Below are 72,089 nucleotides of genomic sequence, written 5' to 3'. Positions count from 1 at the left end.
CAATCACTATGCCGTCGCAGCACAACATAAGGACTTCCACTTTACTTTACACACATCCATAATCCTTAGCAAGACTATGAAACCATCTGTAACATGGAGAACCATCGCAGCCTCATACACACTTGCACAAACTCTGACCTTACTCAGGAATTGCTAATCTCATCAAATGCTATGAGTACTCAGGCTGCGTAAGGCATTGCAGTGGATAATTTATGCACGCCCCTGCAATGGCATTCAAATGCACTGGCACACCTGTGTTTCTCTGACCAGCCCCTCATCACCACCCACAAATGACACTTCATGTCAATCACTCTGCAATGGGTCTGCGTAGTCACTGTGATCACAGTCCCAAGTGCAGTGACCAGTTTGTGCTCATGCACCAAGATGCATATGCATGTGCAGTATGCAACAGTTGGGCAACTGTGTGTGTATTAGCAGTTGTGATCCTTGCTGAATCAGGCCCTGTGTCCGTTGGAATACGTACATATGACATTCCTTGAATCAAGCACGGCTGCCAAAATGTAGTGATCCATATTTAAGGTGCTGCCAACCCTTGGATCCTGGCAATGTGAATAAAGGACTTGATCTACAACTCCAATATACTTAGCAGAATCGCTTCATTTCATCTACTCCTTCAGTTTCTCGAGCTGCTTTTCCAAAGTATAATTAGAGGAATCACCTGACTCAAGCTGGTAGTGTCTGAACCCACTTCACAGGTGGCTACTTCAAAGGGTTTCAGCACCTTGCAAAACACAGACAGTATTCTCCACTGCGATGGAGTAAGGTATATTCTCCATAGATCATGGCAGGATGGCTATGGGATGCCGGAGCTTGGAATCTCGGTGGCCAAAATCCTGATGCTGGCATCCCAACAGGGTTATAATACTGACACCTGTTGGTAGTTATCCTAACCCTCCCCCTCTCCCTAGCCTAACCCTCCCTCCCCGATGCTTGAACCTAACTTCTCCCCAGTGCCTAACCCTAACCCTCCCCCCTTAGTGCCTAACCCTAACCCCGCTACTTATCTTTGGGATGCCGGCGGTCAGGATGTCAGCATGGGGATTAGGGTTAGGATGCAGGAATGGAGGGTTAGTGTTATGGGGTGAAGGGGAGAGGGTTAGTTACTTACTGAGCCCCTGTTGAGATTCTGAGAATTGGGATGCCACTGTCTGTCTCCTGACCATCAGCATCCTGACTGGCGGTCTCCTGTATGTATTACGTCCAGAGTTTATTCAGGGACTGTATGACAGTTGTGCAGGCTAAACTATCCAATCCCCACTACCTGGGATTGAGGTTGATTCTTGTGAATCTTTCAATTCATCTGATAGACCAGGCAAGATTATTAGACAATTGGTGCAGAAGTTTAAAGGGAAGTGTAGGAGCCCAAAGAGATAGAGTATAGTCTTGGCAACTACAGTGCCAGACACAGCAGGGGTTATGGTTCACTGTGCAAATATGGCTATTTAAAGGAAGTTGAGATCGAAGGTTAGGGAGCTTATCAGGAAGGGGTAGTTCATTGACATGTTTGCCATTAAGGCTGATGCTAAAAGCCAGAGTTGCTGCAGAGGAAGCTCGCCGTTCATACCAGAATTGATTAGCGGGAATGTACGTCTTTGCATCGTGTAACTTAGATACACAGCCAGGGGAGTATATGAATGTGCTGAAGTCAGTACGGACTGGGGCTGCTGAGCAAAAGGGGCATGGCCTCGGCACAAAACAGCATGGCCTCAGCTCACGGAGGCGTGCCGCATATCACGGGTACCTGGCCTCACGGCCCGCCCCCATCTTTCAGTATCCCCAGCTGAGCAGAGCACCAGGAGGCAGAGGTGCTCAGCTGGGGTTTGATGCCAAACCAGCCCATGTAGCCATCACCCCTTCTGGCATGTGGCAGAAGTGCCAGATGGACAGTCTGGTCCTGGTAGAAGTGCATGCACATGGTGCATTGCATGTACTCATCAGCAAAGTTAGTGTCAAAGGAGGAACTGGGTAAGTTCAGGCTTATCCAGCATCCTTGACCCATTAGAGCAGGGATGGACAATAAGTGGCTCTCTAGCTGCTGTTGAACTACAAATCCCAACATGCCTTTCAACAGTTTTAGCATGGCCAAATAGCAAAACTGTGGCAGGGCGTGCTGGGATATTCTACAACAGCTAGTCTAGGGGCCGCTTATTGCCCACCCCTACATTAGAGCCTGCAGATTTCCGCTATCTTTCAAGCAGGCCCTCGGTATAGTGCAGAGGTTCAGAAAGAGGGCACTATTTGCCAAGGTGGATATTGAATCTGCCTTTTGGCTGCTGCCTCTTCATCCTGACTCCTTTAATTATATGGGTTTTAAAGTATACAATTGCAATGGTATGTTAAGGCAGGTATGGGGCAGGCAGGGATTGCCCTTTACGTAAATCTTTTGTTAGTAGGGCCGGCGGATAGTCAAGTTTGTGAAGTATTACTTTTTCTATGCAGGCCCTTTTTTGTGTCATGGGAGTCCCAGTTTCTCATGAGAAAACGGAGTAGCTCACAATGCAGTTGTCCTATTTGTGTATCAAGATTGATACCTTGCTGGGGCTTTGCCACTTACCTTTAGAGAAAGTGCAAAAGTTGGGGGAGTTGTTTAGTTTTGGCAAAAAAGGTTTTGCTAAAGCAGTTGCATTTGCTGCTGGGCCTCCTGAATTTTGCTGGTCGTGTTATCCTTATGGGTTAGGTTTTCTGTCATCGGTTGGAGCAAGGTACAGTGGGGGTTAGGACGTTTCACCATCTTATTTGCATATCGCAGGATCTAAGGGAGGACTTGCATGTCTGATTCTTGTTCCTTCGTAAATTTAACAAGGTTTGAATATGGCTTCTAGTGCCGTTGGCCTATTCCGAGCTTCAGTTATTTACAGATGCATCCATTCACTGGGTTTTGGAGCATTTTTCAAGAGAGAGTAGTGCGTGGAATCTTGGAAGGATTCTTGGAGGGTCCAGAAATTAACCACGAACATGCTACTTTTCAAACTCTTACGAATTGTGGTGGTGGTGGCTGAGTTTTGGACTAGTCAACCCTGCAATCAGCTAATTGTTTTCTGGTGCGATAACCTGGGAGTCATGCATGATATCAATAATCAAAGGGAAGAATCAACTCCAGCTTTGTGATTGTTGAGGCATTTATCCTTTGTGTGAGAATAGAGAGTCTTGGGTGAGACATGTTCCGGGGGTGGAGAACTAGATAACTGACACTTTAATTTTCAGTGGGATAGATTTAGGTCACTGGCACCTTTTGCTAGTTTGTCTGGTTTATCTTGTCCTGCCCATGGGGTAAATTTACTAAGGTCGTTTTGGCACTTTGAGTGATTTGAGGTGCGATTTTCATTCGATTTGGCTTCGATTTTGCTTTTGGGTATTTACTAAAGGCCAAATCGAATGTAATATCGGACTTCAAATCGAATTTTGAGTCAAATCGGCCTCAAATCGACCATCGGAAAAACATTGGTACTAGTAACCCAGCGGCTCCCACCATTAAGTACAATGGAGGAGCCGTTCATTGGCTGAGAGGCTGGGCCTGACCGCTCTCAGCCAATGAACGCACAGACACAGAGTTTCAAAGGATGAAGCCGCATCTGTGCGCTTCATTCGGGAAGGAGTAATCACTCTGGTTAGAATGATTACTCCGAGTCCTTAATGCGATGGTCGGGTTTTCGTTTTCTTATTTTAACCCATGGATGCCTGCTGGAGAAGGGGACCACTGGAGGTAATATAGGTGAGTATGTGTGAGTATGTATGTATGTATTAAACTTGTACTTTGTAAGGTGTGTGTGTGTTTCTTGCAACATTTCTTTACAGGTGAACTACAAGTCCCAGTGGGCCCTTAATGCCCTGCATGCTGGTTCTTGTGGTTCTCCAAGTACCAGCAGGCTTGCTGGGACCTGCAGTTCTACTGGAAAGACAATGTTTTTATACTTCTATTTTTACATAACACCTACACAATCAACCCGCCACCCACCGCCCAGGGGTGGCGGGGATAGCCCTGGTCTATCAGCCCAGGCTAGGGGTGCCCTGGAGAGGGAGACTCCTTTTTTGAAGGGGTCTCCAGCTCCCCAGGGATCCCTGTACTGGGCTGACTAATGGTCAGGGCTGATGCTGCGGCTGGGGGGCCCGGCGATAGGGCTCCCCCCTGGCTGTGGCATCAGTTCCCCATTAGAAAGGATCCAGGGCTGGTTCTGTGATTTACGGGGGAACCCTACACAAATGTTTCCCTGTAAATTTCAGAACCAGCCCTGCTTCCCATAGCCCAGTGCTGGTTGTACTGAGTACAGGGAGACCCTACATTGTTTTTTCCCTGTACTTAGTCAACCAGAACTGGATTTCATCAGTCCGGGGCTGGTTCTGATTTAGGGGGAGATGTCACGTTTTGTTTTGTTTTTAGTTTTAACTCTTTAAAACACTTTTTTTAATGCAGATACATGCAGGCATCTCACTGATGTGTGACAACGAACTGCTCATGCTGAAAGTGAAAGCATGAAGCAGTTCATGTGTCAGGGATTTGCAGTTCGTTTTGAAGGGTGATTTGCCGTTCAATTTGGACATACACATGTTAAATCGAACTGCAAATCACTCTTCAAAACCGACTCAAATCGAATTTGTTTTGCAAATCGCAAAACAAATCGAATCATAGTAAATGCAGTGAAAGAACAGTTTTCACTGCATTCAATTTGAGAAGTGCTAAATCACTCCTCAAATCGAGCTGCAAATCGACCTTTAGTAAATTTACCCCCATGTCTGGCAGACCATCACACCAGCAGAGGGATTAGCATTTGTCTTTGGCCCCAAGTACACTTATTTTGGCTGGCTTGGAGTGATTGGCAAGGTTTTCTAGCATCCAGGAAAGAGGGAGGTAAATTAGTTTATGATTGTAAGTTTGAGTTCATTTGGAACTGGCATGAGCTGGGTTGTTCAAAGGCGGCGATGTTGGCAGCCTTGTTCAGTATTTTTTATTTCTCTCATTTGCATGGTTTGGTTGATCCTACCAAATCATTCATACTATATAGAAGGCACTGAGGGGTTGGGCAAAGGAATGCCCCAATTCAGTCGATTCCCGCAGGCCTATCCATTCGACCCTCTTAAAGTATCTGATTATCGCGGTATCAGGGGTTGCTTTGGGAGAGTATGAAGCAACACTTTTTAGTTAGTCTTTTTCATTAGCTTATTTCGGGGCATTTAGGATTGGGGAATTGGTGGCCATTAATAAGAGTTCTTAGTCATCTGGCTTGCTGTTCGTTAATGAAGTTGTTAAATCAGAGTTGAGTTGAGTTTATACAAAATACATAGATCTAAATCAAACCAACTAGTTAAGGGCATGTGGATTTATGTTCCAGCACAGGCAGCTCCTGTGATTAATCCAGTGCTTTTTAACAAATTTGTCCGTTAGGTGGCACACAGTGGCTTATCCATGTTGTTCAAGTTTCAATTTAAGAGTGTGTTTAATAAATATTTGACTGCTTTAGGTTTGCCAGTGGACCAGTATGGCACTCACTCATTCAGGATAGGAGCAGCAACATGTGCAGCTGCTTTCGTTGACACTTTAAAGCAGTCAGGTCGGTGGAAGTCATCATCCTATAGGACAGTGTTGGCTAACCTTGACACTCCAGCTGTTATGGAACTACATAACCCAGCATGCACTGCTACAGTTTTGCTATTAGGGCATGCTAAAACTGTGGCAGGGCATGCTGGGATATATAGTTCCACAACAGCTGGAGTGTCAAGGTTAGCCAACACTGCTATAGGACTTATTTAAGGTGGGATAAGTTGCATAGTTAACCATGCTCTTTGAGAGTTTTATGGGAAACCCAGGGGCCTTAAGCCTCCCGCTGCTTTGTAGGTGTGAAGTTCTTACCAATTTTTGCCCTCAATTAAGTTTATGGAGTTTTCACCTTCATCTGAGTCACCCAACTCCTGTTTCCCCTCCCTTGACAAGGATGTGTGGTGTGTTTTACCAGTTCTGACTTGTTTCAACTTTCTTTGCAGGAATGTCCAGGAAAGATAACCAGCAGGTGTGGATCATGAGACATTTCTACATTTATTGGGTTAGCAAACACCATTTAACTTTACAGACCTTCCATTTATTGGGTACTAATAATGTACGTGAGTTGGGGTTTCTGGGAATACACTAGAAAAACCTTTGATGCTTTGTTGGCGGCAGAGGTGACTGGGTGAATTCGGCACTTGCAAGGGCATTTAACCAATACGTTATTAGGTATGACTAGCAAGTGCTCGTCGAGTGCTGGCTGGCGGTGGGAGTGGTTTGTTCAGAAATCGTACCACGGTGCTTTTGGAGGAGCTCAAAAGGGAGTGCAGCACTAGATCAGATGCTCGGAAAGTTAATGCAGCAGTTTCCCAGCTGGTCAGTAGCCTCAAAGGGCGCATCATCCTGCACTTCCAATTGTAGCTCAAGGAAGAAAGCTTTTATAGGCCGGATGGGTTACACCTTAGGGCAGGGGTTCCCAACCACGGTCCTCAAGGCACACTAACGGTCCACGTTTTAAGGATTGCTACACTTGAGTACAGGTGACTCAATTAGTACCTCAGTTATTTTGATTTAACCACCTGTGCTGAAACATGGATATCACTAAAACCAGGACTGTTATACCCCTTTTACACCAGAGCAAAAATCAGGGTTTTTGCTGGGTCTATCCGGGTCGCAGCTCAGTGTAAAAGGGTCCCTGAAAAATAACCCAGGTCAAGTGACCCAGCTATCCAACCCAGGTTTCTACCCGGGTTGAACCCAGGATGGACCCAGGTATTGGTGCAGTGTAAACGGTGCAACCCGGGTTATCTGACCTGGGTCATGGCTAAAATGAGCTGATTGGTGGTTGTGTAGCAGTCACCTCCCACTTTTTATGACCTCACAGGTTTAGCAGGGCAGACCTGAGTTCAGTGTGAACAGGGCTGACCTGGGAGTAACCCAGATCGAAGGTGCAGTGTAAATGGGTCTGACCAGGGTTGGAACTATGTCCAAAAACCCAGTTCTGACCTGGGTTTTTGGTGGAAAAGAGGTATTAGGGTGCCTTGAGGACAGAGGTTGGGAATCACTGCCTTAGGGGCATGGTCCTGGAATGATTCATTAAGGACCTTTGCACTTTTTTCTTGAGGTTAGGCAGGTACAATTTGGTGGCAGCAGTGCTCCTAGGAAGACCATTATGACACAAGAGTGCTTGAAAAGCATTTCCCTTTAGATAGCTGTGAGTGGTCACTACCTTGGGGGAAGGGTCTGATCTCTTGTGCAATGGTGCTGCCTCAGGTCAGTTTGCATCAGGGCAGGGATCCGTCCCTATTATTCAGGCAAATAGTATTTATTGGGCAGAAGCCTGGGTGCACCTCTTTTGCCTGCCACCAGTACATGGTTTTCAATTTGATCAATTCATTTTAACGGAGACCTTTTCATTCTAGTTGTGTCCAGATATTTCTATAGTTAAGGTAACAAAATGGAGCAATAAAAGAAATGGGTGGCTCAATTTTTAAGGCCCAACCAAATGTTTAAATTATAAATAATCAGACTAATGTCAATAATACTTTAGAATGCTACCACTCAACTCCAATTGCTAGGTTAGAGAAGAGACAAAGCAGAGTTTTATGCAATAGTGGAGGTGTGGGCCTTTGTTATGTCTATTTCACAATTAAAAGCATTAAACTTTATTATACATCATTCAGAATATTTTTAATAGGATCGGGTCACGTCAAAAAGTATTATATTATACAAATTTTTTGTAAATGTTTGGTTTTTTTTCAACAAAATCACAGAACAAACAAAAAATACTTGACTAAATGAAAAACAATTTTTAAAGAGTTCTGAAAGTAGTATGATTAAAATCAGCAGGCTTGGTGAATTTGCTCTTTAATCAACCCCATACCTCTGCCAGGACACACTGACTGGAAGTTGGCAATGTAAAATTAATCACTGCACAGCCTACCTTACCGCTGTGACATGGCGTTGGATATCTGCCTGAAATTGAAAGCCTGAAAGCCTGAGGCCAGATCCACTGGAATCACCAACAGTCTGCTTTTTCTCAGCACTCCAAGGCTGTAAAGGAGTGCTGAGAAGGACTGTGGTCCTTTTAAACAAGGGTGAAGGTATCTGGGCTTGGCAAGGACTAAAACCACTAGAAGCTGAGGAACATTATACTAAAGACCAGTTTTGCTTTGCTGTACAATAATGCCAAACGCTAATCAGATGTTAGCTCTCTCTATTTCTCTCTGTGGCATGGGATGTCACGCAACTGTTTAAAGCGCTCTTCAGAATCCTAGGTGACTGAATGCTGTGATTATAGTTATCCCAAGCCTATGAGGGAAAACCCCACTGTTTAACCATCAAGACTGCATCGCCAATCTGATTTGTATGCACATGTATAGAATATAGCCCAGTCCTAATTCCACCTGTACTGTAATATGCTGGACATCAGAAGCATTCATAATATTGTACAGTATGACACTTTACAGATGAGCCATATATATTTCTGCATATACTTGACTGTTATACAAATTTCATTGCAGAGTGATTGGCTTTTACACGATTCAATAGACCACTGAAACTTCTGCAATGTGTGAGTTGTATAAATGCAAGTGCATCAATTTAGCAGCAATAACACTTAACAGGTATATTACTGTTAAAAATGCCAGCCATAATAACAGAGGAGGAATAAAATCTGCGAAAATTTACTTTGGCAAGATTAAAATGTGCCATAAAAATAAAATCTGCTTCTGGCTTGGATAGTACAAGTTGTTTCCTAAGGGCTATTCATAATCGATAAGTGGCCCTGTAACCATGCGGAAACACTAGTTTCCGCATATTTTAGTTAACGGGCCATTCATCAGAGGGTATGATATGAGCCCATGATATTCAGAGAACTCTGAGAACAGGTTTGCTCAGACAGGGCTTACTCTCGTAGCCCCACTCCTTCCTATGAGGAGTCCCGGGGATGAGAGAGGGATCCGAGCAGATCCCTCCAGTCTACTCACGAACTCCCCAGCAGCTGTGCACATGCGTGTCCTCAGGTCACGCACGCCTAGCTGGGCCGATGGGGAGGTGGTAAGTAACGCAGCTACTTCTGTAGCTGCAATACTAACAGAGGGGACAGATGCTTTTCAGAGCTGCTGTCCCCATACCGGAGTAAAGATAAATTGTAAACTGTCCCCAACTGCGAGTTGGATACTTTAAGTAACCCTCGCAGCAAGAACAATACTTAATAGGCCCCTGAGGCTGTCTGCTAAAGAAGTGCAGCTTCAAGTTCTTCATATAATCAGAGAACATAACACAAAGTCTACCTGGGGTGGATTCATTGATGGTGCTGCATCTATTGGGACATCATCAGCCTGACACACATATCCCACAAAACTACCAATATGTCTTTTTTGGCAGCTCTCACATGTAATTGAATTCTCCTTTGTGTCCTGTCCTGGAATAAGTGTTGGAGTCTTACATCATATTGCTGTTCTGAACTGTACTGTTTTTCACAGATCACTGATGCTCACCGTGCACCTTTATCCTCCAAGGTTTCCCTAATCAGGTTTTTTGTTCTTTTCCATTTGGAGCATATAAAATACCATATGTAGGCTTTTGGTTTTTGATTGAGGCTTTAAGACTTTAGACCAGTTGGTCATCTCTTAGAAGACCATGTGGGTTTCCAAAATACTATATGATCCCTGGGTAATAGTAGCTCTTTTGACATAAAGCAAGTTAAATCATTCCTCATCATCTCATATTGTGACAAGGAATTTTTTTGTAGCCATTCATCAACAGCTTGAGCTATCACGTCACTGTTTTCTCACACTGCACATGTGCAATAATTAGCCATCCACTGCACCTTTATCCTGCAAAAAGGCCTACATAGGGACAAAGCAGTTAACAGAATCTGCAGACAGGGTTAGCCAATGGGGCCAATCTCCGAAAAGTATAGATCAAACCAAACTGCAGTCTCCATTAAAAATATTGGCGACTGGAATCTGCTTTGTTAGCCCAATGCATAGGGTTGCCATATCATCCCTTGAATTTGGGACAAATTAATTACAGATTGTGGCTGGCTGAGTCTCCATTTCAGCTGGTATTAATCAGCCACAGAACTTGTATAATTCACGTCCCGAATTAAAAAGGGATGATCAGGCAAGCCTACTAATGCAGGAAACAGGTTGTGTGTTAGCCGCTTGTTGAATATCCCCAATACCTAAATCACGGGGTAGTTTTACTTGTATTATATTTCAATTCACAAAACCTAAAAAAAAAAAAAAAACGATCCTATAAGCATAGTGCCCCACCTAAGTCTTTATGGCAAAGTCCTTAGGCATAAATATTTATTTTTGCCAAAAATCCTGGTCTGATTAGTTTGTGTCTGAGGGAAAAATCCTTGCATCTCTGCTGTGGTTAGAAAAGGGAAAGTAATGAGTGCAGCTGAAGAAAACAGCTGGGATAATAGTCATGTGCTTCTGACGCTCCATGGGACATTATCATGTCCTGTGAAGAGAGGCAGACAGAAGAGTGCCTTTATAGTGCATATTGGAAGACGACAAAAATAAGAGTTAAGGTATAACATACCTTTGTTAACTTTCTTTGAGGTCCATGGGGTCCACAGCCATTATGTTGGGGTATGAATCCCGGTCACTAATTAACACAAACGAGCTCTCTGCTCCCAGGATGCACCGGGCTTCCTCCTCATATACCCCACCCCCTGCCTCAGGTAGCCAGTTTGTTACCAAGCTCAAGCAGGCAGAGGCAAACAAAGGGTAAGAAGGAATACTTATGAGACCAGACTCAAGAGAAGAAACTATGGAAAAAATCTCCCCCAGAACTACAGGTGCGTCTGGGTGGGTGTCCTGTGGACCACATGGACCTCGAAGAAAAAGTTAACAAAGGTATGTTATACCATAACTCTTATTTTCTTCTTCGGGGTCCATGGGGTCCACAGCCATTACATTGGGGATATCCCAAAGCACTAACCCTATGGGCGGGGACGCTCCTGACTCTCGGAAGAGAGGAGAATCTTATGCCCGGAGGAGGCATCCTGAGAGGCAAAAGTGTCAAAGGCATAAAATTTGACAAAGGTATGGATGGAAGACCATGTGGCTGCTTTACATAATTGCTCAGCAGAAGCACCCCGGCAGGCCGCCCATGATGGACCTACCGCCCTAGTAGAATGTGCAGTCACTGAATCCGGCACACGCATACCAGCCTGTGTATAAGCCAATTAAATTGCCATGCGAATCCACCTGGCCAGTGTCTGTTTATTGGCTGGCCAGCCACGCTTATGACAACCATAAAGCACAAAAAAATCAATCGGACTTCCTCCATTTGTTCGTGCGTTTAACATAAATTTTCAACGCCCAGACCACATCCAGGGAAGCCTCACCTTGAGAGACTTGTGCCCTGAAATGCTGGAATTACCATTTCTTCATTAATATGAAATTTAGACACCACTTTCAGAAGGTAACCCTCCCTAGTACGTAGTACTGCTCTATCTTGATGAAATATCAAGAGCGGCTCCCGGAAGGAAAGCGCAGCTAAATCCGACACTCTACGTGCAGATGCCATAGCAAGGAGGAATACAGTCTTTGCTGTTCGCAACCTGATGTCTATTGAATTTAAAGTCTCGAACGGAGGAGCCTGTAAAACCTTCAGAACTAGAGTCAGGTCCCACGGAACAACCGGGGAAACAAAGGGAGGTTGAATCCTCAACACTCCCTGAAAAAAAGGTCTTTATATCTGGTCTCAGAGCAATTTTATGTTGGAACCAGACTGGAAAAGCTGACACCTGTACCCTGAAGGAGGCCAGGCGGAGCCCTTTTGCCAGACCGCTTTGAAGAAAATCAAGCACTCTGGAAATCAGGAATTTATGTGGATCATACCCTTTCAGTTCACACCACAAAGAAAGTATGCCAAACCCTATAATATATACGGGCTGAGCATCGTCTGTATAACAAACTCGGAAAATCCCTTTTTCCTCAAGACGGAGGCCTCAAGAGCCATGCCGTCAAAGATAGCCGATGAAGATCCAGGTACCAGCAGGGACCCTGTAGCAACAGATCCGGTCTCAATGGGAGAGGCCACGGAGTGTCTATGGAGAGAGACCTTAGATCTGTGAACCAGTGCCATCTCGACCATGCCGGAGCTATTAACATAACGGTGCTGCCCTCTCGTTTGATCTTTGACAACTCTGGGCAGAAGAGCAAACGTGGGAAACAGATATACCAGCTTGTAACGCCACTTTACTGTCAGTGCGTCTACAAACTCGGCTCTCGGATCTCTTGTCCAGGATCCATACCTGGGAACCTTGTTGTTCCCTTTTGATGCCATCAGATCCATTTCTGGTAGACCCCACCTGTCCACAAGGTTCCGAAAAACCTGTGGATGTAGGGCCCATTCCCCTGCATTTATCTCTTGCCGACTGAGAAAATCGGCTTCCCAATTCAGGATTCCTGGAATGAACACGGCAGATATCGTGGGCAGATGAGTCTCTGCCCATACCAGGATTCTTGATACCTCTGCCAAGGCAGCCCAACTCCTCGTGCCCCCTTGATGATTTAAGTAGGCGACTGCGGTGCGATTGTATCTGCACCGACCTGCCCTTTAAGATTTCCTGAGCCTGCACTAAAGCTTTGAATATAGCTCTTAATTCCTGGAAGTTTAATCGGTAGCCGGCTTTCAGTCACTGACCACTTTCCTTGGAAAATGTGTGACCCCGTCATCGCCTCCCAACTCTGAAGACTGGCGTCGGTTTTGACCAATGTCCAATCCGACACCCAAAAGGGGCGACCCTGCTTGAGATGCTTTGTCTACAACCACCAGGTCAGGGTCAACCGTACCTCAGGAGAGAGATGCAGCAGCTGAGACCTGATCGTGCGATGATCCTTGTTCCAGTGAGACAGAACGAATTGCTGCAGTGGCCTGGAATGGAATTGAGCGTATTCCACCATTCTGAAGGTGGCCACCATCGACCCTAGGACCTGCATGGCTACTAGAACGGATATCTGCCTGTTGTGAAGTAACCTCCGTATTCGCGATTGTAAGGCAAGGATCTTCTCCTCCGGCAGATATATTTTCTGCACCACGGAGTCCAATCTCGCTCCCAAATGGCACATCTGTTGTACCGGACAGGGTGATGACTTTTGCCAGTTTATGATCCAGCCGTGACTGTACAGACATGATACTGTCAGCCCCAAATGATCTTGTAACTGCTGCGGGGACTGCCCCAGCAACAGGAGGTCGACCAAGTAAGGCAAAATCCTGACGCCTTGGCGTCTGAGGCATGCCATCATCACTGCCATCACCTTGGTGAATACCCGAGGGGCTGTGGACAGGCCAAATGGCAGGGCCTGGAACTGAAAATGTTCCTCCCCTACCACAAAACGAAGACATTTTTGATGAGCCTGTGTGATTGGGATGTGAAGGTAGGGATCCTGTATATCTAAGGACACCATATAGTCCCCCTGCTCCATTGCCAACACAAATCAATCACAATGTTTCCATCCTGAACCCGAGCGCTCAAACGAATTTGTTGAGCTCTCTCAGATTCAGAATAGGCCGGTATGACCCATTCGGTTTCTGAACCAAGAACAGATCGGAGTAAAACCCCTCTCGGAGCTGGTTCTCTGGTACCGGAATCACTACTTCTGATGCTAGTAAGGCAAGAATAGCTTCCTGAAGGGCCAAAGCTCTTTCTGAACCCACCCGCAGGTTTACACAAAAGAACTTTTGAGGAGGAGTCCTCCAAAGCGTCAGGGCGTACCCTCAGGAAACAACTCCCCGAACCCAGGCATCCTCCGTCGTGAGGTGCCAGGGCTCTGAGAACTGAAGCAGTCGGCCCCCCCCCCCCCCTGGGATCCCCCAGGGGGAGGCCGGTCCCATCAGGCTACTGGTTTATCCTGGACGTTTGTTCTGCCAGGGCTTCCTGGGTCCTGCCTTTCTTGGTGGAAATCTAGCTGAGGGCTGACCTTTGGCCTTGCCCTGCGGCCGAAACCCCCGAAAGGACGTCCTCCTCAATTTAGATGAGGTTGCTGATGGCAAACCTGCCGTCTTTGAGGCTGCCATGGAGGATACAATTTTGTCCAGTTCTGAACCAAAGAGAACACCAGAGGATCCTACATGCCACCACCGACTCAGCTGAAACTTTAGAGGAAAGGATCCCTGCATCCAAGGCGGCATCACCCAAATAAGAGGCCCCTTCTCTAATAAAGGAGATCATATCCAGTTGCTCCTTAGAGGCATCTGGTAAAGACTCCATTAGAGTTTTGGCCCACTCCACAATAGCTCTTGCTACCCAGGCAGTGGCCATAGCTGGGCGGGTGGCCGTTCCTGCCAGCGAAAAAATAGATTTGAGACAAGTCTCCAGTCTCCTATCTGTGGTTTCCTTCAGCGAAACTGCTGGGATTAGCAAAGTGGTACGTTTAATCAGCTGTGCTACATGTGCATCAACTGATGGTGGATTCTCCCACTTGGCACAGTCCTCTGCTTGAAAAGGATATAGAAGCGCCATTCTTTTAGACAAATGGCTTATCTTATCTGGACGGACCCAGGCTTCCTCCATAAGTTCTGATAAATGTTCAGACTTTGGGAATTCTGCCTTAACCACTTTCTGGCGCTTGAACAGGGGGGCTTTCCTAAACGGAAGATCCCCTTCCTCGATATTTAACCCAGATTTTACAGCCCTTATTAGAAAAGGGACATCGGCTACTGGGAAATGATCATCACCCCCCTCTGAGCTAGACTCCTGCAAAGATTCCTGTGCTTGTTCCTCCTCGGAGGAGGCACTAGAGTACTCACCCATGTAAAGCGGTATATGGCGCCTAGATTTAGGCTGCTTTGGCTTGACAGCCTGAGGCTGAAAAACCCCAGAGGATGATGCCATAACCTTACCAGCACCAGGGTCCATCCAAGGTGGCCACATCATGTGCATAGGATGCATCTGCTGAGGCAAACCCCAAACCGGTGGAACCGGGGCAGCCAGCCGTTCCGCCACCTGAGCCATAACCTGAGAAAATTATGCCCAAGGAGGCTCGGGGCCTGAAACAGGCACACTTAATTGGTGTGGTGGCTGTCTGAAACAGTTCCCACAAAGCCCATTTTGTAGAAAGTCCTGTGGAGACAAACCTGCCTTGCAGGCTACACAGGATATCAGCAACGGGGCTCCCGCCACCTGACCCTCAGACTCCTTAGACATATACACTCAGAACCAGTGGCATAGTTGATATGTGCTGCTTTCTACTCTCAACCCACACACCTGTAGCAAGGGAAGGGGAGAGACAGTGACAGTATACAGGAATTACAGTTCTTGTACAGAAGAAACAGTATCCATAATAAACAATCACATGTCATGCATAAATACTCTGCAAGCCATATGCATATAAGCTCTCACTACCACAATCAGCCCAAGCTTAAGTAGGATAGAGCCCTGTAAAAACCTAGACCAGCAGTAGGCAAGGTATACAGGGAGACTACCCAGAGTCCTCTCTTGTAGGAGCAGCATTCAGAGAGCAACTGACATACACTCTGGCTGCCCTATAGAGAGGCTGGAAGGAGCAATCCACAATCAACTGTGCCAGAGGACTGAACTAGCGTGTGGATTGGGGGAGGGGCTGCTGGGGAAGCTTACCTCCCCTATGCTGCTTGGACCTGCCCGGTAAACTGACCTGGCCGCCGCCACAAGCCCCGGCTGGTCAGGAACATCAAATCCCAGCGGTCTAGGCTAGGAGAACAAGCCGTATGCCGCCCGACTGCAGCGCGCCTCCGGCCAGTGGCCACCGCAACCACCTGCTTACCTGCCATCCCCTTGATCTGGTTGCGGTCCAGGGCATGAGAGCCCCTACCGAATCCACAGCCATGGACCTGCCAAGGCTAGCGGTGCGGCGCCGGAGGAGATAGTTGCAGCGCGTGGCCGGTGCGAGGCTGCTTCCAGGAGAGCTCAGACCACCCGCTGAGATAGAGAGTAAAACGCTTTTTTTTTTCTTTTTTTTTTTTAGTTACTCGTCAGCAGGACTGCTCCCGCAGTCCCACTGTATGTGGTGAACACACCAAACAGGAAGAATTGGCTACCTGAGGCAGGGGGTGGGGTATATGAGGAGGAATCCCGGTGCATCCTGGGAGCAGAGAGCTCGTTTGTGTTAACTGTTTGGTGACCGGTATTCATACCAACGTAATGGCTGTGGACCCCATGTACCCCGAAGAAGAAATTGTGTGTAAGGATAGCTGTTTGACAAGTTCACTGTAGCTGGACACCAGTGCCACAGATTTGGTCTTCGGGGAAGAGGAGTGGTGGATTCCGTGGACGGCAGTTCAGACGTCTGGCAAGTAACATGGGTAATAATGCTTCACTCTTACAATGGGATTCATATAGTTAAATTTTATAAACTATAAAAATTTTAAAATTCTTCTTACCTAGATATCCAATTTATACCCACCACCCCATAGCCCGCTTCACAGCCATGTACATATTCATTACACACAACCAGATTCAAACCATATTACTAAACAGATTTGTGAAAATTCAACCTCTCCAGCACCAGATGGAAGAATGTAAGGCGTATGTAGGCTAATAATTTAATTTGGGAGTGTGTCAGTCAATGGTGGGTGGCAGGTTTATATATCCAATATTATAATTATTGGAGTCGTTCAGTGGCTATTAATTTAATTATGATGCTTATTTAGTTTAGGCAGGTTGGTTTGGGTGCTATTAGTTTATCACAAAGCTGAGTTTTATGAGGACTAATTTGTACATTTGAATACCAATACTGAAGCTGTTTGAGGGATGAAAGATTTATTAAATGAGAATACTATTCATTTTACAATGGTGCTAGTTACAGGGGGTGGGGGGATGCTTAATTATAAAATGTGTACACTCATTTGCTATATCATGTCACCATCCCTTTTTACTTAACTAAACCCCAACATCCCAAGATCCAGACCTGCTGCAACAAAGCTTAATACACTAGGAACAGTAACACGTTATGAAAGGTACAGTAGGAAAGATCATTGAAGTCTACATATGAACTTTATTCTGGTAAGGAGGACCCAATTGTTGACTGACCTCAAGCACTCAAGATTTTATTAATACCTCACAACATGACCCCATTCAAGGAGGGACAAAATGCTCTTAATTTAGGATTGCATCACCAGTATTGAACTAGCTAATTGATAAAGGTGTTTCAACACAGATAGCAATCCTAACTTAAGAGGAAGTCCAGGAACAGAGCATGTTGTCCCTCCTGGAATGGGTCATGTTGTAAAGTATGCTTTAGGCCCTTGGCATAAGCCACTTTCCATAATATTTTGGTTGTTCCAAAGTTAGTGCTGCAATGAACCAATAGATTTTGCTCTGGCTTTACAAAAAAAAAAAAAAAAAAAAACTGTATAGAATAATCAAGGTTTAAAAAAAAAAAATTAAGACCAAGGTGTCAAACTTTCGCATTCATTTTTTTAATCCTTTTATAGCAATTTAGTGTAACAAAATATTTTTAAATACAAATTCAACTGTTAAGGTAATTTATGAAAATATATCCTGCTGTAAGCACAAGAGAGGCTTTGAAAGTGCAAAAATGGCATTCCATCACATTTGGATTGTGTTAAAGAGAAGGTTGAAAACCGGTAGACATCTTCACTTTCTCTTTGCTTTTTACTTTTCTGTACTATGGCAGGAATGCTTTCATATTAGCCATGAAGACTGCCATCATAATAATAGTAAACAGGATGGTAATCACAGTGGCAGCAATGTTTAGAGAACGGGCTGTGGCTCCAAAGGCGAGTGCTCCATTTTTATCTCCCAATATGTTCCTATCTCTGGACTGTGGGATGACAAAAAATAATAAATAAAAATAATGACAATACTGAAATAAAATAATTTTTCAAACCATAAAAAGCAGGTAGGTCAACTTTGTTCACCTTGAGTGAGTTTATAGTCAAACTTCGGCAAAGCAGGACACAACAAAGCAACTACTCATGTCCATCATACTGCCTCATTCAATACACATCTATTGCCACTAAGAGCTTTGTCATGCCCAAGTACCAGGGGACCTTAACACTAAAGGTGCGTACACACACAACGATGTAAGTAATGAACGATTTTCGTTCAGTTTTTCCCTTGAAAAAGTAGTTTTACAAAGTAGTTGGTTTTACTTTACATAAAAATGATTTTCTGTGTGTTGAAGGAAAAATGTCGCACCTTCTACTGAAAATCGTTCAGTTGGCCAGTCTGACAACTACAAATCGACAAACGTGAACGCGCATGAATGGAATGATAATCGTTAATAGTTTATCGAACGCACCTTAAAGGTTTTCCCAATTGGTCATGTTTTGAGGATTTTTGTCTGTCTATGGATGCAGAGGAGATAATTACTGACCCAGCAAAATAGATGAAACCACCTATGCATAACCAGTTTGTGATACTTGAGTACTGGAGTTGAGAACCCCCGATTTAAAGGCATACTCAGCATGTTTGACTTGTAAAGGCCAAGGAAAAAGAAACAAACGTTGACTTATCCACACCTACCTCTCAGATGTTTGAAAGGGGTGCACTCCTGTACTGTCCTCATTGTGTATAAAGGCTGGGCACTAGGACCCAGAGTCTACAGGGAGGTTTGACCACCAACTATGCAACTTGACATGTAGTTCCAGTCATCTTGTTTGTGCTGAGAAGAGTGACATGGCGGGAGATAAACAGGTCTCTGATTGGAGCCAAGTAGGAGACTTCTAATACCTGCATTTAAAGCTGTTCCAGCATCAATACTTGTTTGTGGGATACACTCACTAGCTGTATGGAACCCTGCTCAGCTCAAGCTCTGCTCCATCACCAGTGTACATGTAACGGATACAGCTGATTCAGGAACTGGGTTGTTCATAGTTGAGTCATACACCGGTGTGTGACTATACAAGTCTGCAATACACATTCCAACACCAGAGGTGTGGGAATAGCCTTAGTACTGTCAGCTCAGTGCATGTTTGCCCTGTGAAAGGGGACTGCATTTTTTCATCAGGCCCAATTTCATTAGATTAGTATTTCCCATTACTTGCTTACATAAAAAAAAACCCACGAGAGGTGCTGGGGGGCATGGAGCATTTCCAGGGCATCAAGGAGAGTAGGTAAGTACCTGAGAAGTGAGTGCATTTAACTGCAATTTAATGGTGTGTTATACGTATGTTAGTGTAGGAAATTGCAGAAATTTGGGGTCCCTTGACAGGCTACCAGCTTAAATGTTTTCATAAAAATCTGAACAAAATCCCAGTGCTTCAATTTGCTAGATACACAGATTTGTAGTGTATTAAAGTCTTTGTTTTGTATACTTATATGGCATTAATATGGGTAAAAAGTGTGGGCCTTTTTCTTTTATTTTGTTTAGAAGTAGTATGCATGCCGAGGACCAAGTTTAAGAAATACAGCCCTATGAAGTGGACCAGCTGTGGCTGGCCTAGTCTAGTGCTTACAGCAGCTTTTCAGAGATACAACATGCATTTCTCCCGTTTTGGGAATGCTAAACTAGCACCTCAAGTACTGGGAGGGGGAATAAATAGTATCTGCTGTAACACTTACCACCCCCAGTCAATATGTTGGAAGGAGTGTGTTCCTTTCCTCCAGAATTTGATAGGTAGGACTGAGCTGGCAGTCACTAGGACCTACCAGAGCTAGCCAGACCAGCCCAACCTCTAACATGCACTACTGCTCATCTTTACTAATTGGAATTCCATGAGGACTGAAGAATCCAGGAGACTCCCAGAGCCACATAGCTGGACTGCAAGTATACTATACCACTGCCGTTATAGTACAGGGTATCACAGCTACTATCCACCGGTGTATTAGTCTCGACCATTGCTGGTGTGCTACAAGTCCCAGCAACACCCTGAGCTCCAGGCTGCCTATATATGAACTGCATACTGCTGTTACACTGGTGGTATCCCTGTGTCATGTGTCAGTTATTGTTCTAACTGATCCAACAAAGCTAAGAAACTGGTTAAGCTGTTCCACATGTGGACTAACCACCACCAGCTCCAAACAACTGCATTACATACTTTCCACAGGCATTTTGGCTAAAGACATTATACCTGGTTTAGTCTGGAGGACTACTGTTCCCAGCAAAATACTTTTGCACATTATAGCGACAGTCTACTCCACTATCAGGTCATACCCAGCCTGCTGTCACTCTGATACTCTGACAGTGTAATAAATTATTTCTTAGCAAACTAGCAGTGATTCTTTGTATGCTCACAAGCCACCATTAGTGAATGCTTGTGCACTACACACATGGAAAGTCATGGGATGCATGACTCATCGCATTCAGGATGTGATGCACCCCGCTGCTCTTTGTTTGTAATGCCTTTGGTATGCATGTTAGAATGCACAATGGACCACTCTTGGTAAGAGCAGACCTTGCGAGTGAGGAACTTCCAAGTCTATGACCCAGAAGCCCATCTGGCATCCTTTCGATGATGCACAAATTTTGATTGGATCACTCTCCTGATAGAAGCCTATAGGCTTCTATAGGGTAATGCCATCAGGAAGATGGAGTTACCCACCAATTCCAAGCCCCAGAGTGCATCGCATTCCGGGGCTTTGTGCATATGAGAAATGCGGTCAAACTCACATTTTCGGGGTTTGACCGCATTTCTACCTTTGCTGTATCCCGCTCAAGACCTTACAGTATTTTATGCATACTACAGAATAGTGGATAGACAGTATTAAGCAGTGGAGAAGTTGCCTATAGCAACTAATCAACTTTGAGGGAGCCTTTATCATTGCATTCTATAAAATGCTAGGTAAAACCTAATTGGTTGCGATGTACAACTTCTCCACTGGTCTTCACTGCTTGAAACATCAACCCCATAACAATGGCATTGCAGTTTGTTTTTGTTTTTTACAGTGACCAGATTGCCTATGCATTAGTTAAGCTCTACAGAAGTAATCAAGGAGGTGCCCTAAACTAAGTAAAGGTAATGAAAAATGTACTTTGTCAGCCTGACCAAAGTGGGTAACAAATGAATGGTATGGTCCATAGGTGTGTGCAGAAGCAGCCACTGGGGTTTCTACAATGGGACCTCCATCTGGTCATGGAGCACACTATCCCCCACTCCCTCCAGGAATAGGCTACTCACTTAGCCATCCAGGTGAGTAGTCTGTCCTGGAGGGAGGAGGGGAATTGGGTAGACCATGACCAGGCAGAGGGAGATCCTGTTGCGACAACCCCTGTGCAGACTTCTGTGCATGCTTATGGTAGGGGCCTTTATTTAGATAGGACACAACACGTCTCATTCTTCAGCATTAGTAGGAATCAAGTGGAATTTCACTCTATAGAAGATTTTTCATTAGGTCATGAGAGATCACTCTTACCTTTATTGAGAATACAAGGGCAAGAAATCCTAGACAGCAGAAATTCATGTATATCGTGTTGAAGAATGACCATATTGCATAATCTCGTACAGGAGGATCTTCTGGCATGATCAATTTTGTTGACTGTACTTGCTGGCCTGCAAGATTCCCAATCTCCATCTCTTCCTTTGGTGGTTCATAGACCCGAGCTTTGTACAGAGGCGAAGAGATCAGCTCCCGTGAATAATCAGTTTTCTCCATAACTCCCATAAAGAAGAGGAACAATTAGAAGCTTCTCTGGTTTGCCAAGATGTTTGTAAAGCTTAGATTAGGGGAGAGGAGAGGTTGGTTATTTGGAGGGAAGAAAAGTTGAGTGTAAGGCATTCAAAACAAGAGGTTTAATTTCTTCCTTAGAATTAAAACACTTAGCAAATTCAAAATGTATTAATACATTGATAAGACGCAGATCAGATAAAGAAGAGATTAAGGTTAATTGACAATAATGCCTTGAAACCTCTATTCCCCCCCCCCCCCCCAAAAAAAAAAAATTAAGGTCAGTAAATACATTATGGCGCAATTTAATTTATAAAATGCTGTCTAAAGCACAGGTATAATAGATTCATCACCTATTATATCAAATACCAAGTAACCAATTTAAACTACCAGATACAGTAAATATCATGGGAGAACAGTGTTCTTATCAAGAATAATTTGCACAGTATTTTAACAAAATATTGTCCCAAATGTACCCAAATATATGCCAACATTGGGCACATTTGGGGCAATATTCTCTCCAATGATATTAGTTGCTGTACCTAGTTTAAATTGGCCACTTGGCTTACCTATTTGATATACTACTGTAGGTTAGGCATCTATTTAACTGGGAGGCATAGCTATCAGGAATAAAGCCATCGGAACACCAAATGACTTCCATTTGATGATGGCAAATATCGTACCACCATCATCAAATGGTAAAAACCACCACCATTGGAACAAAAACACTCCGGACACCACCACTCCACCATGAAGTGCCCCCTCTCCAGTGTGATGTTCCTTCTCAGCCACACACCCTCGGTGAACAGGAGGCACCTCCCATGGAAGTCAGCACTGTTCTGACAGAGGCATTATGGCAAAAAAGCTCAACGGGAAGCTCTGGAAATATAGGGTACATTGCTCATTGCCATGCTCGGCAGCTGGGAAGGGTGCACATGGAGGCTCTGGAAATATGCACAGGTGCCCCAGCGCCGAGGAAATGCTGCTAACACTTACAGTAGTTGCAATACAAATCTCTCATCCTTGTTCCTCCTGTTTTTTCAGTACATCCCAGTGGCTGGGCAGCAGCAATGGGAGTTGTGGTGACACTGGTGAGATGCAGGGGGCCGAAGTGTGAAGCATGGGGTTGTGGCGTAGGTTAAGTGATGCAGGAGCCTTTGAGAGATGAAATGGATCCTGTGTGAAGCCAAGACAGGGGCGCTAGTATTCTATAAATCGTATTTGGTAACATAGTAGGAACACATTCCTTCCTTTGTCCTTGAAAAACTCAGATTCCAGAATCCAAGTTTGTTGCTAGCAAGAATTGACTACAGTAAGACTACAGGAAGAAAACTAGAGACTGGTCCCATTCTCTTCCCACAAATTAGTTGTGTTAGCAGATGCTGAGACAAGTTAGTGAAGAAAGTAAAAACAGTAGCGCATGCAGGGTAATAGGTACAGTTTTACCACCTAGAGCCGTATTCAATTAGCGGTGAAAAGCAATTATCGGCGATAATTTATCGCTGATTACGTCATTTTCGCTGTTTTGCCTTATCCACATATTCGATTTCAAAGACTTTTCGCAGGTGCGGAAAGACTTTGGCAAAAACTAAGGATAACTTTTCACCTATGATTAGGCGGCGATAAAAAGTGCAGAATTGGTGTTTTGGGGTACAAAGTAAAAAAGTATACCCTGCACTCCTTGCAATGTCCCCTAAAAAGGTATTCTGTGTCAAAATAAATTTAAAAAGTTCAATTGGACACCCTAAAAAATTTACTTTCGTTTTGGGGGACAAACTTATAAACTAGCTAAATAGACTTAGGGGTAGTCCCCAAGTATGGGGTAGGTGTTTTTTAGAATGTAGTTGGTTGCGGCAGGTGGATTTTTAAAAGTTCACTTCAGTGCAATGTTTCCCAACCTCGGTCCTCAAGGCACACTAACAGTCCAGGTTTTGTGATATCCATATAGATTTTTAGAATAGGATCAAAGAGCGCTCCCGATAACTAGAAACAGGCAAATAATATTCCAATTATTCTGTTTCTAGTTATCGGGAGCGCTCTTTGATCCTATTCTAAAAATCTATTTGTATATACTATTGTTTTCTTGTATTTTGGGCAAGAGTACGATAGGATTGGAGCTACAGCATACAGTTTTAGTTGCGCCCAGACATCTCCCTTCTATAAATTTTGTGATATCCATGCCTGAGCACAGATTGTTAAATCAAAATAACGAAGGTACTAATTAAGACACCTGTGCTTAACTGTGGCTATCCTTAAAACCTGGACTGTGCCTTGAGGACCGTGGTTGGGAACCCCTGCTTTAGGGACTTAAATATGCTTGCACCCATTTTCATGTACCCCAAATTTAATAGGACTAGTTATTTAAAAAAAAAAAAAAAGTGTTGCTAAATGCTATTCTTCACCACTTTTTTTTTTAAGTCTCATTAAAAGCACCTGCCAACAGTTTAAAAACCCTAAATACCTTTAGCAGAGCTTTTCGGGGTTACCCATAGTGATCCCCATGTACATCTTTTGGGGGGGGGGGGGGGGTGACAGGCCGATTTCTCCAGAAAGTGACAGTTCTTTGCTACTTACCTTTCCGCCTGGTCCAGTTTTCGCCGATTCCTAATCGAATACGGGATACACGCCCGATATTTTTTAACCCCAGGAAGACCTGCAATGACGGCGAAAAGTCCTGCCTCTGACTTTTCGCCTCTAATTTAATCTGGCCCATAGAGGAAATAGTACTTTCAACACAACACTCGTCTGCCGGTCTATATGGATTTTTTATTTTTTTTTAACCCAACCGGCGCTGTTTTCAAATTGCTTTCTTACACACAATACTAATGAACAGGACTGAATGAAGGACCCCTCATCCAACTTTCAACAAATAGTGCAACTGGCCATTCCAAAATTGCAGTTTTTCAGTGAACACTTTGCAGGTGATTAGGTTTAATCCCCAACACTTTACATACCAATCCCACAACCTTACTTTCAAACTGTAGCCCTAGCTGGTGATCTAGTGATTGGTAAGATGGTAACCCAAATAAACAAGCAGACAGGCTCAACGTTCTTATAATCTTAGTATAGATGACATTGACATTTCTAGCATAGCAATATGTAAACACTAACTTATCTGTCTTCATTCTTGCTTTTGTACTTTTCAGATATACCAGCATTATGCAGTTGACAAACAGCATTCCTTACTACAATCTGCCACTAAAGAATACAGCAAACATTTCTATATCACGGCCATCATACCCTCATTTGTGCACATGAAACAAGTCATGGGTCATGTAAAGATAGATATATCTGTATGAAGCTCAAGTGGGACAAAATCTGCCCTGGAGGTATCTCCATGATACATCCCCAGCAGGTGCAGTCTGCAAGGAAACCATTGATACTATGGGTCATATTCAATTAGAGTCAAAAAGACGTAATCTGCTAAAAAGTTTTTCCCATTGCCGCTTTTCGCCTGTCCGCAACTTATCTCCACATTCAATTTCATGGAGTTTTCACCTAAGCGGAAACAATGCAATCTCATAAGCGAAAAAGTATCTCCACAGAATAACCGGTGAAAAGTGCAAAATCTTTATTTTGGGGTGAAAACGTTGGCAAACAACCTAAAACCCTTGGGACAGCCCCCCAAAGGACAAAAAAAAAAATATAACACCCAAAAAAGTACTTTCATTTTGGGGGCAAAAAAGCAAAAAAAAAAGTGTGGGGAGGGGGACAAGCATAAAAAAATAACGAAATTGACTTCTTGGAGTCTGCAAGGATGGGTCAGGTGTTTTTGGGATTGTAGGTGCAGGCAGCAGGTGGGTTTTTCACTTTAAAAAAAGTTCACATTATGGACAGGTTAGTATCAGAAGATGCAGTTTCACTGGCACCAATGACAAAACAGTGAGCATGTGGTCTGATGAGTTTTATGTTTGAAATAATTTGAAAAAAATTATTGCAAATAAAGTTAAATAGGCCTACTGTTTACATCTAGTCAGTTACATGGACTGATAGACAAGAAAAATAACTGTACAATTCAGGATGCTGCAGTTGCGTAGTTCTTGCTAGCGTTCATTTTTAAACATAAGATTCCCTAGGTTGAATCCACATTCTACAATCCATCCATACCAAAAAATCATTCCCCTGCACCATACCACTCTACTTAGCCTATGCAGTTACGTTTCCTCCTCCAATTCAGCATTATTCCATTAGATATGTACAGTAAGGCACCATAGTGCTCTGCAGCTCCAGTAGGGAAAGCAGTACAGTACATACATAAAATATAGGAGAATACAAGGTAGACTACATAAATGCAGAAGGCACATCTTAAACAACTGATTAGGACAAGTTTGAGGGTGCATTAAAATGGGTAGTGTAAGGAGAAGGATTTTCAGAGGTAATTTAAGATTTGAAGCTTGTGGGAGTGATCAGGGATGGTAGGAATTCCATACATTGGTAGTGGCACAAGGAAACAATCTTGCAAACGGAAGTGAGAGAAGGTTAACAGATACAAGGTGCAGGTCAGAGAAACATCTAAGAGGGTGAGAGGGAGAGTAGTTTAAAATATTTTAAGCTTTCAGGTAAGGGCGAGTGGTCTGAAATGCATTATGGAGAAAAAGGGAGTCTATAGAAATTTACAATGTTGTGCAGGAGATCTGGAACAGAGAAAGATCAATCTTGCTGCAATATATAAGATGGATTCAGATGGGCAATGCTCTGTCCAGGTTGAGGTGCAGATAACTCTATCCTGAGATGGTGAATTTGTTCCGCAGGAGGGGAACGGAAAGCTGTTCTTTCCATTCCTTCATGAATCACACTCACCATACAATAGTACGGTGGTGCAATGCAGGCATGGAGCGGATACACTGCTGGAAAAGTAATACACTTCTCCACAGTAAACCAGCTCCATGAATAGCATGAAGCGGGGGAAGAGCCCTGATTTCAGCTAAACAGGGCTCTTCCCTGCTTCATGAATAGACCCCTATGCCCAGTATCCAATTAGCTAAAAAATTTCCTGACGCAAAAAAAAAAAAAAAAACTGGGTTCTCGATTTTCAGGTCGTTTTCGCCAACATTTTTTTCGTGGTATCCAATTAAACCCCTTGTTTCATCCAAAAAAATTTTTCCTCACGGAAACAGAATCCTTGAAGTCGCGGACCTATGTATTTTCACTGCCGCGATCGGGAGAAAAATGGCTTATAATGGATTTGGTTTCACCTGCCTGAGGCAGGCGAAACAAAATCCCCAATAAGTGCCAACATCGGGGCTAGTCGGATGGCCTTGGGTGAGGTAATTAGCCACGGAAATCTACTGCGGCTAATAGGATATCGGCCTAAAGGACTGACAATAACAATATAGTTGATTATACTGTGCAGTGTCCACACTGAACGATATGTCATTCAGTGCAGGCACCGTCCATCACCGAACATGCTCAACCTGTCGATATGGTCAGGTTGACTCATGTTCGGGCAATGAGCGATGCCGACAATGACCAGTGGGAACGCACATCGCTGCTGACATTTTTCTGCATGATTAATGAGCGATTGAACAATAATGTAATTGATACATTTTCTCGGCAAGTGTATATGTGTCTTAAAGGAGACAGATTGTTAGGAAATTAGCCATAATGTTATTGTGCAAGAGAATAGGGTGTTTCATTGTATAAAGATATCCAAGAAAAGGACTATGGAGAAGTGACCTTCAGTCTCCATGGAATGTGAGGCAAAGCTTGATTACCAAGGGTCAAGTAGATAGTGGAGAGAGTTAAGGTGCCTACGCACATGGCGATATTTTACCTGATCTGGCCGATTCTGACGCATCGGATCCTTGATAATGGCCTCTGAGTAGGCAGAAATGCATTGGACATTTCCAGACCATAGTATCCACACATCCACACCACTTTCTCACAAATCCATTTCTCCAGTAGTCTCCTCGGGTTCAACAGAGTGTAGCCGCTGCCTAGGAAACTGAACCATAAGAGACCGCAAAATCTCATGAGATCGCAGGACCCGGAAGTCTCGTGGCCCGGCAGCATGGAAGAATTCGCCTAGCAGCACACGGATGGTGCTGTGCATCAGTGGAGAACACAGGACATCGGCATCCAAGGACAGTTCCAGGCATCCGGAGTCCACCAGGAGGTGGACGCAAAGGACATTGAGGGTGAGTTCAGTGCACCTGGGGGTCATGGGACGCCGCCCCACCAGACACTACCCACATAGCTCACGTATACTAGACTGAATAAACTGTGTTGCAGCCATTTCACCACTTCATTTTTATTCCCCAACAAGTGACTTCACATTTTTACAGAAGTTCATTGACTAACATAGGTTTATTACTAGCTCATTTACATCGTCCTTAGTGCTCAGATGCACAAGAAGTTCGGAGCATTGTGCCTCTATTTCTAAAGGTACATAATAAAAGATTGACAATATTCCATTGACATCAGTCCAATTTTGCTTTTCACAATTTATTTGAGTATTCACCTATGCTCATTTTATCAATACACTAGCTAGGTTGTTTCCCCACTTCCATACATATTTAGGATGGTGGGTGCGTCAGTGGTCTGCACTTGTGTCCACCATCTTTGGTTCCCACATGTGCACATCATTATCCGCAATAGCATCACGTGAGTTAGAGGACCACTCATGCCACCAGGCTGCCCCTTGCTTCTCATTCCCTTCATCTCCATACCTTACATCCCATCCAATCCTGCTATAGAGCCCTTGTCCCTCTACCAATATTCCATGGAATGTGAGGCAAAGCTTGATTACCAAGGGTCAAGGAGATAGTGGGGAGAGAGTTAAGGTGCCTACACACGGCGATATTTTACCTGATCTGGCCGATTCAGACGCATCAGAACGACAGATAGTCTAAAATAGACCCAAATCATGAGTCCCCACTCACGATCACTATTCGCGTACTCGCAGGTTGCACATCACATCTTCAGATCTGCCGTGCTGTAGGGCAGATCTGACAATCTCAAGTCACGATGTACTGGATAGTTTAGGAGGCACGATAGATTGTGCGCCAAATTGGTAGCTTTTTCAGACCAAATCATGCCCACGACTGCCGGGGAGAGTTCAGGGGGAAATCGTACACATTGTTGAATTGTGAGCACATCGCTATGCATGTAGGCACCTTTAGATGAGCTGTTGTATCCAAGTTACTCTAGTAGCTTGAAGACAAAGAAGATAGCCTTTCTCTCAAATTACAGCCCTAAGTGAAGAGATGGGTTTTTTTTAAGAATTGCTGAAATTAGTGCATGTTTAAAGTAGAGATGATAGTTAGGATTGCCAAAATCCAAAAACACCCAAACTTAGATCAGACCTCCAGCTCGTGTTTTCCCACAAAGTTTGGATCTCAGAAGCAGATAAAACATCAGATCTTGCGCGTTTTGGATTGCATATAAGAATCCAGCCCCCATGATCAGGAGCCAATTCACACAGGAAAGGGTGTGGGTTGTAGTTAGTCTTCAAAAAACACCATTAGGACACCATTTAGACTAGTGGTGTGCAATAAGCAGCCCTCCAGCTCTTGAACTACAAATCCCAGCATGCCCTGCAAACGTTTTAGCTTTGCCAGATAGCAAAACCATTGCAGGGCATGCTGGAATGTGTAGTTCTACAACATCTGCGGGGCCGCTAATTGCCCATCCCTAATATAGACAGTAGTAGATACTTAGTAGTAGTACTTAGATTGAGTAGGTGGGAAGGGTGACTGCAGGCATCTGTGTTACTGTGTACTGTATGTGTGTTTGTGTCACACTGGCTAGCAACTGCAAACAATCCAATGCACTGCAAACTGGCTACTGTGTTTTTGTCAGACAATAGTAGCTCTTGCAATCCAGTGCTGCAAACAAGCTGTTGTATACAGTATGTTTGTGAAAGTGAACGTGAACTTGCACTTGTTTTTCACAAGGATCTTCTTACTGCTCTTCTGGTCTAAAAATACAAAACTCAGATAGGTTGATAGAAGAGCCGGAGCAACCCTGTACTAGTGCTGCCCAATCATAGTACTTCTTTGACATCTATTAAATGAGGTCAAGGGGAAAGCAGGTATAAAAAGGGCCCCTCAAATATAAACAGTATTTCACAATCAAAGAAATACCTCGTAAAATTGCCAACATGTCATGCAAGGCAAGGCTCAGAGAAGCATGGCTTTTATTTGCCAGTGCTGGCCCTGCTACTGATGTTTTATGCACTAGAATTTTTTGTGAAAGCCAGGGCCAAACACAGCCAGACATCTACTGTTATATCACACCTGCAACACCTTCTCACTAAGTCTAGATGTGTCACTTAAAACAGGAAAATCTGTGCACAAAAAGGACACTAAGGAATACATTTACTAAAGGTCAATTTTGTTCAATTTTAAATTGATCAAAATTAATCTAAATCAACATTGTGCTTTAGGGGCTAAATTGCACATTTACTAACATTTAAAAATCAATATAAAAAATGGTCTGTTAGTAAATGGGTGATTTAGCCCTGGAAACACATCAATTTAGATCAATTTAAAATTTATCAAAAGCAACCTTTAGATAAATTTACCCCTAAGGCTTAAGAATCACCAATTCACAAACTTCATATACCCCCGAGGAGAGTCTAAGGGTGCCCACGAGTGCTGTGTGAGAGTGATATTTCTGACACTAATCCTAGAGAAGCCTCCTTCCACCATTTCATCCCTCTGCAAATTTGAGGAGTAGTAATAAAAGAAATAATGACAGAAATTGAGGATGCTACAGTGGAAGTGCAACAGGATGAGGGGGATATTTGTGTATCTGACACTAATTAGATTGTTGATTTATGTGCTGGACAAGAATTAGTTGACAAAATTCAGAAGGATGATCATGTTAAAGTAAGTCAGATACCAGTGGCAGCAGTTCTTGCCTATGATAAGAAGTGCATTGTCATGCCTGGGCAAAAGAGCAATAAACCCACCTCTGATGTGGATTTTTATTTTACCCAACACCTGGTATTTGTCAAGCCATCTGTACAACCAAAGTAAGTAGAGGTATGGATGTTAGCCATCTAGGCACCTTCTCCCTGTTAAATAATTTGAATGAACTCCATGCAAGCAGTTTAGCTTCAACTACTAGCAGAATGAATAGATCCCAGCACATGCAATCTGCACCATCAACAGTCTCCTCATCCTCCTCCACAGTCTCCTTATTGATTGGAGGTAGTTCTCCTGTATCCCATTTGCAAAGGTTAATAGACTCCTTTCCTATCAAAAACAAATCCTTGTGTGCTCTGGCTGCTGCTGGGGTTTAATCTTCATCACAGAAGGTGACCAAGAACTCTAGTAGTTTCACACATTTGACAGTGAAAAATAATAATTTGCAAAGGGAACCAAGTATGACAGCAACCATCCTGTTGCACTACAAATTACTGAAACCATGATGCCCTTTGGTAGCTTGATTTAACCAAACCACCAAAACGTTTTCTTTTGTGGGAGCCCAAGCATACAAAGTACTTCTGCTACAAAAATGTACATCCCTGTCACTGAAGTGCTTGGCTTGTTAAACTATGCATAAAAGCTAGAAAAAGCTAAAGTCTAAACTATAGCCATGCTTATGGCGCTAAAACATTTTAAGATTAGAAGGAAGGAAGATAAAACAAAGATAGTATAAAGGAAGAAAAGTATAAAGAATGAGAGAATTCCCGCTCTGATTAAATGGCTAAAAAATATATGTATTTATTCTATAGCAAAGTATTCATAAAATTGTTTCACAAATAACAATAAAAACCAGGTACCTGGAGAAGTATAAACAACAATTTATAATAAAAAGCACAATTGCAATCAGTTATAAAAATATATAGTGTGTCTGTGTGTATATATTCACACAACACACAAGGTGCATCTGCTTGTGATGCAAAGAATTAAGCCTAACCAGCTTAGATAATGACCAGGGACCTGTAATCCTTTTAAAAGAAAATAGCATATATAAAAACTTCTGTCTCCTGCTACAATGTTAACCATTAGCCAAATGGCTGAAGTATGTTCCATAAATAATAGGATTGGTTATTCCATTTAAACGTGATGTTGGTCCATCTCCTGTAATACAGAGTGAGGTGGAAAGACCTTAACACTGACTGGCGTTACCTGATCTTTTCTTTTTCTAGCGGAGGTCAGATTCCCCGTTTCTTCATCGCCGCCTGTGCTCTGGTGTGTAGCACCTCGGCGTCTGAGATCTGAGATGGGTGAAACCGGTTGGATTCTGTGATACTGTGTGCTCACTAAGGAGAAAGCAGAGAACCCCTGCATTTAAATTGGCTGCACAAGCCAGACCAGAAGCTGCCTCTATTTGCTCCACGGACATCTAAGCAGTCGGGAGAGTGCGGAGACACCAGGTGCAGAGAGTGCAGCATAAGGACGCCGAGGTGCTACACACCAGAGCACAGGCGGCGATGAAGAAACGGGGAATCTGACCTCCGCTAGAAAAAAAAGAAAAGACCAGTTTACTACATTGCTATTCTAATAAAAAAAAAAAAAAAACAACAACACAACTCAAAATCAATTTAGTACCAGCCGCTTGCAGTTAATTGGTTATAAACCACACCAAACCTTCTTTTACAATAATTAGAACATCGCTTGCAGCTCCCAAAGACAAGTATTCTGGAAACACTGTATAGTAAACAAATTGATGGATGATTAAACCTCCAAAGGGTTCTCCGGCAAAGTAGAGTGCTGGTTTCCTCATTGCCTTCTGAGGAAACTAGCACTGTACTTTGCTGGAGAAACATGTCAAGGATTTCTATGGGACACAAATATACTTCATGAGGATGTTGTTGCAATTAAATGCGCCTTCCTTATCAAGTGCTTATTTTTGGCTGCAAAGACCCGCTGTAGCCTTGCACACGCATCAGAGGAGCAAAAACCATTTGTGTGGGGATGCATATTGGAGGAGACGGCAAATAGCATTGGAGCCTATTACACCAAGAGCCATGCAGACTCAGTTCTGTGAGTAACACGTGGCTGGCCATCATTCAGGGCATCTGCATCACCATATACATCTGATCCCTGCCAATTGGGCTACATATTGGGAACTGCTGTTATAGGTGTATGAGCTCTAGTTTTGCCCACTTTTGCACTTTTCTAAAGGAACTCTCTCTCAATTGGTGGAATGAGCTGGACTGGACTGATTACTCCATAATAGAGTGTTCTCTCTGGATATTAACCCTGCCAAATCCACTGTGTCTTACAAGTTAATCTGTTGAATGCCAATTGAGATCTTAAAGACACATTACAATATCTCATGAAGTGATATCTATGCTTTTATACTTATAAATTTTTTTATACTTATGCAATCTTTTTATGTATTTATTATGTGCTCTACAGAGATATTAAATCTATATTATAAGATATTAATCTGTACATTGCTATCCTGTCTATCACTGCTGTGCCACTATGTATCGTGTAATTTTTGAAATCCTCATTCCAAACCGCTGGAAGATCAGAACTGCAACCGATTTATCCGGATGATCCCAGGAAATTAGAACTGCAAATCTTTTCAACAAAATATGGGTGGATTCGGATTTCTGGAGAATCGAACTGCACAACTCTAGTCAAAATTCACTGGAAATTAATGTTATACATGTTAATATTGTAGGAACAAAAAAAGCCCCAAATTACAGATTGATATAAAACAGCTAAAATCTTGTAAAGAAACTCAAAACATAACATGGGGTTCACACACACATCACTAGTTTAAGACAAGATGGAAATGTGCCAGTGGAGACAGACATGTTGAAGATGTGAGCTACTAGTCAGCAAGTAGTGAGGAGCTAGTAAAGACATTTGGATGGAACAGTGTTGAGGATGCAGGTTGTAAGGAAAGATGAGAAGAGTGCAGAGACCTATTTGGCCTCTAGAGGGAATGACCAGTGGATGGATGAGTGTAGTTAGAAGGTAGAGTGATATTTGGCAAAGGAAATTAAATGGTGTTTATTTCATCTTCGAATTAGGTGGCGAGTAGAGTCTGCTTGCTAGTGAAAGTTAAGAGCTTGAATCAACAAATGAGCAAAATTTCAGTAGTTCTCAAAATATTTTACAGGCAACATATCTGTTTTGTGTGTCATTGTTTAGAGTAAAGACAATTTTTTCAACATGTTCCATCAATTAAAAAAAAAAAAAGCTGTAGTGTTAGTGGAGAATTTTACATTTGTTAGGTTCAACCGAGCCAGACATCAGTAAAGCCAACTGGTTGTAAATAATCCACTTTTGTTACAGAGAGGATTGTTTGTCTATAACCAGGGGGCTTTGCTGGAACCTGGAAGGGTTGACTCTAACAAATTCAAAATTCTCCACTAAGCATCTAAGTGCAGCTGTGTGTATCAGATTGGTATTACACATGTTGGAATAATATTGTACTGTATATTACATGCTGTAGATGCTATCATTTTAAATGTAATTTTTTGCTCTTCACCGGCCTTGTGATTTAATTTGTGTATTATTGTATGAATAGTTTTATTTTCTGACTAAGTGCTTCCTTGTTTTTTCTGCTCTCCAGGCCATTCTTATTTCCAATTGCTTTTAAAAAGGTCATTTTCTTTTTTGTGGGTTCCATACCCATACTTGCCTACTCTCCCGGGAGTCTCCCAAAAATCAGATGCCGCTATCGGCACCCCGCAAGAGTAGGCAAGTCTCCCGGGATGGCCGCTGCAGCCACACGCGGAAGTGGGCAGTCTGGAAGGGCGATGACATGATTGCCACTGAATCAAGTCATCACAGCCCCACCCCCTGCTTTACAATGCCGATAATATCTGCATTATAAATCAGGGGCAGGAGCACGATGAGGGGGCTGCAAGAATGTCGGTAACTATGTTCCATACCGCTTGTGCTAAAAGATGTGCTCCCCAACTTGTCATACTCATCTATACTCAGGATTAGACATTTAGATGGGAACACTTGTTCTGTATTTTAGCTGCATACTTTGCCACCAAGTGAGACTGATGGACTGTTCCAACTGAATGTGTTGATACAAAGGTACCTGTAAGTGACAGTTCTAGCAGGAGCTCCACTGCAATTTTCGCAAATGCCATTTTGTCCATAGCACTATGAGGGGTATTCAATATGAAACGTTAACTTCACTGCCGAAGTTAACGTTTCATACTGGAGTTTTTCTGCGTTAAGTCTGCTGCGCGCTCCCGCTTATTCCCGTATTCAATATCAAATTAACGAAAATGGGAAACTCCAAAGTTGGATTTGCGTAAAGTTACGAATTTTTCCTTAATTGTAAGACCCCCCTAAAGTTGTAAAAACATGGGGGAACACTATGGGTACCCCCGTTTTAGCCTTTAATTGAAAGTCGGGGATTTAAATAGCCGCAGCAGGTGTTTTTTTCCCCGACATTGAAGAAGTGATGCAGAAGAGCACTTTGGTTATTTTTTTCGTTTTTTTTAGTGGTCCCATCAAATTCGGGGTACATGAAAATGGGTACTAGCATATTTTGATGTCCCAAAAGTAAATTTTTTTAAATTCTGCATTTGTGCACCTGCCACTATAATTCTATTCTAGAAAACACCTGCCGCATCCTTGCAGAATAGCCCTGAACCTATTTACCTATTTTTTTTTTGCACCCCAATTTAAGTTCATTTTTGGGGGTGTCCCTATTTTTTTATTATTATTTTTTTGCACCCCAATTTAAGTTCATTTTTGGGGGTGTCCCTATTTTTTTTTTTTTACTTTTTTTGACAGTTTTTTAAATGTCATTCTCAGGGGTGCAGGCTATTTTTTTTTTTAAGCCTGCACCCCTAAACCCCAATTCTGCACTTTTTTTCGACACCTACTCAATGGTGAAAAGTTATCACCGTTTTTTATCAAAGACTTTTCAAAACTGCGATAAGTCTTTGAAATTGAATACGGTGTAAAACAAACCAGTGATATTAACGCAAAAAACGGACTTATCGCACCCATATTGAATACCCCTATATATCTTGTGTTGAGGAAAACAAAGCTGTGCAAATCTAGATTCTGCATTGTGACTGGATTATGCACTGTTCTTCTGAAACCACCACTGTATTCTGCAGGGTGTCTATAAATACCCCCAGAAATTTGACTTGCAGTGATGGAGATAACCAACTCCTCACTCAATTTATTAGCCATCCATTGACCTGAAGCAATAGAATGGCTGTTTATTCTGGTCTATCATCTGTTTAGATTCTCCTGCAACCAGCATGTTGCCGAGGTACACCCATATTGATATATTTACAATTTTCTTAATGTGCTCAAGAAGCATGCTATGTTTAGGGTTTATAGATCTGAGTCAGGACCAGTGGACTGGTCTACTCATGGGGTGAGACTCATGCGGTAAATGCCTGGTGCCTTCAGAGGTCAGTGACACCTGGAAGGCGCCCAGTCTATCCGTGGAACGAATTGAGTGGAACTCAACACCTTACCCCAAATATAGTGATAAAACCAGTGTTTGCGAACTTAGGGAACAGAGCACAGAGTAATAAATGTAAAATCTGTAGCCCGAGGTCACCGACGCCTAAGCCCTCAGGATTTCAGATTCAATATCCAGTCCCCAGCAACCAGAATGAATGCTGAAGCAGAAACTCAGCACACACCTCTATACTCTAAAGCAGGGGTTCCCAACCACAGTCCTCAAGGCACACTAACAGACCAGGTTTTAAGGATAGCCATACTTGAGCACAGGCTACTTAATTAGTAGCTCAGTTATTTTGATTAAACCATCTGTGCTTTAGCATGGATATCACCAGAACCAGGACTTTTAGTGTGCCTTGAGGACAGAGGTTGGGAAATCAATGCTCTAAAGGAATACATTTTATTTGCATGTAAATGATATTTTCAAGTAACAAACAAAATGCAGTGCCACCACATCTAAATATCCAATATAAAACAAAAAATATATAAACCAAAAGGATACATGTAAAAAGTACAATATAGCAATATACACATGGCGTGTTAGCAAAACAGAAAGAGTATAAAACACAAAAAGTAAAAAAGGACAAAAAATTACAAAGGGAAGAGAAGAAAGAAAAAAAAAAAAAGACAGAAAATTGAAAAGTGGAGCCTCCCCTCCAGATGTGCACGCAACAAAAAATGGGCATGGTCACATGCCACAAGGGTGTGACCATTGAAAAATGTCAACATTACACAAACCCCTCTCTCATCACTCTGGGAACATTCCTTACCATTCCATTCAATATGCACCTTAATGCCCTGAGTAGTAGTGCCCCTCTTGCAATGCCCACTGTAGTAATGCTCCCTATGCAAAGTCCCCAGTAGCAGCACCCCATGTAGTAGTAACTTTATTCAGTGCACCAGTTGTGCCCTTTATACAGTGCCTCCAGTAGTGCACCCTTATACTGTCCCCCCTATGGAGTGCCCCCAGTAGTGGTCCCCTTTATACAGTACCCCTAGTATGCAGTGCCCCCAGTAGTGCTCCATCTTATGCAAGCCCCCAGTAGTGCCCTTTATACAGTTCCCCCAGTAGAGGTCCCCCGTATGCAGGCCCCCAGTAGTCGTCCCCCTTACAGTGCCCCTAGTAGTGATATCCTTTAGCCCCCAGTAGTGATCCCCCTATGACTTGCCAATAATAAAGTGCCTTCCGTAGTGCATAAAACACAGACATAACACAGACTTAACTTACCTGAATCCCCGCACCCACTGCTGTCTGTTCCTCAGTCCTCCCGTTGGGACCCACTTGGTACTATGGGAGAGAAGTCATGATCTCTCCCATCACCCACTGCAGGAGCCAGAAGGCAGAGCTCATGAGTGAGCTCCAGCAGTGGGTGCAGCAGCCAATGAGAGTGTCTGACTCATTGGCTGCTGAAATACACACATTGCCGCCGGGTAGTACTGATTATAGTGTCCCTACTTCCAGTCCCTACCCATGGCCCCTCTGTCTGAATTTCAGCGAGGCAGAAGGGCAACTCCATGCAACCATATTCCAGAGTGCAGTTGGGTGTGATGTGATGATATGGACTAAAATGGAGCTAAAGTGGACAATGAATCCCCAATCTAACAGGGAACGCAGCTGTAATTTATACACAACACAGGATGGGATGACGATATAGGCTTGGGTGATGGTATAATCTGGGGTCATGTTTACATCATCCTCTTCACACAATATTAATTTCTCCTTGCTTGAATCCACCATTACAGGTGCCTCTAATTTTTGCACGTAATTGATGGTAAAGGTCTCTCAGAATGTGTAGTTCATTTTTATGGGTATCATCTTTTCCACATTTTGGGAAAGTAGTCTCAGACCGATCACTGACAAGGTTCCCGGCTGTGCTGAAAACTGAGTGCACACTGGAAGGTGGACAGCTCAAGTAAAGCAAAGGCAGTTTTGTGTAATTGTCTCCAAATTGCCTTTTTTTCCCCTGTCAGTTATTTATATCTCTTCAGATATGTGTTCATTGAGAGAAAAAAAAACAATGTCTTTATCCCTTCTGGGATTAAAATCCACTCCCAGCAGCAGGCATGGTGCTCAAGACACAACGTAAGACTTAAATCTTAAATGTTGCATTTGCTACTCTGTTCCGCTTGTCCACAATACCTGCTCCGGTTAAATGGACAGTGGGTACAATGGCAGTTGAACTGAAGGCCTCTAACTAGGTTTTTTTTTTTAATGCCCCTGTACAGGTTGGGAAATGCTTTTTTGGAAGGTTTGCAAAGGATTAGTTAACAGTCTTTTGGGAAGGCACTCTTCCTGGTCCCCTTCTGGGATAAAAATACACTCCTAGCCACAGCAGTTGGATTTTCAAGAAAGACAATGCAAGGCCTTAAATCAGGGGTAGCCAACCTCAGTCCTCGAGAGCTACTAACACTTCACAATTTCCAGACCAGCTAGCAGGTGCACAGGAGTATAGTTTACGCAGTTCCACATTTGAAAAGACCAACAGGTGGAGTTAATTTATTACAGTTGTGATTCTGTGAGGAGACCTGTAAAACATGCACTGTTGGTAGCTCTTGAGGACCTGGGTTGGCTACCCCTGCCTTAAATCATAGATCTTACACTTGTCCACATATCTATGCTGGTTAAGTGGCACTTTGAGGCCACTAACTTTTTTAAACTTCCCTGTACAGGTTGGGAAATGTTCAATGTGGAAGCTTTGCAAAGGATTATTTTACAGTCAATTGTTTTGGAAAGCAGTCTTCCTGGTCCCCTTCTGGGATGAAAAACCACTCCTAGCAGCAGAAATTGGTACAGGATTCTCAAGACAACGCAAGACGTTAAGGGGTGAATTTAATTTCCTAAAGTGAGTTTTTAGAAGTGATGTTGCTTGCCCATAGAAAATAAGCAGATTCTATCTATTATCTTCTAGAAAGTGATAAGTAGAATCTGATTGGTTGTTATGGGCAACATCACTTCTAAAAACTCATTTTAGTAAATTAAATTTACCCCTTAATATTGTGCTGGTTAAGTGGCAGTTTGGAGGCCACTAACTAACTTTTTTTTTTTAATGTCCCTGTACAGGTTGGGGAATGCTTTTTCATGTGGAAAGCACCACTAGAAGTTTTCCTGGTGCCCTTCTGGGATGAGAAAATCTACTCCCAGCAGCAGGCATGGTCCTTGAGGATTCTTCTGCAGCAACGACTGATGTGAATGAGTAAATTTTTTTTGTAAATGCCTCCTGCCTCATAAATTAACTTCATAATAAAAAAAAAAAAAAAAAAAAAAAATGAAATTAAAATTTACTACCAAACCCATCCTGTCCCTGCCTTCAGCTACATACTCCAACTCCCTTAGGCCTCTCTTGAATAATAAAAAAATGTGTTTCCTGATGTGTCATGTTGGCAGTTGAAATGCCACATTTTTGTGCCGCCCACTTCTGCCGCATAGCTTAGTCAGCCAGCTAGCTTGGTGCAAATTTTGGGCCTAAACTGGATGAAAACAATATAGTGAGCTGGTCAAAATTGACTGGAAACTAGTGGAAATAAATGTTATTGAGGTAAAAAATACTGTAGGAGCACACAGGCCGATTATGTGATTTTAGCTGTTATGATTTTTTAAGAAAATATCCATAACCAACACCAAAACACGGAGGTGAGGTTTTTCCAAAAGCAATCCAGATCCAAAGCCAGGGGAGAACCAGTTCCAAAAACAAAAAGCACGGGGGTCAGCACACATCTCTAATTTGAACCAGAGAAAATAGTAGCTTAGCCAGAGTGAAACCACAAGCTTGAACTGCAGTGGAACCAGAGAGAACAGCAGCAGAGCCAGAGTGGAACAACAGACACAAAACTGGAAAGGAGCGGAGAGAACAGCAGCTTAGCCAGCCAGGAACTGGTGCTTGAACACAAGCTGGAAGTAGGACACAGCACAATGCTGCAAAGTAAATGGAACAAACTCAGATGGAGCGACTTGTAGGAATCCAGTTGGCAGCAGCGCAAGTTCAGGCAGTGGATCGGAGTTAGCGCTTGCTCAATAGTAAGTGAAATCACGGAGGTAAATTACACACAGGAGTATTGAACCACATTGTTCAGACAATGCAGGCTTTAATAGGGTGCTCAAGGATAGGAGGAGGTGGTCATGTGAGCACAACAAATAGGTAGAGACTGGTGCTCACCTGATCAAAGCCAACATGGCTACACCAATGACCCTCAGGAATAGAATGAGTGACCCACCTTAAAAAAAAAAAAAAAAAAAAAAAGTACCCTGGACAGGGTACGCGTGACTTGTCTCAGTTTTGTGACTTAGGGCTCTATTTATTAACATTATTTTTACTAAAATAAAGTGAAAAAGGGTGTTTTCGCAACCTTTTCACATTATTTTAGTTTCACCTGTAGTTATTACAGGGCAATTGGAGTAGAATTAGTAAAATTCTACTCCAACCCCCAGTATCACTTATTTTTAGTAAAGCAGATCGCATTTCCCATAATTGTAATGGGAAATGTGATCTGTGTGCAAGTTACTAAAAATAAATTGTACAAAAATACCAGGGGAAGCCCTGTGATAATAACGCCACCTGGAGGTGGCGTTATCCAGGGTCTCCCCCGATTACCGGGCTCCCACTCTGCTCTAACGGGGAGAGCAGAGGCGGGAGCCGGTACCAGTAATCAGCTATGTGGTCTAAGTAGACTGCAAGCTGATTACTGTAAAAAAAAGAAAAAAAAATGTAACTTTTTTTTTTCCTTACCTGAATCCAGGGACCGGTGATCGGGCCTCCGGTGATGGCTCCTCTCCGGTCAGCTGGTCTCCCACAGTGCACTGGGGCCCGGTCATCAGGTGATCGGGTCCCAGTGCAGTATGGGAGATCACCTGATCGGGAAGCCCAGAGAAGATCACCGGAGGCCAGGAGGTGCAGGTAAGTGTAATGAAGGGAGGGGGGGGGTCGCGGGGGGGGGGGGGGGGAGGGGGGGTCGCCGGGTCCGCGCCGGGGCTTAGCGTCGGTGGGGGGGTAGTAGCGACGGTGGGTCGGCGCATGCGCGGGCTCTTAGTCGCGGTATTTTTTCCGAAGATACCGCGACTAGAGTGCGGATGGGATCCGCAGGGACAGAGCTTTATCGCAAGCTCTGTCCCTGCAAGGGATTTATGGTAAATCCCTGTGATATTGCCTGAATTCGCAATGCGAATTCACTCGGTAATATCACACTACAATCTGCATTCAATATGCGGATTGTAGTAAATAGAGCCCAAAGTATGATCAAGACCTTCTGAAGTTCTTGGTGAGGTCAACTGTTCTGAGGAAACAGCACTGCACAAGAACACGATGAAATCCTGTTCATATACAAATTAATTCCAAGTAAATATTTTGTGAACTGTTCAAATCAAGGGATATAATAAAACTTATTACAGAATATAGAGCAATTAATACTAATATACTTGTGATTCAGAGGACTAACTTTATATTTTAAAGCAAACACAATTTTCTTTAAGCACAATCATTATCTATAATTTTATTATATTGTTTTTAATTTTATATGGAACTATCAAAGGTTATGTTTTAGAATACACTAGTAGAAATTGACTCGTACGAGAGCCCTGGCGTGCACCTTTTAATCCTCACACTCTTTGTAACCTAAATAGGGCTACACTTGTAAATCACTTGGAAACTGTGCAAATTTGTCAGACTGTCCTCTAGAGGAGGGCAATAAGCTGTTGAGCTGCACATCCCAGCATGCCTTGCAACAGTTTTAGCATGCCCAGGGTTTTTGGTGGAAAAGAGGTATTACTTTGATTACTATTTTGTAGCCATGCGGGACAACTTCCTACACCCATGTTTCCTAAATGGACGATTTCCAATTTTCAGTAATCTGTAGCAATCTGTTCCCTACAGGAATAAAGGGTTGGTGTAAAACAGTCATAATACTGGCTTGGAGTCAAACTAATCTGAGAACTAGAGCTCTTGGAACTCTCCAATGCCATAATTCTTCCTTTGAAATAAAAGACTCAATTCCTATAAAGGGTTGAGGTGGAGTAGCCGCAAGCGGAGAACAAACCGCACAATTGTGTTAATTTGAGCAGCAGGCATAGGCTTGTCACAGATTGCATAAAATCTCACATCCATCTTTCACAGAGCTTTTCCTTCACAGCAACTTTAAAGACAACTGTATACAGAAAAAAAAACAGCTATAAAGTGACTAACTTATCCAGTTATTTATTATAAAATGCAGTACCCCGATAAGGCCTTACCTTGCAACTGGCTGTTGGGGAAAAGACTTTGGGTCATTTGTAGCTTCTTCCTATGATGCAATAGACAGGGAAGTCAGGGCAACTGCAACTCCATTTTAGTGTGTGGTGTCATTATGAAGACCCCTGACCTGTGCATGAGCATACACAGGACAGCCAGTGCCACGCAGAGCCATCATCCCTCATTGTGGTTGCATTGAGCATTCTCCTAGTGGTAGTCGGCGAGACACACCACACCGCCAGTTTGCAGCTAGTAGGAGGCACATTGCCAGGCTGAAAAGCAAGGTAAGACCATCGTACAGGGAGAAAAAAAAAAAAAATGAGATGGGAGAGTGTGTATATGTAATATATATATATATATATATATATATATATATAGAAAAAAAAAGTAGAAAAAAAGGGGGGGGGGGTAGCACTCACCAGTCTTCTTAAAAACATTTCTTTATTACATCTCAGTAAAAATTTTACAGTATATCAAAATCCGACATTTCGGTCCTGTGCATGGACCTTTGTCAACCTTGACAAAGGTCCATGCACAGGACCGAAACGTCGGATTTTGATATGCTGTAAAATTTTTACTGAGATGTAATAAAGAAATGTTTTTAAGAAGACTGGTGAGTGCTACCCCCCCCCCCCCTTTTTTCTACTTTTGCATGAAGAGGATTATTGTGATCCCATATGGGTCTGTCACCCCAGCAATTTATTATTGAAGACGAGAGTGTGGACCTATTTGGACACTATATATATATATATATATATATATATATTCTCCTATCAAGTGACCATCTCTACCTAGAAGAGAGAAGGAAGTAATGGACAGTCTGATCTTGACCCTCTCTCTACCCTAAGGGAATGGGTTACTAATTCGCAATGTTGATGCCATGGAGGACCGAAGAAGAAATGTGGATAATGTTTGAGGGATGACAGGTACAGGGTGGATGGAAAGCTTTGCGGTGGAATGAAAAGATAGTTGGGATTGCACAGGTCCCAGGGTTGGCATAGAGAGGAACAATTGATGAAAACTGTGCAAGGACAGACTATTCTAGCACACCTTTGCCAGAGTTAGAGCAGATCTCTACAGCTTTGACATAAGATGCAGGATACTGAGAGTTTGGCACATTGGGTCTGGCAACCAAAAAGAGATGGCAATAGCAATGAGCATTTTCTTACTGGGCAACTAACCAGGTACTACAACTGCTGAGTTCAATGGGCCCAGCAGAGAAATCTTAGTGCAGTTGATCCTAAAATGGCCTGTGTAGGTTCCATTTCTTTAAATCTTTGACACCAAGTAGAACTTGAGTAGCCAAGAGATGTTAAGGGTATAATTTACTAGAGTGCAGGATATTAGAGGTGGAGATGTTGCCCATAGCAACCAGATTCTAACTATTATCTCCTGGAAGGTGCTAGATAAATGAGTAGAATCTGATTGGTTGCTATGGGCAACATATTCTATTCTAAAATCCTGCATTTTAGTAAATATACCCCTTATAACATGTTAGTTACTTTACCAGGTATTGTTCTGTTCACAAGCATCCACTATGTGATTGAAGTAAAGTTGGCTGGTAAGATCCAGTTCCACAGCTAAATGATGTATAATGGAGTTTAACACAAGGTGGTGGGTCTCCGTTTTAGTTCTTTGAAATACGATTGAGGAAAATAATAAACAGAGCCATAATTTAAACTCCAAAAAAGGTAAAAATACTCTGGGGAACCAAATAACTACCTCCTATAAGAGCATACTGTAATCACTCACCTAGCAGCTTAAAAGTTAAAATCCATTGTACAATACACAGTAAGTTTTTATATTATCCAATAGGTCATCTGTCCAGAATTGATGCTTTATTCTTGATTTAATTTCAAATTCTGCAATCTGTGCACTGGGATCAGGGACATACTGGTTTGTCCTCATCTCCTTAAGTCAATGAAGCCCAGATTCTGACAGTGGCAACATGCTGCCCCTCTAGGGTTTCTGCCTTTACCAACCACTATGGAGGTGAGGAAAGTAGATTTTGGTGGGTTTCTGGTTATATGATGAATGCTGCATACATTCTTATGTCCAGCTGTGACTGTGCATTCACCCCCCTCTATACCTACTCAATATGGAGATAAAGGGGTCTATGTAGCAAGCCTTGGAGAGAGATAAAATGAACGCAGATAAAGTACCAGCCAAACAGCTCCTAACAGCCATGTCACAGGCTGTGTTTAAAAAATGAGTTCAGAGCTGGTTCTTCATCTCCGTTCACTTTCTCTCTCTACAAAGGCTTAGTAAATAGACCCCTTAATACATAGACCCAATGTCTGGATTTTGGGTGCTCTTAATGAGGGGACAAACTTGACAAGAATAAAGTTTGTTCCGATGTGTCCATATTCTAGTTCCTGATAAATCTATGGAGTATATTATTGCAGAGATCAGAGGCGATCTCCACATTTACTCCAAGAAGATCCCATCTTACACTATCACTTTACTTCCTGGCACAGACTGGTGATGCAGACAGAGTTGAATTTAAAATTACAACAGTAATCAGCAGAAGTTAAATTGCACATGTGAGATTGTATGCCAACTGTGTAGTTACACTTTGACGACACACAGATCAAGCATTATTTCCTGTACTATCTCCCGCTATTACAAGCTTTGTATGGCAAAGCTATCATCTGGAACCACCCACTGTTGACAACCACCAGCGATACTTTACGATAGTCACGGGCAGCAGCATCTATTTGATAAATAGGAAATTACCTGTGTTTGGCAAAAACGTAAGTTAGGATTGTTGGCGAATCTCTAGGACCTGCTGCAGCTGAGCAGGGAGTCTTACCTCTGCATGTGCTATTTTACGCTTTGCTCGCAAGTCTTTCCGCCCTGGCGTTTGTAGTCAATGCACGCGCCTCAGACTCCAGCAGATATGCCAGCCCTGCAAAGCCCAAAGAGTACCGCAAACACACCATCACTACTGCTACATTATAGTGGCATAGTGCTACTATCCGCCAGTGTTTTTGCCACTCTGATGCCCACCGATACACTATTGCTCCAGGCTGCATCAATACTACTATTTGTACACCTGTTATACATGTAGTCTTAGGCTACATGTTGTTCCGCCTGGTTTAATAAACCAAAGACCTGGTTATGCTGTACCACGTGTGGACTAACCACCATGAGCATCAAACAGCACAACACATTTAGGGGTCTATTTACTAAGCTTTGTTAGGAGATAAAGTGAACAGAGATAAGGTACCAGCCAAGCAGCTCCTAACTCATTTTTCACACAGCCTGTAACATGGAAGTTAGGAGCTGATTGGCTGGTACCTTATGTCCATTCTCTTTATCTCCTAACAAAGCTTAGTAAATAGACCCCTTAATACCTAATACACTCTGGCCTAGTGTATTGACTTATCTTGTAGAGACCATTTACATTAATTCCGTCATTCTGCTGCACATCTTCACTACCGATACTCTGACCACCACTTTGTTAATAGATCATATGACTGGTGCAATAATGATTATATTTCTCTAGGCTGTAAACACTTAGAACTGAAGGGGAGCATTTGAGGGGAAAACCGTATTTTACAGTCGACTCAGTAGATACTATATGACTTTTGCAGTGTTCTAAGGAGGGCTGACACGATGGTGCTTCAGGGGCTCAGCAGCAAAAGGTTCCTAAATTATTTTAAAAGGTTGGCAACTATGTACATTATACAGATATACAGTAAGTGTATGAATTTAAAAACAAATTGTTATCTTTATTATATTTAATTTATATTATATTTAATATAATATAATATATTTAATTGCACAGAGTGTCCCATTTACTGTTCACCCAACTAGGTGTAGAAATTACAAGGCAAATTTTATTTTCTAGAGTGAAACACAGGCAAGTATTTTTCACGCTACCAAGTAACCGCTACTCAAACTTCAAACACTTACTTCCAACTGCAGTCTGTCAGATGCCAACAAAGATCATATGGAGCTGAAATCACTTTCCTACACTCTGAGAATGTCCAGGAGACTCCAGAATATTGAAAACTCTACAGACTCTAGGGATAGTATTTTAGGTCACCCTCCCACATCCTACTCCTTAGTGAAATGGGTAAGACAGTGGCATCCCCATTGCCACTGCTCTCTGTGCAATGCAAACACATAACATACTGTAACACCAAGGGGCAGGACCATAATGATTAGAGATGTGCGCCGACCACCGTGTTTGGGTTTTGGTTCTGGATCTGTATTTCCCTTGGTTTTGGATCTGAATCTGGTTTGGGATTTTTTTCCTTGGCGTTTTGTTTTTAGTTTTGGATCTGTATCTTTTCCAAAAAACTATATAAATAGCTAAAACCACATAATTTGGGCCTGTTTTTGCTCCTACTGTATTATTAACCTTAATAGTCATTTTCAGGCATTTCCATGCATTTTTAGCCACCTCACAATATTGATTTCACTATTTTTCACCAATACTGGCCAAAGGCTGCAGCGAGCTGGCTGGCTAAAGTAAGCAACAGAGCAGCGGCACAAACACATGGCAGTTTAAAAAAATATCAGACATCTATGAAGCATTGCCACACAATGCATTGACAGACAGGATGGCAGTTTAATAAACTATAATAATGTCAGTCGGCAATGCCCAAAATTGTGCAAAATGTAAAGAAAGAGGTGCAAGATGGAACTGTCCATCCCACCTACTCACTCTTATGTGGGATATTAAATAGGACATGTACTGTTTAAAAAACCAAGCACTTTAGCCACTAGGATTGACACTTTCGTGGCTGAACTCCTTGGTTTGTTTGGGCCCCCACAAAACATTCTTTGGAAGGACTACCTTCAATTATTAAGGAGGAGGTGGATGAGGGTGTTGTTGGTGGAGATTGCATGTTATGGTCCAAACTGCTGGTAGCTGATACTGGACTCCTTGTTATTATAGTGCAGCTAACGCACACAACCAACCATACACAAAAAATTGTTTATTTTCTCACTGGTGGTGTGGCTATTGTGTGCAATTACACACACACAATAAATTATTTTTATATTTTCACTGGTGGTGTGGCTAACAGCCACACATGCACACAAAATTGTTTTTATTTTCACACTGGTGGGGTACACAATTTTTCTTTAATTTTAACACTGGTAGTGTGTGGCAGGCTAATACGCACACAAAAAATGGATTTTTTTCACACTGGGGGTGAAGAGCACCCCTGAACGAGGCAGCAGCCCTTTGATAAATGAGACACAGGCAGCACAGCACCCCTGCGCACCTATGTTGCTGATAAGTGTGGCTAACAGGCACACACACACAGAAATTAAAATAAAATACTTTATTTTTTTCACACTGGGGGTTACTAGCACCCCTGATGGACAGAGCACCCCCTGGACAACACAGCAGCACAGCCAGCCCCTATAGACAACAGCCAGCCCCTATGGAGTGGACAGGACAACAGCCAACCCCAGTATATATGGATATTATGGACAACAGCCAGGTCATATGGAGTGGACAGGACAACAGCAATCCAGCCCCAGTATATGGACAACAGCCAGCCCCGCCCCTATGGACATAAGCAGCCAGCCCCTGACACAACAGTAACCAGCAGAACAGCACAGCTCCCAGCTCCTTCCCCCTTCAATCTCCACAGCCGGAATGAAAAATGTCTATCGCGGGACCTTTATAGAATCCAAAACCCATGAGAATCTGACAGCGGGATGATGACGTTTTGCCTCATTTTCAGATCAGAGTCAGGTGGGAAAACTCGAGCAGACTCTGATCCCCTAAGTTCGGGTGGGTTCAGATCTGAGATCCCAACCCGCTCATCTCTAATAATGATGCCACCTGCATTATACTGCCCTTGGCACAGGCCATCTGAAGATACACAATGTTGGCATGTACGGCTTACAGGCTTACACTGATTTTATGTGTCCCATGAAACCATTAATAAAGACTAAGATATTAGTAAATTTGGCACTCATTTTTCACCTGATCATACAAAAAAAAAAAAAAACCTTTAATAACGCTGGGGAAAGATCTTCATGATCCTATTCTAGTCTTCAACACTTAAATATAAATATTCCATCCAAGAGCCGTATTCGATATGAGCCGAGCCCGGTCTTTCCGCCTACTTCGCCTGTTTTGCAAGCGGAAAAGTATCGCGGCCGTACCCGCTTTACCCCGTATTCAATATGGAAGTACGCGAAAACGGAACCCGGCGAAACTGAAACAGGCGGAAAGTACTGTCAGATTTGGGGAAATCAGCCTGACACCCCCCAAAAGATGCTCTGACATGGGGGTTCCCTATGGTACCCCACGATTTGGCTTTCTGAAGGTATGTGGTGATTTTAAACGGGCTCAATAGCTGCTAAATAGCGTTTTTGTATAAGTGGTGCAGAATAGTATTCAGGAGGTTCTTTTTCCAGAAAATAACTTATCCCAGCAAATTTGGGGTACTTGAAAATGGGGGCCAGCATATTTAAGAGTTGCTAGAGTGAAGCTGAAAAATCCACCTGCCGTAAGCAGCTGAAAACCAAAAAACACATGGGGCATACTCTGGGACCCCCCCAGAGTCACGTTCGCTAGTTTTTAAGTTTGTACCCCAACATTGTTTTTCGCACCTTTTTCAAAGTAATTTTTTGGGGTGTTCAGTGTTTTTTTTTTAAGTTTTGACAGATTACCTTTGGGGGACTGAAGGCTGCAGGGGGGTTCCCACAACGTTGCACCCCAAAACCCCAATTCTGCACTTTTTTCCACCTCCCTTTCATAGGCAATACTTTTCCGCCTATTACATTGCATTGACTTTCCGCCTAGGTGGAAAGTCTTTCAAATTGAATACGGGGTAAAAGTCAAACAGGCAAAAATGACATCTGCGAAAAGTTTCCGCCAAAAACACGCGGAAACGGACTCTTCGCCTCAAATTGAATACGGCCCCAAGTCTTTTATTCGTGCTTCCCTATGACACCTATGAGGAGAAATGAAAGGGGATGTGCACTCTCCAGTCACCACTCAACTTCCTGCACTTTGCTGTTCACATTTATTCCCCAGAAACTGGTGTTATATTTTGTCAACATCCATAATGTTGACAAAAGAATGTCAAAATGGCCATAGTGTCAACATGCAGCTTGTCGACATTAGATACTTCGACATCCATCTTGATGACATTGAGGAAATGTAGACATGATTAGAATGTCAACAAAATATCTCTGGTTGTCTAGTGGTGACTTACCTGGTACGGCGGATAAAGCAGTCAGCTGAGGACTTCCGAAGGATCAAGCAGTGCGTATCGATAACCCACACCATCCCCCAGTGCCTGACCCTCCCCATAGTGCGTAAACTTAACCCACCTGTCATCACATGCAGAATGCCGGCATTTCACGTGTCATTCTGAATTGTAAACGTAGACAGATATTTTTACTTCATCCCTCCAGAAACTCCCAATAGCACTTTCTTCCCATGTTACTTTTGTCATGGGGGATTTGTTCTAGGTGACTCATGTTCACTTCCATTTAGTACCTATATAATGCTTACTTTTATATGCTCAACCCTGATTATAGTGTTCTATTATTGAGTATTATTTTTGCAGTGGGGCTATTAATGAGTTCATGTTGCAGATTTTTACCTGTACCCTGACCATCCTAGTCTACAATATATCCTGGTCTCTTGCCAGCATTTAATAAGCCTATTGTCTCACAATGAACTGCTGATGTGTTCCCTTCTTGGCATCTTACACTGTTAAACAGCCAAAATGTTTCAGCAATGAGATCATTTAATTTTGATTAATTTTAATATGCTAAACGCACAACAAGTAAAATGTATTACTAGCTCTTGTTGTCAGAGCCAGATTTAGAGCTCATGGGGCCCTAAGCAAGATACCAATTTGGGGCTTCCCATCCTCAAACAATCTTGTGCATATATTGCAGTAGGTGTTGCTGGAACAAGATACACATCATAATTATATAAAACATGGGTTGTAGTTATTAGATCGACATGCAGCATCCCGGCTGAAGAGATCCCAGCGCCGGAATGCCACTACCCGGCTACAAGACCGGCGCCAGATTTCCGACAGTGGGTAACATCCTGAATCCAGACAGTGAGACTGCAGAACGCAAGCATCCTGGTTAGGACTTAGCCGCGGGGGAGGGGGTTGTTAGGGTTAGGCACCAAGGGGGGAGGGTTAGGTTTAGGCACTAACAGGGAGGGTTAGGGTTAGTGTTGGCATGTAGAAACAGAGGGTTATGGGGTTGGGGGAGGGTAAGTATACTTACCCGACAGCAGGCATCCCGACTGATCTATCTATCTATCTATACACACTCAGTCTACCTTCTTCCCCCTTTTACTGCTGTCTCACCAGGTTTTTCCCTTTTCCTTCTCCCTCTGTTTGTCCTCCATTCCTCCTGTCTACCGGTGTGCGCCAGCAGCAGCAGTTTAACTTGATCAAACACAGCTCGGCAGGTTCACTACAGGGCCGGATTTTGAAGGGTGAGGGGAGGGGTGGCCACAGGCCCCTTGTAACGAGAGGGGCCCTACGCGGGTGGCTAGGTTGCCTAATGATTAATCCGGCCCCTCTTGTTGTCATGATACCACAATAAATATAATTTACTGTGTTTTGCTTAGTTTCTTTAGTTTACTTCTAGTTATAAAAGAAATGCTTGGCTTAAAAGGCAATCACTATGTCTAGGTCCATTATTGTCCACTAGTAGAGCAGACCACGATCAAGTTATCACTACAGGTTGAGTCTCCCATATCCAAAATGCTCGGGACCAGGGGTATTTTGGATATCGGATTATTCCGTATTTTGGAATATTTGCATACTATAATGAAATATCTTGGGTAGGGTATAGGACCCAAAACTAAACACAGAATGCATTTATGTTCTATATACACCTTATACACACAGCCTGCAGCTCATTTTATACAATATTTTTTTATAATTTTGAGCATCAAAAAAAGTTTGTGTACATACATGAAATTCATTTATGTTTCATATATACCTTATACACACAGCCTGAAGGTTATTGTATACTGTATTTTAATGAATTTGTGCTTTAAAACAAGTTTGTGTACATTGAACCATCAGAAAGCAAAGGTTTCACATTCTCAGTCATACTAAAAATATTCCGTAATTCGGAATATTCCGTATTTCGGAATATTTGGATATGGGAGACTCAACCTGTATTACACTATGAATTGGGATCTAGAAGTTTGGTAATGCCATGGATCAAGAAGGACAAGCTTCCTATACTTTGGGAGGCCAAAATAAAGTGTTTTCATTGGCCCACAGTTACAAGTGTTTTTAAAGTATGAACACAGACCAGATCATCCAGGGTTGGGATGCATTCAAACCTGAAGGAGCCAACGTTTTGGGAACAAAACAGATAACCATAAAAAGCTTGTGAGAAACTTAGTGCTATCTTATCAAAGTGAGGCTGCAATGTATCTTTAAAACTACATTTCCTTCTTGGCCATCTGGAATTTTTCCTAGATTACTGTGGTGCAGTAAGTGATAATCCTGACAACATATTCCACCAACACCAGACATCTCACTAGAGGGGAAGGGAACTGCAAAATATGAACAAGCTAATGCTGGACTGTCGCAACAGATGTGCTCAAGATGTGGAATACAAACACCAGCTGGAAAAGCAAAAACAAATGCTGGCCACACATCAGAACTATATCGTTCCAACAAGCCAACTAGTTGGCCGGTTGAAATGGCAATTGGGTAGTGTGTCAGAGCAAACGATAATCAACAGTTTGCTCCCACACACCAAATAACGGCCAAAAACAGTCTGTCCAAGTTGGAAAAATCAAACATGTTTGATTTTTCCCAACTAGATGCCCGCTAATCATTCTAGTGTAGGGGGAACAATAAGTAGGCAGACACTGATCATGGCCATCACTGCCAGGGCTGCCCCTGTCAGTGGAGATACCTCACCCATCAGCAGTGGCAGTGGAACCGGAGGAGGATTAGTGGTGCTGGATCAGCCCTACTGCAGCATGTCCATAAGCGAGTGTCTCTCACTCATTCTGCATTTCGTGTTGAACTCCATGCTGAAGTGGGCAGAACCTGTCCTACTTCAGTGACATCAGAATTTGCCTAGTGTGCTGATAAAGTTAATAGATATGTGGGGCACTGTTTAAGTTGGACAGACAAGTTGGACAGTTGGATGATTGGAGGAAAGTTGGTCTGATGTATGGCCTGCTTTAGTCAAGCGAGACTAACATTTCTATTCTGGGTTCCAAACTATAGATAGACGCCAATTAGATAGACAATTTTTAGATAGACACCAGATGTTAGACAGTCAATAGTTAGACAGGGACAAAAAGGTCAACAGGGTCAAAAGTTCGACATGAAAATGGTTGACAATTTTTTTTTTTTTTTTAGGGTTAGATGCTAACTGGAGGGTTAGGGTTAGGCACTCGCCCCTATGGTTATGGTTAGGCACCAGGAGGGAGGGTTAGGGCTAAAAGACAAAAAATATTGTCGACCATTTTTGTGTAGAACTTTTGACCCTGTCGACCTTTTGTACCTGGCGACATTCTTACATGCCGAACTTTAGTGTGTCTGACTTTTGTCCCTGTCCAACTATTAACTGTCAACCATCTGGTGTCTAGCTAAACATTGGGGCCTATTCATCAACACTAAAATAAAGTTTTTAAGGACATCTTCCTTAATTACCGTTATTTTAGTATTCATGAAGACACTTAACACAGGAGATATCACTGAGCGGCCCAGCTGTCTGCTACCTGCAGCCCACCTCTATCACAAGAAGAGGCTTTGCAATAGGGAGCTATGTCAGACGCCGCATGCCAGCATGTAACCTTGGGGGAAGAGTGCTCAGGCGCTGGTCCGTGGACAATGGCAGGGGCAGGAGGGGTAAGTTACTTGCCGGCCAAGCAGCCAGCCAGGGCCTGCGCAACGCTCTCAGTCACCACTGCAGGAAGGCGCCAGGCTGGAGAGGCACTCTGCAGCTGCTGCTGTTTATCACACTGTATGACAGACTACGGCAGCCTGCAGCAGAGAAGAGCGGCTCTTCAGTCTCCCACTCCACAATGTTAAGCACTGGGCCGAGCCGGAGGTGGTGAGTGAGGGACCCCAAAATAGATGCTGCCAACACCTGGTGGTTCTCTAGTGCACCCGGTAGAAGTGGAGAATGGGGGCACTAAGTCTGCATTGCAAGAGGGGAGGGGGTGCTAAGTGTGTCCAGGAAAGTGGGGGGTTGGTAAGTGTGGCCACTAAGGGATTGGTTGCCATGTATGTCCAGTAAAGGGGGAGGGTGTTTTAAGTGTGCCCAGTAAGAAGTGAGGGTGGTGCCAAGGGAGGGGACACCAAGTGAGCCCAAGAAAAGGGTAATTCTGTCCTGGCACTGTCCTGTCCCTGTCACCTCTGTCCCGGTGCTGTCACCTCTGTCCTACCCTGCCCTATGTCCTGCCCTGTCTAGGGGCGCCAAGAGGGGGGGGGGAGCGGGTACAGATTACCCAGGCCCGGGCTTCCTGAGGAGCCCGGCGCCGCTCCCCCCTCCCTTCCCTCTGCTTATCAGCAGCCACAACAGTCTCCTTTGCCTGTGGGGGGGGAAGCAATCACACTGATCACGCCACCCCTGGCTTTGTGCCGGGCTGAGGGGCTTACAGCGCCCCCTCCCCGGCATGCAAACTTTGTTTTGCTCGATGGGGCCTGGCCACGCCTCCCACGATTAGGCCACACCCCCTCTGTACCTGGGCCTGCCGTGGCTCTCTACGGCCCTGGCCCCGTCACTTCTGTCCTGTTCCTTTCATCTCTGCTGTCCCCTCTATTCTGACTTGGCCCTATCACATCTTTGCTTTCCCTGTTACCCCTTGTCCTGTCCAGTCTGTTCTATCTTGGCCCCGTCACCTGTGTCTCCTCTTTCCTTATCCGGTCACCTCTATCCTAGCCCCTCTGTCCTGGTCCTGTCCCTATCAGGGCCGTAGCTAGGCTAGAGCGGCCGGTGCCATCTCCTGGCCTCTCCTATCTCTTCCCTGGCCCTTCCCCATGAAGCCATGGCCCTTTTTTGGGTGCATTATGTCCCTTTGAAAAATGAAGGGGGCGCCAATGCCCTTTCTGGCACAGGGCACCAAAAATTCTAGTTACGGCTCTGGTCCCTATCACATCTATCCTGGCCCTGCCCCTGTCACTTCTGTCCTGGTCCTGTCAATGCTGTTCTATCCCCACCATCCTGTGCCTGTAACCTCTGTCCTGGCCCTGTCACCTCTTTCCTAGTCACATTTGTCCTGCCCCAAAACTTCTTACTATCTGGTTGAACCTCTTTTGCATGATAATGACATTGGCTTTATTACAACACAAACAGGTGGCTTCCAGACCATGTGACCTCCTGCATGAATAGTAAATACTGACTCAAGATACCGCCTTGTCCTGAGTGGATCAATTTCTTCAGAGGTTCCCTAGTAGCAGAGAAATCATATAGATAAGAAAATACTCATTCACATAATTGCTGTACTTATTCACTAGAGGGGGACTGTGGGCATGCCCCCAACATGACGAAAGTGGGGGGAGTGGCTTGCTGGCATGGTAATTTACATTAGGCCACACCCCCTATTACAAGGTCACACCCATTCTTCTGAGCTGGCGCCTTCGGCGCACACACATAGGGCCACTTTCACGCTTTTTTCCAGGGCCACTTTAAATTCCCAATCTGCCCCTGATTAGTACATTAGTATGGGGGGATATAGAAATTAGACTACTGTATTCATCAAATTCCGAAATTTATGTATTTTTGGAATTTGATTGTGTTACTATATGCCACTGTCAGGTGGTGTATAGCGGGTTACACTTACCTGCTGTCAGCTGAGCAGATCCTCCGCCAGCTTCCTCAGGCTCCATCTGCTGTGCTGACACTGTTCTCCCGGCAGAACACAGTAAAGTTTAGGAAAAATAACTTTTTTCTCTAAACTTTACTGTGTTCTGCTGGGAGAACAGTGTCACCAGAGCAGACAGAGCCGGAGGCGACTGTGGGGAGGGGGCAAGGGGAGGAGAAGGAAAAAGGGGAAAGAATTGCCGCAGCTGCAGGCAGTGCTGCTTTTACGGATGTAACATCGCATGTGCAGCACTGATCACAGCTGAGGTAAGTTAGAGCAGATAGGGATAACTATTTCCCAAAAAGCTGTCATCGCAAAAATGACAGCTTTTCGGAATAGATGCTGATGGAGAGGAGGAATGATGAATTCCTCCGGTAATTAGGTAGAACTCCATGCAAGTTATAAACCTAATTACCTCCAGAAAATGTTTAGTTATGATGAATATGCCCCATTGTCTTATACCACACCCTCATTACATGTATGGAGAGCAACTATTCATATAGCTAAACCAAGTCCGTCTCTTAATCCACAGACAAAGCGATTTCTGAAACTTTGTACCTTTTATTAGTTCCTTTAGAATGTAAGCTCTCACAAGCAGGGACCTCTTCCCTCATGTGCTTCTCTTTACATTTTCTTCTACTCTTTACACCCCATAAGGGCACCTAACACGTGACTGCCAACTCCTGGCTGCTTATTGTGAGTGCTTTAATCGCTATTGCAGCAATGTATACAAGTCATGTCCTTGTCCTGCACTGTAATGTGCTGTAAGTTACTTGTTTCTTGTTCACTTACTAGTTTTATGTACTATGTAAGGCGCTGCGGAACACTTGTGGCGCAATATAAATAAAGAATAATAATAGTACAGAGTGGAATGACTGTGTATACGCTATATAATACAGATGTGGTTCTGCAGAGTAGATCACTTTACATATGGTAGCAAATAAAATAAGATCAAACAATGTGCGTAAGCCTGTAGGGTAGTGCAGACTTAAAACAGCTCCTGTCAACTGCAATAGAATAAAATGGAGGATTTAACCCTCTGACCTGTCAGATGGTAAAAGGCAGTTCAGCATAAGCAAACAAATAAGATCTGTACAAAACAGATAAGACTTGCAGAATGCAAAACATAAGCTAGTCCAGTGGTTCCCTGGGGTGCCTCAGGACACTTGCAGGGGTGCCTCAGGTTGGTGGTCCAGCACCAAATCAAATTATTTATGGTCAATGTAATGTAAATATGTGGACAAACCTGTCCAACACCACATAACCTAAGGATGACAGGTAAGCACAATTTACTTCACTTTACTACATTTTTTTCTGACTTTCTTAATAACAAACTTTTGGCCTAGGGGTGCCATGAAAACAACGCAGTTACTCTAGGGCGCCCTGATTCAAAAATGATTTGGAACCTCTGAGCTAGTCACAAAAAATCACCATCAAGACTAATATATGATACAATGGGGGAGATGTACGAAGCCCAGAAACGGTATCAGCGCACGTTATGTGCGCTGATACTGCTTCTCCCCGACGTATGATCGGGGGTCTGGGCGGTAAATGACAGGGGCGCTACGCGATACTTGCGAGATCCCGCGCATGCTCAGTGGAGCGGGCCGGGACAGAGACACAGCGCATCAGCACTAGGCTGATGCGCTGCTGTCTCTAGCGGGTAGCGCCGGAGGGGGGAGTTAACACTCCCCCTCTCCGGCCGATGAGAGGTTTATACATCTCATTGGTAGGGCTTCCTGCTGCGCCTCGGTAAAGAGGCAAAGCAGGAAGCGGTATAGCGGCACATTAAGTGCCGCTATAATACATCTACCCCAATAATAGAAGTGCTGTGGATAAAGTACAATTTAATTTATTTTATTATTTTTTAAATTGAGCCAAATAGCATTTGTCTTTCAGAATAAGGTTTCCAAAAAGTAACCTCATTTTAATAAAAAAAAAAAAACATTAAGTTTGTTAGGATGCTTTAGTTTGACCCTTTTTAGGTTTATGTACCTTTTTAGTACTTTAGCAAAACAACTAAATTATTTTTAAATTTACCACATGCAAATAAATAAAAAGGAAAAAATACAAATGGAAACAAATACAAAAAAAAAAACCCTCTTCTTCCTCACAGAAGACACGATAGCTGTATGGACATGCCACATGGTTTTAAAAGGGTGCCTAGTAGTCAATTAAAGTAACAAGTCCATTAGGAGTCGACATATACAGTGTTATACCTGGTGAGTTTTTACTAGAATCCCATAACACATTACAGAAGTCATAAGATGCTATGCTGGTTAAGATATTACATTGATCAGGTCTGTCCCCCCAATCTAGTGGGGTTTACTTATACATACTATAGGTTTCTCCTCCATGCTCTCCGTTTTTACTCAACAGACCTCTCCTGTCCACTCTTTAGACTCACTGACTTGTAGCACTAATTTACCAAGCATTCAGAGTATACCTTACCTTGTGATGGTCTCAGTCTGCATGAAAATGTTCAACCCAATCATTAGGGTGTGGCCAGTTTAAATAGACTGTGTTTAATTAGTGCAACATGGTGCACAACAGTAATGAATTTTTTAAGCATTGAAGGAAATATTTGTTTATACATTGGTCATGTTACAATTAAAAGCTCCTCTTATGGAGGAGATAGGCATTGTTGAATTCTATTTTTGAAATTGTGAAGATACAGTATGTGCCTTTTATTGCATGTACCCATGGGAAATATCCAACCAATGAACTTACTTAATAAACTATTAGTTATTGTAAAAAAAAAAAAAAAAATGTTTATTGTGAATGATTTTTATTTTGTTTTTGTGACAGTGGAGTGATACCTATTTGTCACATCAAGAAATATCCAGACCAGTAAGTATTGCTCACTAATGTATTCGCTGCTTATGCTCAATGGAACTTGTGCAGTTGCATGTCCTTACATCTAAGGTCTGCAGGAACATGTAGTTCTACAATTGTATGTAACTGAGAAAACAAATAAACAGTTACAGCTCTGCTAGGAGCAAGTTGCTCAGATCTGACATTGTTTTTTATTTTATTTTCTTGATGTTGATTTGTGGAGCAAATATTCCCTATGAATTTGGGAGAGTAACAAAAAGGCAATCATGGAGTTTGGGGTGGTATTTTAATTGTAATTAATAACTTAAAGAAATAAATGACATATTATAGTTGAACTACTGTACATGTTCCAGCGGGTCCTATACTTAAAATTTTCGTCTCCAGGAGTTGCCTGGAGAGGAGATGCAGGTTGGTGACAGTGGGGGCAATCTGCATCAGTGAGTCCCCTCACAGTGAAAATTGGTGAGAATCCTGCATATTTGACTAGGGAGAGTGGCCAAATGACGTAATTCTCATGGAATCAAGTCAATAGGCCTTGCCCCCTATGCACGGACCCACCGAGTCTCTCTGGTGTCATTCTGTGCATGCTCGGAATGACACACGAGCCATGGGGGGTGCTGGGGGGGACCCTATAGGAACCCTCTCACAGCACTCTCCGAATAGAAGCCCAACGCTCAGAAGATGGCGTTACCCACTGCATCCAAGTCATTCCGGGGTTTGGTGCATATGAGAAATGCCGTTAAACCCGCATTTTGTGGGTTTGACTGCATTTCTCATGTTGCTTAATCCCGCCCATAGTGTTACCAGCACAGACTGGCAAATCCTAGTGCTGTTACCACTTTTGCCAGTACCCCACACGTCCCCCTATTTTAGCATTAATCAGTCCAGGCTACAGCACTTTATGCTAGTTATTCCTTTAGGTGGGTGTAGCACACTTTTTTAAATATATTTTTAAGCACAAAAGTTACATAAGACATTATTATAAGCTTGATGAGAATGAATGCTGTGGTTTATATATGGTTACATCTCTACTCCAGGGCCTATTATTATCCACCAAGCACATCTTTACATTGGAATTTAAGTTGCAGTATAAATACATAAAGAAAAACATGTTTGCTCAAATTTTTTGCATATACAGTATGTAAAGGTTGCAGCTACAACTCAGAAATGTAGGCTGCTACGCCGCTAGGAACAAGTTGCTTAGGTCTGATATTGTTGTTATTTTATGTCCTTATGGTTGACTTCTGGAGCAAAGACTCCCTATGAACTTAGGAGATTAACATAAAGGCAGACATGGAGATTGGGGTGGTGTTTTTATTAAAATTTATATTTATTTAAAGCATTTTCGATTACATACTACATGTTCCAGGGGCCCTGGTCACCAGGACATGTTGACATTCTAGTTCCACAAGCTAAAGTAAGTGGCTGCCATGGGTTGCTGGCATTAGTGCCAGGAAGAGCCCCAGTGCTATTTACAAGGTGTCACAAACGTGGAATTTAGGAGCTGTGTTCCCGGACTGGGCCTTGGATCTGTATTATTTGGCGCAGACGCTCGCTGGAGGAGGCTTGGCTTAATGAAGTTTCTCCGCATGAGAGGGTGCAGCGAACTGACAGGAGTTTGAGGAATGCGGCAGTAACGAGATAGCTAGGAAGCTACGTGGAGCGGCTGGATAGCCTAGGGTAGACGTTGGTAGCTGAGTGGCTATGTGGAGCGGCTGGATAGCAGTGGGTAGACGTAGGTAGCTGAGTGGCTACGTAGAGCGGCTGGATAGCCGTGGGTAGACGTTGGTAGGTGAGTGGCTACGTGGAGCGGCTGGATAGCCGTGGGTAGATGTTGGTAGCTGAGTGGCTACGTGGAGTGGCTGGTTAGCCGTGGGTAGACGTTGGTAGCTGAGTGGCTACATGGAGCGGCTGGATAGCCGTGGGTAGATGTTTGTAGCTGAGTGGCTACGTGGAGCGGCTGGTTAGCCGTGGGTAGACGTTGGTAGCTGAGTGGCTACGTGGAGCGGCTGGATAGCCGTGGGTAGACGTTGGTAGCTGAGTGGCTACGTGGAGCGGCTGGATAGCCGTGGGTAAACGTTGGTAGCTGAGTAGCTACGTGGAGCGGCTGGATAGCCGTGGGTAGACGTTGGCAGCTGAGTGGCTACGTGGAGCGGCTGGATAGCCGTGGGTAGACGTTGGTAGCTGAGTGGCTACGTGGAGCGGCTGGATAGCCGTGTGTAGACGTTGGTAGCTGAGAGGCTACGTGGAGCGGCTGGATAGCCGTGGGTAGACGTTGGTAGCTGAGCGGCTACGTGGAGCGGCTGGATAGCCGTAGGTAGACGTTGGTAGCTGAGTGGCTACGTGGAGCGGCTGGATAGCCGTGTGTAGACGTTGGTAGCTGAGAGGCTACGTGGAGCGGCTGGATAGCCGTGGGTAGACGTTGGTAGCTGAGCAGCTACGTGGAGCGGCTGGAGCGCAGTGGGAAGGCTACTTAGCTAAACTAAGAAACTAGTTGCACTGGCAACTTGTGTGAGCATTGGGGATCCTTTTATAGTGGACACTGGGAGCTGACAGGCTGAGAGAGAAGGAGAAGGCTCCTCATTGGTGGAAGTGGGGTCACATGGGCAATCCAAGATTGCCGCGCCCATGGACCGGAGGACAGCGCTTCCTGGAGGTAGTCAGCGGGGACCAGCGGTGAGCAGGAGCCGGCGTGGGAGCAGCACAGCAGCGGGACCCTCCAGAGGACAACAGCGTACAGCGCGGGAGCCGGAAGACAGCGCGGGTCAGCGCCCGCACAGGTAAGCGACGGGGTCTGATTCTGGGGTCTCCAGGCCGGCGTGTGACACAAGGTTGGGTATGGGAGGCCGGCAGTCTGAATGCCGGGCGTCAAAACACAGACAGTGGCATCCCAATGCTTAGAATCCCAACAGGGGCTCCGTAAGTATTCTAACCCTTCTCCCTTCACCTCAAAATACTCTCAGAGAATTTCTACCCCTAGATGTCCTGCAGTTATGTGACCATGACTCCTCCATCAATTGTTCCACGATATCTTCACTTTTTTTGTACATTTGATACAACAAATCTTGACGTACTGCCATATGAGGCTATGACAGCCTACTATCAGGCTCTACTGGGCTTCCATCAACCACTCTTACATTGTTTTTAGTCTTTACAGGAGTAGGATATTTTAAATATTCTGAGGCAAAATATATTTTCTTACTTCAAGACCAAGCATACAGTCAACTGGTTCAACATTTATTACTTCTGTAGGGGGGTACATCATTCTGCGCTCCACTGCTGCTCTAGTCATTTTCTGACTCCCCAATCATACTTGGTGAAGGGAACACTTCAGACTCAGGGAACATCCCCTCCGCCACTGTATCAGTAACATTATCAAATGGGTCTGGGTTATTTACTGCTGTAACCAATTGGGTTTCCCACAGCTTCCAGAAGTGGGAAAAATCTCTCCCCAATATAGCATCAAACATCAAATAAGAAACAAATTCCACAGAGTCTATTGAAAGACCACACTGTTTTTCTATGTTTACTTCAGCAGTACCTTAATTCCCGCAGCCTGACCGGGTGCTGGTCACTTCAGAGGCCAGGAATCTGCGTTCGCCGATGCAGACCCTGGCCCGCCCCACCGACCTAATGCCACAGCATGACTGGCATTGCATGACACATTCTGCACATGGAGATGTACTTTCATCATGGGATATCATCGAATGTACACAATCTAAACTGAACAGGCAAAAAACAGGTCCAATACGAGTGACCTGCGCCATGCATCACTATGCTTTATCTGAGACTTTATACCAATTACTTTGCTATAGAAAAAACTTAATCCTAAGTATCTAGTACATTTTGGGCCTGATTGTGAGTTGGATGCAGCAGCAATGCTGGAAGCAGTGGAGCATGTTTTTCTTCAGCGCATGCATTTACGTTGCACTGCTCAGGCACACAGAGGGCCTGATTCAGACCCACTCGCGAGCGCTGAGCACTCACAAGCAGGTCGATGTTGGGCCAGTGTGCATGCGCACGACGGACCCGGCTCCGTTGTGCGCATGCGCAAGACCCGGATAGCGACGGGCAAGCCGTCACTATGGGTCTCGCTACAAAGGGGGCGTGCTGCCGATGGTGAGTGACAGCATGCCCCCTTTGGTGGGCGTGCCAGGGGCGTGGCTGGCCAGACGGAGGTGTTCCCATGGGAACGCCTACCGTCTGGGGCCGGCCCCACTGACATCACAAGTGATGTCAGTGGGAGTGCCTTAGGCTCTGATAGATCCAAAAGCACTCCAGGGCTTACGGCAGACGAGACCCTACCACAAGGGTCTCGTCGCAAGCCTGATGATCGCCATGGTCTTGACCATCACGACCATCTTTTTGGCCGCTCGCTATAGCTGTGGGTGGTCACCCACAGCTATGCGAGTGGCTAGGAGGCCGCTCTAATATTCAGAGGGACGGCCCTGATTCAGAGCGAGCACTCTGTCAGAGCGTCCGACTCGGAATCAGGGCCAGAGTGACATAGGAGACGCACAGTCTCAGAAATGTTTTGAAAATGCATTGGGCTTTCCTGGGTGGTGACAGGAAGGTGGCTAAGCAGATACATGGAAATGTTCTGTCTTATGGTGATGATATGGGCGTGTCGGGGTTGTGTTGCTGGTAGTGGTTGCGTACAGAGAAGTAGAATCATTCACATGCAGTAGGAGGCTACATTCAGAGAGATATCTGCACCTACCATAAGGATGGTGCAAGTTTTGATGGTGCGACCGATAGTGCACCTAAATGTAAGAGGGGTGCGGTGCAGTACCTGCTGCCGTGCAGGTGTATTCCTGTATCTTACCTCGCGCCCTCTCACCTTCAGGCTGTATACCTAGGAGGAAGGAGATGACGTGAGAACCGTCCTTCCTCACGGCGACCGAGGAGTAGATTCGAGTTTTAAGTGAAGATTATCACTGGCACTTTTGGCCTCAGATCCCGAGTTTCACCTATAGGTACTTGCGTACCAGGTGAAGACTCGACCTTGCACCGGGATGCAAGGTCCACTGTCCGCCCAGAAGGAAGAAAGACAGAAAGCAACAAATAGATAGTGAGTGACAGTAAACACAGATATTGCTCACCGTGTCCACTCTTGCTCTTCGTCCGGTCACTCGCCTACAGGAACCAAACACCACAGCCGTGCAGGGCCTAAACCTGTGTCACGCTACTACACATACTATGACAACATCGCCCTCAACCTGCAGTGTGTGTAGTGCGGCATGTATAACAATAACTAAACTTTTGCCCTGCATGGAAAAAACAATCTCAGATGGTAATCAGGCAAGAGTAAAATACGGTGCTGTCCCTTTAAATGTTTGTTTCCTGACTAACTAGAGCTGGCCAGCTCCGCTTCTTGGTGACTGGGAAATACTTATCATCTTACTGGGAGCCTGACAGCTCTCCACGGTGGTTCCAGTGAGGGTGAGCGCTGTACAGCAACTCACTGGTGGCTTTTGTTTGCCTAATACAGGGCATGGGAGGGGCTTGGGTCTAATGCCCAGAGTCCCCTTTATGTTGTCTCAGGCCTATGGGCCTACCTAATGTAGGGGCTCACGTAGTGGCCTGGGTCTAATGTCCAGGGCCAGTATATACAGGGCTCAGGCCTATGGGCCTGCCTAACTGTGGGGCTCAGGTAGTGGCCTGGGCCTAATACCCAGACCACTTTATGCAGGGCTCGGACCTATGGGCCTGCCTACCGTGGGGCTACTGATTTGAGCCTAGTGCCCTCCTGAATTGGCACAGGCCTAGGTCTGGCTTATGGCCATGGGCCTAGAGCCCACCTACTTTGTTCATTAGTGACCTGGGTCTAGTACCCAGGTCACTTGCACCTAATTGGGGCAATTAATCCCTATAGGGCCTAATGCCCGCTACTGCGCTCGGGCCTTGTGCTCACCTATTTTCCCACAGGCTTAATGCCTGAATGTGCCCCACGTGCCTAGTGCCTGATAACTCTGGTGGTCTAGGGAGGGGTATATGGTAAGCCTCACGGAGGGTCTACCTGCTACGGTGGAAGAGACTGCGAGGGGAGCTTCGTTAGCTCTTTTACTTTCCACCCCTGCAGTCCTCCCCAGTCCTCAGCAGCATTCTTCTGCCGCTGACTCGTTCTGGCCAGTGGCGCCGCCTTCTCTTCTCCGCATCCAGCCGGCACCTCCTGTCTTCTTTGTTGACAGGGGCTTCTTCTGGCCTCTTCCACGGCCTCCGAAACTCTTGCCACGCCTTCCATCTTCTTTTCTTCGGGAACTCACTCCTCCCCCTCTGCCATCGAACTCCTCTTTCCCACTCAGCGGCGTCTAATACAAGACACAGGGGACACATCCCCTCTGCCTGCCCCTGCTGCTGTGCCGATGCTGGGATCAGACACTTTATCCCAGCACAGCTTTCCACATAAAGACAATATAAAAGTAATACTGGATGCTGCGCACAACCTCTATCAGATATGACCATGCCAGGGTCATTATATAAAACTGATAAAACATCAGATAAAACTAGTTGATTGGTTGGAATGAAAATCTGGTAATGTATGGGAGTAACTGATGATCAGCAATTTGCTCCTAAATGCCAGAACACAGATGAAAATGGTCGTTCAGACAATTTGTTCAAACAACAGTTTTTGTCCATTTTCCGGCGTTTGGGAGCAAATTGCTGATTGTCATTTGCTTTCATACCTTACCAGATTTTCATTCCAACCAATCATCTAGTTGGATGGTTGGACAGAAAATCTTTACGTGTGTGCCCAGCTTTAGCAGTTATTAAAAAACATGTTGGTTTTTGTGGTGACAACTGCAACACAAATTTTGGAGGCGTAACAAGAAATGGCGAACACAATGTTTACACTCGTTTAAAGAAGGAAATGGGAAGAGATATTGTGAGGCAATGGTTGTGATGCTTATATTGTCCACAACAACTGTCTCCAAACTTTCGTTGATGTCTTACCTATTGAAGCTCTTGTGATCAGAATTTATATCACATATACACTGTGCGTGTAAAGTCTTACTTTTGCTCTCAAGAACATCGCCCACTTATTATATTATTATTATTATTATTATTACATTTTATTTATAGGGCACCACAAGTGGTCTGCAGCGCCGTACATAGAGTAAAGGGTACACAGAACATTACATTACAATACAGTAACCAAAATATAAACAGAACACAAGTAACAATTAGCAACACAATTCTCAGTACACAGTACAGCTCTAAAGGTGAAGGCTGTCATAGAAGTGTTAGAGAAGAAGGCTGTGAGACAGTGGGGAGGAGGACTCAGCTCCTAGGAGCTTACAATCTACAAACTATTATAAAAAAGTTTCTTGACAATAATTGTGGCGAAATGTATGGTTTGTATAAATTTATATCACATATACACTGTGCGTGTTACTCAGCAGAAGGAATTCTGAGAGTTTGTGGACGTTGAGTAAAGAAAAGTTCTACAACATGGAAATACCCAATTTCTTGCTCTGCTACCAGTTATTGGGGGGAATTCAATTCAATGCAAATTGAATATTGCTGGGAGGGAGCTCACGGAGCTATTCAATTCAGTGCACTGTTATGTCGGAGAATGCCCATTCTTGCAACTTAACAAGGGTGTTAAGGCGCGAGAATCGGCATTCTCTGACTAAAGTGCCAGGCGCAGGGCTGTTAAGCAGTAAAACAGCTGCGCACCCGGCACTTTTGTTGGATTTCTCCTCGCATCCCCAGGGGGGTGCGAGAAGAAATCATTTGCCCGCCCAAACAGCGCTGTGTATTGATTAGCTTCGGGAGCTCCCTTCTGCGGCTATTCAACATCGCTCTGAATTGAATTCCCCCCATTGAGAGAATCCTCCAAATGTATTAAGGTATAAAGTCTTTCTTTTGCTCTCAAGAACACCGCCCACTTATTATGTTATTATTATTATTATTATTATTATTATTATTATTATTATTACATTACATTATTACATTATTATTACATTTTATTTATAGGGCGACACAAGTGGTCCGCAGCGCCGTACATACAGTAAAGGGTACACAGAACATTATATTACAATACAGTAATCAAAATATAAACAGAACACAAGTAACAATTAGCAATACAATTCTCCATACACAGTACAGCTCCGAAGGTGAAGGCTGTCATAGAAGTGTTAGAGAAGAAGGCTGTGAGACAGTGGGGAGGAGGACCCTGCTCCTAGGAGCTTACAATCTACATACTATTATAAAAAAGTTTCTTGACAATAATTGTGGCAAAATGTATGGTTTGTTCATGGACAGCTACATATGTTCAATAAAGTAATCTTGGTTATGGAAAAAAACAAAAGCATCTGCAACTGATATTGTTATTGAACTTACAAAATTTAAAACAAATCTCAAAGAAAGAAGAGATAATAACTTTTATATCTCAAGGAGCAAAAAAGCTGCTCAAGGAATTAGAAGACAGTGAAGGTTTAGATGCTGATTTAATTATTGATGAGTTTGCAAAGTTTTATTCATTTTTTTTTTTAATCAATATCGATCTTACATTGACTGTGGGAAAAAACAGTTTTGGAGGAGAAAACTTTATCTGGATATACTGATATTACGTGGCCCAAAAAGGAAACATCAGCAACAAAAATGTTTGGCAGTACTGTAGTAAACATGGATGAACTGTTTGACAAAGTAGTGCTAGCCAAGATATGTTTTTCTTCAAACTGCGACATTTGGAAAGTATATAATATAACTTGTGAAGAAAAATGGGTTCAACCAGTGCTTAAATAGGTCCTAGAAACGTGGTCAAGGGCTGGCTGGCAACTTTCAGGCTGGGGGTCACACAAGCAAGTGGCCCCAGCTTGTCAATGACAGAAAACTGTAGATAGATACAGTATAAATGTTATATACATTTACTTTATTATTTATTAACCATATATTATATCTATCCATCTATCTAGTGTATATATATATATATATATATATATATATATAGTGCATCCGGAAAGTATTCACAGCGCTTTACTTTTTCCTTTGTTATGTTACAGTCTTATTCCAAAATGGACTAATTTCATTTTTGCTCTCAAAATTCTACAGACAATACCCCATGAACCTTTGGCAGTAATTACAGCCTCAAGTCTTTTTGAATATGATGCCACAAGCTTGGCACACCTATCTTTGGGCAGTTTTGCCAATTCCTCTTGGCAGCACCTCTCAAGCTCCATCATGTTGTATGGGGAGCATCGGTGCACAGCCATTTTCAGACCTCTCCAGAGATGTTCAATCGGATTCAAGTATGGGCTCGGGCTGGGCTACTCAAGGACATTCACAGAGTTGTCCTGAAGCCACTCCTTTGATATCTTGGCTGTGTGCTTAGGGACGTTGTCCTGCTGAAAGATGAACCGTCGCCCCAGTCTGAGGTCAAGAGCGCCCTGGAGCAGGTTTTCATCCAGGTTGTCTCTGTACATTGCTGCATTCATCTTTCCCTCTATCCTGACTAGTCTCCCAGTTCCTGCTGCTGAAAAACATCCCCACAGCATAATGCTGCCACCACAATGCTTCACTGTAGGGATGGTATTGGCCTAGTGATGAGCGGTGCCTGGTTTCCTCCAAACATAATGCCTGGCATTCACGCCAAAGAGTTCAATCTTTGTATCATCAGAGTAGAGAATTTTGTTTTTCATGGTCTGAGAGTCCTTCAGGTGCATTTTAGCAAACTCCAGGCAGGCTGCCATGTGCTTTTTACAAAGGAGTAGCTTCCATATGGCCACTCTACCATACAGGCCTAATTGGTGGATTGCTACAGAGATGGTTATCCTTCTGGAAGGTTCTCTTCTCTCCACAGAGGAATGCTGTAGCTCTGACAGAGTGACCATTGGGTTCTTGGTCACCTCCCTGACTAGGGCCCTTCTCCCCTGATCACTCAGTTTAGACGGCTGGCCAACTCTAGGAAGAGTCCTGGTGGTTCCGAACTTCTTCCATTTACGGATGATGGAGGCCACTGTGCTCATTGGGACCTTCAAAGCAGCAGATATTTTTCTGTACCCTTCCCCAGATTTGTGCCTTGAGACAATCCTGTCTCGGAGGTCTACAGACAATTCCTTGGACTTCATGCTTGGTTTGTGCTCTGACATGCACTGTCAAGTGTGGGACCTTATATAGACAGGTGTATGCTTTTCAAAATCATGTCCAATCAACTGAAATTACCACAGGTGGACTCCAATTAAGCTGTAGGAACATCTCAAGGATTGTCAGTGGAAACAGGATGCACCTGAGCTCAATTTTGAGCTTCATGGCAAATAGAGATGAGCGAGTTCGGATCTCTGAGATCCGAACCCACCCGAACTTAGGGGATCTGAGTCAGATCTGAGGTGGCTCAGGTTTTCCCACCCGACTCTGAAAACGAGGTAAAACGTCATCATCCCGCTTTGGATTCTCGTTGGTTTTGGATTCTATAAAGGTCCCGTGATCACCGCCATTTTTCACTCTGGCTGTGGAGATTGAAGAGGGAGGGAGCTGGGAACTGTGCTGAGGGAGCTGGGAGCTGTGCTGTTCTGTTCTGGTGTGCATAGGGGCTGGCTACTGTGGTGTCAGGGGCTGATTGCTTATGTCTATATGTGCATAGGGGCTGGCTAGGCTACTGTTGTGTCAGGGGCTGGCTGCTTATGTCCATACGAGGTGGGGCTGGCTGTTGTCCATATACTGGGGTTGGCTTGCTGTTGTCCTTTCCACTCCATAGGGGCTGGCTGTTGTCCATAATATCCATATATAATGGGGCTGGTTGGCTGTTGTCCTGGCCACTCCATAGGGACTGTCTGGATGTTGTCTATAGGGGCTGGATATGCTGCTGTGTTGTCCAGGGGGTGCTCTGTATTTTATTTTCACTTTTGTGTTTGTACACGCCTGCTAGCCACACTTATCAGAAACGTAGGTGTGCAGGGGTGCAGTGCTACCTGTGTCTTATTTATTAAGGGGCGGCTGCCTCATTCAGGGGTGCTCTTCACCCCCAGTGTGAAAAAAATGAAATCTATTTTTTTGTGTGTTCGTGTTAGGCTGCCACACCACCAGTGTTAAAATATTAACAATGTTTTTGTGTGCGTTTTAACCTGTCACACACCACCAGTGTGAAAATAAAAACAATTTTTTGGTGTGTGCATGTTAGCCTGTCACACCACCAGTGTGAAAACAATCTTTTTTGTGTGCGTGTTAGACAGTGTTAAAATATTAACAATTGTTTTTGTGTGCGTGTTAGCTGCCACACACTACAAGTGTGAAAATAAAAACAATTTTTTGTGTGTACACCACCAGTGTGAAAATAAAAACAATTTTTTGGTGTGTGTGTGTGTGTGTGTGTGTGTGTGTGTGTGTGTTAGCCTGCCACACCACCAGTGAAAAAATAAAAACAATTTTTTGTGTGTGCGTGTGGCTGTTAGCCACACCACTCGTGAGAAAAGAAAAAAACTTTTTGTGTGCATAATTGCGTATTGGCCACACCACCATTGAGAAAATAAACACAATTTTTTGTGTGTGTGTGTACCACTACTGAAAAAAAAAAAAACAATTTTTTGTGTTTGCGTATTTGCGTATTAGCCACACCACCAGTGAGAGAAAAAAATAAATTGTGTGTGCATGATAGCCACATCACCAGTGAGAAAATAAAAACAATTTTTTGTGTATGCGTTTTAGCCACACAACCAGTGAGAAATTTTTAAAAAAATTGTGTGTGTGGTTGGTTGTGTGCATTAGCCGCAACTTAGCTGTGCTATAATTGCTTGGTGACACTGCTGTAAGACAGTGAGTATGGAGAACAGTCACATGACAGGAGAGCAGGATCCACATACCAATCTTGTAGCTGCCAGCAGTAGTAATGATGATGATGCAAGGCCGTCAACATCATCTATGAAGGCCGATGTACCAGGGCTTAAGTCAGGCCAAAAAGTCAGGCTAAAAAATCAACTTTAACCCTGTTAAAGAAAAAAGAATCTAAAGCTAAGTCAGCTTTAGAGAAACAAAAAATTGGCAATATGCCATTCACTACATGAAGTGGCAAGGAAAGGATAATGCCTTGGCCTTTATTTATGACTTGTGGTTCTAGTTGTGATGATTTAAGCCCTTCTGCTGGTAGAAGAGATACAAAAAATGTTTTAATTGTCTCCGAATAGTCACAGATCCCCGAGGAGAGTCCAAGTGTGTCCGTGGTTGCCATGTGTGAGCCTGACCTTTGTAATACTGTACTTGAAGAGGATCCTACTTCCATCATTTGTGTGCCCTCTGCAAATGTGGGGATGAGCAGCACAAGTCAACATGCTGACGTAGAAATCGAGCATGCTTCTGTGGAATTGCATGAGGAGGATATTTATGTAGTTAGCGATAACAACAACAAGGATGATGAGGATCTTGATGAGGATGTTGATGCCGAGGATGTTTGTGCAAAAATTGTAAATCACAATCAGGCAACAGTTGTTGCCCATGGAGGGAAAAATCCCATTGTTGGCATGCCTGGGCAAAAACCGAAAAATCCACATCTCATGTGTGGAATCATTTCCACCCAAATCCGGACAACCTTTGCCAAGCCATATGTAACTGTTGCCTGTAACAGTAAGTAGAGGTAAGGACCTTAACCATCTTGGAACCTCCTCCCTGTGATGTCACTTGCAGCGCATTCATCAAATTGGAAAGGGTATTGAAACTTTGGGGACAAAAAAACAAACAACAATCAGTAAAGTGTCACCAAGCTGCTCCCTTCTATCTGGATCCAAGCACCTGCAATATCCACCACCAACACCTGCATCCTCATCAACATCCTCATTCGTGATTGGATGTAGTCCAATATCATTATATCGTACGCCACCGATGTTCGCTAAACTGCGCATGCGTAAAGTTCGCAATGCACGTGCGCTAACTAGCTGCTACGATCAGAAATTTCTCTCTCCTTGAACACAGCCAGGTCGGTAGTTTGAGTGACAGAATGAGGCGTTTGTGGGTGGTAACAGGGGAAGATGCTTGAAAACGGGGGAGTGGAGATCCGAACGTAGGCGTGCCTAATTATGCGAACAGCGTTTTATGGGAGTGCATAATTAACAAAGTAGTGTCATGGCACACGTGACATGGGTGGTTTGTACACTGACCTGATCGTAGTGCTTAAGAGAGGGTATGGGCAACCTTAAGCTCTACGACCAGTTTCGATGGTTCCCGATGGTCTCGATTAATCCTTATATGCCCGGAGATGACGTGTAATGCGTACGAGAAGGGGGCGTATTTTTTTGTCTTCCAGCCGCTTCCTCCCCTTCTTCGGTCAGCTACCGAACCGATCTTAAGGACGCAACTTGCGAGTGCATCATTTGCATATCCGGCCCCTTTTCCCCTACGACCGTGCGGCCGCCACGACCGACTCTGAATGAGGTCCTGACTCCTCTCCTATTCATTGTTCCTCAGAAGGATCCTTGAGTGTTATGCTTGCTGTTGCTGCTGCTGTAGTTATGAGTGGATCTTCATCCCAGAAGGGGACCAGGAAGAAGACTACTTTTAGTAGTTCAAGAAGTTCAACCAAACAATTGACTGTCATACAATCCTTTTCATTGGCGAAAAAGTATGACGGCAAACACCCAGTTGCACAGCGGATTACTGACGCCATAACAGCTATTATGGTATTAGATGTGCATCCAGTATCCGCCATTAATGTAGTAGGTTTTACCCAGTTAATGGAGGTCGTGTGTCCCCATTACCCTGTCCATCTAGATTCCACTTCTCTAGAATAGCAATTCCCAATCTGTATAAGGACATTAAAAAAAGTTAAAAAACCTTATTATTGTCCTCCGAAAATGCAGTTGCACCCACTGTTCACTTAACCACAGATATGTACAAGTGGGACAGGGCAAACTAAAGATTACATGACTGTGACAGCCCACTGGGTAGGTGTATTGCCTCCAACAGTGCAAACAGCAGCAGCAGCTAACAAATGCCAGCTCATTCAGAGGACGGCTACTCTATGTATCACCGGTTTCAGTAAGAGGCATACCGCTGAGAACCTCTAAGAAAAACTCAGGGACTCAGGAGCTAAGCAGTGTTCTACCCCTGTGTTTCTCCCTTATACGTAGTGACTGGATCTATTGTGGCCGAACTTTGTTTCTTTTCATATGATGTGTTGGTAGAATTAACTGTAATACGTTTATCCATTATTGCTTTGATTTAGTAGGGATATATTCTGGGCACCATTTCTCTGGACTCATTTAAATGTGGTTTTCTATGTTTTATGTAGATAAATATATGGATTGATTAAGTACATAGACAGCGCTTCATTATCTATTCTATATATTTTCCTAAGAGACCCACTGCTGGT

The 72,089-nt window shown here is 43.8% G+C and overlaps 1 pseudogene across 1 annotated transcript; it reads right to left on the bottom strand.

Moving 5' to 3' along the window:
* Positions 1 to 17,409: 17,409 nt before the first annotated feature.
* On the bottom strand, positions 17,410 to 57,494 carry LOC148525206 (interferon-induced transmembrane protein 1-like; annotated as a pseudogene). Its single transcript, XR_015878294.1, has 3 exons — positions 57,407 to 57,494; positions 21,324 to 21,624; positions 17,410 to 17,790 (listed from the first exon to the last, which is right to left on the bottom strand). The product of XR_015878294.1 is annotated as an interferon-induced transmembrane protein 1-like (transcript).
* Between the last annotated feature and the right edge of the window lie 14,595 nt (positions 57,495 to 72,089).

The sequence above is a fragment of the Taudactylus pleione genome, unplaced genomic scaffold (assembly GCF_031769625.1).
Source record: "Taudactylus pleione unplaced genomic scaffold, aTauple2 ptg000109l, whole genome shotgun sequence".
NCBI lineage: Eukaryota > Metazoa > Chordata > Amphibia > Anura > Myobatrachidae > Taudactylus > Taudactylus pleione.
Note: the sequence above shows the minus strand (reverse complement) of the source record. Positions and strands in the feature narration are given on the sequence as shown.